This window comes from Cucumis melo, chromosome 1 (genome assembly GCF_025177605.1).
Source record: "Cucumis melo cultivar AY chromosome 1, USDA_Cmelo_AY_1.0, whole genome shotgun sequence".
In the NCBI taxonomy this organism is placed as follows: Eukaryota; Viridiplantae; Streptophyta; class Magnoliopsida; order Cucurbitales; family Cucurbitaceae; genus Cucumis; species Cucumis melo.
The window spans coordinates 27,200,038-27,272,126 of NC_066857.1; the positions used below are offsets into that span (position 1 = coordinate 27,200,038).

Below are 72,089 nucleotides of genomic sequence, written 5' to 3' on the forward strand. Positions count from 1 at the left end.
TTTTCTATATTTGAAAGCACCGCAATTAACCATAGTTTAAAGAAAATAAAATAAAATATGTTGTTGCATTGCATCTTTTATATTTGCAAATAGCTTTTAGAACACTTTTAAGTTTTTCTTAAGTTTTTGTCGAGAATCTCATTTTAGCATTTAATAATCCCTTAATCTAATTATTTAGAAAAGCCCAGATAAGTTGAATTTCTTTTAAGTTTATTCATTACAACACAGAATTAGGATAAAAATCTTATTATCTAACTAATTGGACATTGTTAATTTGTTACCAGTGATTTTTGGGCTATAGAGTAGAAACACATGATCAGGAAGAGAAAGCTATCAAGTCAAGAAAATGATAATTATATAAATAGACAAAGCAACTAGACCAAGAAAATGAAATGAGCTAATTTGAGCCAAATTAGCTCAGTCAACCTCGATCGAGGCCGATCTTTTTCATTTGATAAATGAAGCATTCTATGACATATTTTGGCCTTGAGAAGAGAGTGTTTTGGGTAAAAAGCCCAACCCAACTTTCATCGTCGAGGATGAGGTCAAGCCAGAGGTAGAGCCTTGAATTTTGAAGAACACAGTATATCAAATGCATATCCTAACCCATTTAGCTAGAGAGATAACCTAACATGACTTGGAAACTCATATAACAATTTCCCAAATCAAATTCCCATTATAAATAATCTATTATAAAATTTAAAGGGTAGAAGAGAGATAGCGAGAAAAAAATGATTGCTCATTCACCCAAAACTACAACTTCCTTCGAAAGTTCAGACCTAAAAATGAAAAAGACAAAAAAGATAGGGTCACTAGTAAAAATTTGAGCTTTAATGTCAACGAAAAAAATAATGTTATAGAGGTACAATGTCAGTTCAAAATCAACATCAAAGATCACGTTATAAAATGTTTTCAATATTGGTTGCCGTTAATGTTGGGTTTTTCATCGACATTATACATGACCAACATTTCAATGTCAGCGACTTTCAATGTTTGTTTTCGACCAACATAAAATATTATCTTTAATGTCAATTTTGAACCAACATTGAACATTATCTTCGATGGTTACTTCTTTGCATGACTATTCGAATTAATGGTTGCTTCTCTACACGACTATTCGAATGACCACAAATAAGTCTTTAAATTAAATGCTCTTTCTCTAAATTTGAAATATGAATTTGGTTTTGGTGTTCAATAATTTTACCCTCTCCAAAAAGTATTTCTCTCCATTTTCAAAATCGTTGAAAAAAGTTCAGTACATCCACAAAGTTTTGTTCTTTGATCTTCTAGATGTGGTGTTACTTCTAGAAGAAAGCTAATATGTTCTATCTTATGAGACAATTACTCTCAAACTCGAGCATTAGGATGAGTAAAATTGTCTTAAAGAGACAACGTGAAATCGTCAGACTCAAATCTTTAATATATATGTTGTATGTATTTTATTACTTTGATATGGTTGTGATATTGATAACATATCTTACATTAGATATGTGTACGCGAGTGTTGCTTATGTACATACAAATCAATAATATTTCTCTTTTATCTATACAGGTACAAAATAAACTCTTAATTGCTTTCAAATTCTCAATAAGTCACTAAAGAGAAATTGGATGACAAAATTTAACTCCAAAACCAAGATAAAATATATTTTTTTATCCAAATCATCTTCATACGGTCTAGACAACAAATCTCTACATGTATCAATCATGAAATGTATGTATATATTCTACGTTGAACAAGTACGGTATAAATGTTAAGTTGTACACTAGGATAGAGCAAATTTGAAATATATAAATTCCAAAATGATTGATATGACTAAAAATGAGTTGAAGATAAATACGGAGGATTCAACAATGTCTTTTCAAATTTCAGTTACGAGAAGCGATGTCTCAACACCATTTTCTATTTGTTAGGAAGTTTTAAAGTTTCTTTCCAACTTTGAAACGTAAGTGGTAATTAAAACATCAAATTTTGTAGTAATAAAAGAAAAGCATATATTATGATTGTTTAAACAAAATCATAATGTTTGTGGGTATAAGTTTGTCTCAATAATTTGACAAAAGTGTGTATATGTTTTGTTGGCTGTTCAAAATCCAAAAGGGAACACTTCTTACCAAAGCTGCAACCCATTTTCCAACATACAATTACATGTAGTGTGTGCCTAATCAAAAAACTTAAATTACAATTTTTATTTCTAATTTTATTATCTTATACTTCTAGAGCTCCATTTTAATTAACCATTTTATTTTATATTTCATGCTTTTGAAAATTATTTCCCAATTTTCTTTTAATAATTTTTCCGTTTGAATTTTAATAAGTAAAATTTTAAAAACTAATTTTTATTTACCAGGATGTGTTTCGATTAAGAAAAATTGAAAATAGATAATACAATTAATTTAGTTTTAAAAGCAAAAACTCAAAAATAAAATAGCTACCCATCGAACAGACCTAAACTCTCTCTTCTTTCTATGAATAGATTCCTAACATTTTATTTGATGATAATCATGATTGGTTGTTTGAAATTTATGTTTATTTTCTTACAACTTCTTTTTTACTTTGCTTTTCATTTTTAATTCTGGATTAATTTTAAAAAACATCAACTTTTAATTTAAACTTGGTTTTGTTTTTGGTATAATTAATGGTTTGAAAAATGTGGTATAACCTTACAAGTGAGAGTTATTATTGTTAAAAAGAAGTAAAAAGGAAAATTGAAGGGAGAGATCATCCATCTTTCTTCTTCAATTTGCTTTTAGTCTCTTCAACAACTAACTCTTCGGTTTCCAAATTCTGTTCAAATTTCTCTCTTTTCTCGATGAAACCAAAAACAAAACACTTTCTTCTATCTCCAATTTATTGATTCTATATCTCTCTCTCCAAAGTTTGGAAGCATTTTTTAGTCTATTTCTTTAATTATGTTATTTGCTATAATTCTCCTATTTCTATGAAATAGACCAAAACCCAAAAAAATCAACATATAGAAGAAGCAAATGAATCAGATCCAATTTTCTTTTGACCCATTAAACACAACTTTCAAAGATCCCAAACTAACTCTCCTCCTAATATTTTTAGCTAAAATTATTATAAACACTCAACCAATCCAAGAATTCATATACCCCTTTCTATGGGAAATTAAAGCCAAAATGAGTTGCAAAACTATTAATGGGTCAAGCTTTAAATTATAGCCTTCAAATTTATGTCTAAATAAACAGTAAAAAGCCACTAAAATGATGGGTTTTGTGGGAGCATAATTGTGTGAGTGGGTGGTTCCAAAATTGCTTCCAATGCTTTTCTTCCATTTAAAACTCTTATTCATTCCCCAAGGTATATTTCCTCCAACGTCTTTAATCGCTTTTCATCTGTAGGAATAACACGTTTTTTACCTTTTTTTTTTTCAAATAGTTTATCAGCAATATTACTCCTTTAAATCAATGATATATATCAAATCTTGAGAATAGTTATATAATAAATGATTAAATCAACAAAATTATTTGTATGGTTCATAGTTCGTTTGACCCATTTTTTTCCCTCGAATTCTTTAAAAAGAAAAAAGAAATGCATACATCATACATCTTATTCATTGTAAATTTTATGTTTATTTTAATATTTTAAAATATAAATGAAGAGATATTAAAAAAGAAAATCGACGAGTTGTCATTTTCAATGTATACTTATAATAAATATTTTAGATGTGTATTTGAGAGATTTACTAATAAACACTCATGTAAGAATTATAATTTTTTGCTATTATTTCAAGACCAAATTCACATTGCATATTTAATTTGATAGCCTCAAAGTCATAGTTTTACTTAAATTCAAAGTAAGGTCCTCTAAATAAAAGATTAGATTAGTAAAGAGTGTCACATGAAAAATTATTTTGATGTTTGCTTATACATTTATTTTAAAAGTTTCTTCTATTTTGCCCATTACACCTATTTCCATACTCTTTCTTTTTCCAACAAAAAAAAAATACTAAAAACAAAATCATATTTACATTAAAAAAAAAAAAAGTATTCGATATGGCACAATATGATTGGATGTCGGTGAAACTATACCCAAGTTTTTTCCTTTCTTTTCTATAACAAGTTATTAAAATGAAATTATGTTTGATGATATGCAAAACCCAAAAGTGAGAACTTTATTAAAATGGTACCATCTTTTTCCAACACGTCCATGCTATATGTCTTATAATTCATCATCATTTTATTAACTATAACTTAAAAGACCTAAAATTCCAAATTATGAACCCCTACACCCACTAAACTTTTAGCACATTATTTGTTCTCTTAGATTAATTTATATTTTATTAGACGTGTACAACTTTCTCATTTAACTATATCTTTAACTTGCCAACTTGAGTATAGTTTTCAAATCCTACTTTGGCCCACTATCTTATATTCCATATCATTTGTCTTAGTCTGCATCAACATTGAGCCAGAGTTGGGTGGATTGTTTATGATCATTATGGTTAAGTGATTATAGGAAATTGAAATTTTCCCAAGAAGATATATCAATCTGCTGAAGCTAAAACAATCTTGGAGGGCTCGTCAACAATTCAATAGGAATGAATCGAGACCAACCCGCAACTCAAGGTGGAGTCAAACTCCTGAGATAACGAGCATATGCAAAAAAAAGACTTTGCTTGTTCGGTTCAACTATCTCATTGAAGATATTACTTTGTTGCGAACTTTGTTAGTACTACTCTTTTCTTGTCACATCCCTAGAGAGAACAATACCGCTCGTACCAAACATTTAGGTTGAGCAAATATCAAATTAGTATAATCGCATAGAGAATATATTAAAAGAGTTTCATACTCATTTTAATGAGAAGTATTTGGGAAGTGAAAAGCTAATTCTACACAACAATTTATGGTATAATTTAATCAAAACTAACTAGTGTTACAAAAAAACAAATTGTAAAGAAAACTATTCAATGAAGACACCTTGATGTGTCCAAAAAGTTGTAATGGTTAAGGAAAAGTACCTCCAACTTATATCCCATAATTATTATGAGGTAGTCATATCAAGCGACTTGATTGAATACTTTGTTTTCAACCTAGAAATATATGAATAAAGAACTACTGATAATTGAGGAGAGGAGACATGCATGAGAGGTCTTGAAAAAAAAAAGTAAACAACAATCCATAAACGTACCTCTATATATAATATCATAAGATAGATTACATGAAGAAACTCTCGCAACTGATCCTCCACTATCAATAACTAGAGATGAATCTATCAAAAAGTAAACTAACGAGATGCTCAACAATAAGCAGCCAATTTACCCATCATCCAAACATGGATTAAAATGAAATTTCAATTTTTTCGGATATATTGATCAAATATAGATATCAACAAACTAAACTTGACTAAGATCATCAAAATTTATAATAAAAAAAATTAAAAATAACAAAAAATAAAAAAATAAAAATAAAAAAATAAAAAAAGAGAACTCTTTTAGATTGATAATAAAATTATTTGTACTCCCAAACTAAATTATGGGCATTGTTATTAGTTTCTTATTAATATCGTAATTAGTATTCTTATTGATTTTCTTATTAGTATTCCTATTGTTATTTAGGAAATGGACGACATTTCTTTATGTGTTATGATCCTTTATAAAAGATGTTGGAGATATTTATGCATATTTAATATTGATGTCAACCTCTTCAATTTACAAATATATCGCACATCAACAAATATTCTCAACTTCCCTACAGATAATGAGATAATGGGGCAACTTATAGAGGCACTCGAAAAGGGGCAACTAGCCAGCCATAGTCTCTCTTTTAAGTGACCTCATCAAAAGCAGATCACTTATGCTTGAAAAAACTAGTTGCTTTAACCATTTGTACTTCTTTCACTACTTTTTGAGAATTTGTCAAAATTTCAATCATTTTCTTTCCTCATTTGCGTACAAATAAATCCAAATCAGATAAACATATATACTTTTATAAACTCTAGATCAATTATCAACACTACTTTGAGCTATCTATGTATACAAAAACGAACAATGCTGACTCTAAAGACTAACCTTTTTCTGTTGAGGATTTGAATCTTGGGTTCTTATGAGATTTCTCTCCCACTCAAATACTCGTGAAATCTCAATGTCTTGAGGTAACAAAAATTGAAGATCGAGAGGCTTTTTACTCAGAATATTTGAGATCACTAGTTGAAGAGTTTGACAAGCATGAACTTCATCCATCTTCTGCAAATTTGTTAATTCCAATGAATAATCTTTCCATGGTTGGTAGAACGTCCTGAAATCAAAGAGATTGTTTTATTGTACATAGCTAGCACCATTAAGAGAATATAAAATATTAGACAAATTATACTTTCATTTTTAAGCTGGCAAATTCTTATTTGAAGCTGCAATGCTTTAAATTATCATACTCGGTTGGCATGATAGGTTCCTCGGCTAAACGTATAAAAGCTGCTTATATCCAAAATGCAACATTGAACAAAAGAAGTTTTGATCCAAATAGGAATGCTAAATTGTAAATCAAAAGCTAAAAAATCAAAAAATAAATTTCAAAACTAAATCTTCGATACTTTACCACTATAGAATTACAAGTTAAAGGGGGGAAATGTCATTCGTCTTGAATTAGTAATGGTTCGAATATGCCTAAATAGTTTTTTAAATGGGTTGATGTCATTGGCATCTCTCTTAGGGATTAGCTGAAAAGACGTAAAACAAAAAGGGTTGGATAGGATTTGGATACCATCTCCATGCAGGATTAACTTCTTCCGGACAACGTATCTTTGACAAATGTTGTGCCAAATCAGCTCCTTGACTATGAAAGAGATCTGTTTCATTATAAAAACTAGGTTATCAGACTACATGTGAGACAACAAAGTACTGCAAAAATGCAATCGAAATGCTTTTGAATTGACTTATTGCATTGTTCAAAATATCAAGGGAATAAATTAGATTAAAGCTGCTAACAATACAGACACCAATGTCCATAACATGATCAATATCTATTAGCAATTATTTTTTCTTTTTTCTTCTTTTTTTTTCTTTTTTTATCCTTTTTTTTTTCTTTTTTTTTTGGGGGGGGGCAAAGTTATAAGAATTAATATTTTGACAAAATTTCAAAAATTGCACAATACTTTAGAGAAGGACTTAAAAGTGGTAAGGTCAGTCTAAATTAGATTTGATTTCTAAATTAATGGAGGTCTGGTATTCGAGGTTGGAAGCAAATAAATACGGCATTGTTGGCTAAGTGGGGCCGTCTTCGAACATGGTTCAGTTGGCAGAATTATTTTTTAGTAACACATTTAGCTTTCCCCGCTTGTATAGAAATGTGCTAATACCACATAGTTTGAGATGCAATCGATGCTGAAGCTCTTGATTTCCAGATTTTATTGAGTTAATTATCGAATGTGCAAGTGAACTTTCAATCCTAATGTTGCTTATGGAGCTTGGATTCTTCATGGAAGTTCTCTGTTAAGTCTCTTTAGTCATTATAATCAATTTGTTGCCTCTGTTGCAATGGAAAAGTTGGTTTATATTTGCTTGTCGAAGCCAAAATGCTCTAGAAGAGTTAAAATTCCAGTTTGGGTCATTAAACTGTTCCTCCATTCTATAAAAAAAGCGTCCATCTTGTTTTCTGTCTTCTCCATGTGTTAGCATTGCAAGGCTAGTTCAGACGTCCTTCAACACTCATTCTTGGTTTGTGTCTTTCTCTAGGGCTTGGTCGGAGCTTATTTTTCTGATGTAACTAAATAGGCTAACTAAACGGGCTACCTAGATAACTAACTAAAAACTGTTAAAGTTGTTACAACTAAAACAGTTACACAGATGTAAAATTCTAGTATAAATAAACATCTACACCATATTGGGAAGATAAGAAAAATTTCATAGAAAACAAATTTTATATTACATCAAATTGGTATCAGAGCATCATTGGACTTGGGACCGATGGCCAATCGGCGTGGCAGAGCTCCGGCTGCGGAGGAACAACAAGAGGCGGGAAAACGCCCGTCCTCTCTCCAAGAACGACAACCAGACGCTTGCTGTCAGTTGAGAACACCTTGGTGGGAATTCATGAGACTTTGGAGGTAGTGGTCAAAAGGCTGGACGTCATAGCTCCAATTCAACCGGTAGAGGGATGGCCAAACTTACGACAATGGGGTGCTCAAAGAAGAAGAGGTGCAGAATATCCGAGAGGCTAAAGAAATCAAGAAAATTATCAAGAAAGAAGACTGAATCGATTACAAGGAAGAGATAGACTTGAAGAACAATAGCCGAAAAATCAAGACTGGAGTTCCTCAAGCGAAGATGAAGATAGCGATGACGCCATCAACGAATGAGGACGTCAATTTGCACCAATCAGACAAAAAAGAGCAGAAGCACATGAATAAAAGATGAAATTCGACCTCCCTATATACGACGGTAAATGAAATATTGAGACTTTCTTAACTGGCTTAAAAACATTGAAAAAATTTTCAGTTACATGGAAACAGCTGAACACAAGAAGGTTCATTTGGTGGCATTAAAGTTAAAAGGTGGAGCATCAACATGGTGGGATCAAATAGCAGTCAATCGGCAAAACAGGGAAAGAACCCAATTCAATCATGGGAGAAAATGAAGAAGCTAATGAAACAGAGATTTTTACCTCCCAACTATGAACAGGACCAATATACTCAGTATCAAAATTGCCGATGGGGATCCCGGAAAACAGCAGAGTACATTAAGGAATTTCACCGGCTAGGAGCTCGAACAAATCTAATGGAAAATAAACAGCACCTAATTTCCAGATTCACAGGGGGATTACGGATGAACCTAAGGGAGAAAGTAAAGCTCCAATGCTTAGTTTACAAGAAAAGGATTGTGGGAAGATTCCACATCCAAAAAACGCTTCAACACCTCAGGAAACTAATAAAGCGATTGTGGCAAAAAAGAATAAAGAAACAGAAAAGAAGAAAGAACAGAACAACAAAAAAGAGACAGTTGAAGCTAATAGAAGGACTAGAAATCCCTATAACAGACCTTTCTCAAGAACCTGCTGTAGGTGTGGACAAGCCGGTCATCCCTCAAATTCATGTCCTCAGCGTAAGACAGTGGCAGTGTAAGACAGTGGCAGTAATAGATGCTGACGAAGATGTAAATCAAGGAAGTTATGAAGGAGGAAGAAAAAGCAGAATTAATTGAGGTTGATGAAAGAGACAGCCTGTCCTGTGTGCTTCAAAAGATACTGATCACCCCAAAAGAAAAGCAGCAACCACAGAGGCATAGTCTATTTAAGACAAGAAAAGAAAGTCGAGGCAATTAGAAACTGGCCAATACCAAAATCAATAAAAGAAGTACAAGCATTCCTAGGCTTGGCATCATTCTACAGGAAGTTCATTTAACTTCAGCACCATTACCGCCCCAATTACAGACCGCCTAAAGAAGGGAGGCTTCCTATGGGGAAAGAAACAACAAGACAGCTTTGAAGCTTTGAAGAAAAAGTCGAGTGATAAACCAATCCAAAACTCCCCGACTTTACACAGCCATTTGAAGTAGCTGTTAATGCCTCCAGGACCGACACTGGAGCTGTCTTATCTCAATCAAGCCATCCTATTGAGTACTTCAGTGAAAAACTCAGCCAATTAAGGCAAATGTGGAGCACTTATAAGCAAGAAATGTATGCACTCATCCGAGCTCTAAAACAGTGGGAGCATTACCTACTGTCTAAAGAGTTCCTTTTATTGACAGATCACTTCTCCCTAAAATATCTCCAAGCACAGAAATCTATCAACAAGATGCACGCTAGATGGATCTCCTTTCTACGGAGATTTGATTTTATTATCAAGCACAAAAGTGGGAAAGAAAACAAAGTAGCTAATGCACTGAGTAGAAAGCATTCCTTACTTTCTACATTATCATCCAAGTTGATAGCATTCAAACATTTACCAAACCTATATGAAGATGATGCTAACTTCAATAGAATATGGTACAAACGCGCCCATCACCTCGAAGCTGGAGAGTTTCATATCGTTGATGGATTTCTTTTCAAAGGAGAAAAACTGTGTATACCCCCCATACGTCCCTAAGAGAAGCCCTACTAAAGGAAGCACACTCAGGAGGACTCGCTGGCCACTTCGGGCAAGACAAGACACTTGAAATACTCTCCTCCAAATATTATTGGCCACAATTGCAAAAAGACACAAATAATTTTATGAAGCGTTGCGCCATATGTCAAACAGCTAAAGGGACTAGTATCAATGCTGGCCTATACAACCCTTTGCCAATTCCTATGTCTATATGGGAGGACTTATCAGTAGATTTTGTACTAGGGCTACCTAAGACACAAAGACAGAATGATGCCGTAATGGTAGTGGTAGACAGATTCAGCAAAATGGCCCATTTTCTACCCTACAAGAAGACTAATGATGCTGTCTATATTGCTAATCTCTTTTTTCGAGAGATAATACGACTAGATGGCATACCTAAATCTATTGTGTCAGATAAGGACGTGGAATTCTTAAGCCACTTTTGGGCGAATATTGTGGAAGAAACTAGACACCACACTTAAATTCAGTACTACAACACACCACAAATAGACGGCCAAACTGAAGTCACTAACAAAACCTTGGGAAATTTAATTCGTTGTCTAAGTGGTTCCAAGCCAAAACAGTGGGATCTAGCACTAGCTCAAGCTGAATTTGCATTCAATAACATGAAAAACAGATCAACCAGGTTGAAATTGTTTACACTATAAGTCCTAAACTTACGTTTGACCTTGCCGATCTACCATCTGATGCAGATATCAACATAGAAGCAAAAAATATGGTTGAAATAATACAAAGCCTGTACAAAGAAGTTCATGAACACCTACAAAATACCACTTTATCTTATAAACAAGATAAAGACAAGAAAAGAAGGGAAGTAAAGTTCAAAGAGGGAGATCTAGTGATGATTCATCTGAAGAAGAATAGATTTCCAACAGGGATGTATAATAAACTAAAACACAGACAGTTTGGGCCTTATAAAGTACTAGCAAAATACGGTAATAATGCCTATAGAATTGAACTACCCAACGACCTACATACAAACCCTGTTTTTAATGTAGCAGACTTGAAGACCTACCACGCCCCATATGAGTTCCAGCTTGCTGACTAGTTCAACTCTAGGACGAGTTGATTTTGGGAGGGGTGGATTTGATGTAACTAAATAGGCTAACTAAATGGGCTACCTAGATAACTAACTAAAAACTATTAAAGTTGTTACAACTAAAACAGTTACACAACTGTAAAGTTCTAGTATAAATAAACATCTTCACCACATTGGGAAGATAAGAAAAATTTCAGAGAAAACAAATTTAGTATTACATCATTTTCGTTTGTGTATTCTCAGGAGCAAAAAAAGCAAGGAAATGGAGGTTGGTATACTCGGTTCAATCTTGAAAGTTTACACGAACTTCGGATATCTTTGAGAAGGCTTCAAGTCTAAAGATTAGCTGTATCTGAAATATGAACTTGAAAGAATCATTTACAAGATCTTGTAATTGTGTTCAAAAGCAAGCCTCTTCTAAACGTGGGGGCACCTGCCATTTAAATACTTCAGATGCCTCTAGCAGCCAATCCACACTATATTACCTTCTGACAATCAATGCAGGAGGCTTGAAAACTTGACAAACTGAAGCAGCCAGCACAAAATGACACTAAAGAAAAGGAAACAAGAAGGCATAGTGTAGTTAGGCAGGAAAGAGAGCTGGAAGAGACCTTTCCGAGCCCTTGACCAGGTGCTCATCTATCAAGATGTCGAGGGATGGTTTCCCGGGTGGGCAGAGAGAAAATATTTGGATCGAGGGCGTAAAAAAAACAGACCGAGTATGTGCATCAAATGCCACTTGAGTTGGGCTTGATGCTCTCCTCTCAACGTTGCATTGTTGTAGATATGAGTTTCAAAGTAAGAAAAAAGAATTTATCCCAAGATGATAATTCAATGACAATAAATTTTTGTTAGAAAAATGAAATACAGGAATACCTGCAGAAATGAGAGCATCAAAAAGGAGGAGACAAAGGGCAGATATCACCACGGGGAGCACCATGAAACTACTCTGAAGATGTTGTTGAAGATAGAAAATATTTGCAGCTAAGAGCCCCTCACAACCAAATTCTTGTAGACTATTGTGATCACGTGTATTTTTAACATGTTCCAACAGAGAGTAGAGCGTTTCGGCACTCAATCTTTCTGAAGTTCGGAGGTTCATGCAACCAAATTTCAGGGAAACCTTTCCAAGAATTGCAGAAGCAGATAACCAACGTAAAAGCTTTGATGTCAAGGATTCGTCAGAATGCTCTTCATCAGATTCACTTATTAAACCCAAATGAGATTCATTGGCTACCATTCTAGAATCGAACTCTAAAGCGGTGGAAACTGCCCATGACAGAAAACCAGAGCACCTCATTGGATCCTTCAAGAAATCAAGGAATCATATCACAAACCCTTTAATATATTAAAATTTTCTCTAGTTAATTTAATATAAAATAGAATGTATGAATTCATTGAATTTGTTCACTACTTGTGTAATAAATCCAAAAAAATTGTTCTGATAAACTTGAAAAGTTGAAACTAAGAATAAGGATCTTTGACGAACGGAATTGAGAATAATTAATTAGTTTATTATTTCGACACAAGAACAAAAAAATGAATTCTTCTGGCATCACTGTTTATATTCTTTGAGCCCTACATTAATTCTCATTAGAACATTTTTCAAAAAGCAAGCATACAAAGCAATGGCTAGATTTCTTTTTTTTTTTTTCTTTTTTTCTTTTTTTTTTTTTTTTTTTTTGAGAGAAAGAGAGAGAGATACCATGCGTAGGAGTGATATCTGTGGCATGTTCATGAGTATCATTTTGAGTCCGCTAGCTGAATTTGAACCCAGTCTTGTACAATCTAATTTATGAACAGCCTGATAAATGTGGAACAGGCCCTCAATGGAAAACGTAAAATGGGGCTGGAAAATTTTTCTTTTCTGTGATATTCTGAGCACGGATGTTATTATCTGCAAAATTTGATTAACAAGTGCCCCTTCTATTAGCAGCAATTGCTCACCACCAACCAGGATTTTGAAAATATTAGACGAAAATTCCATTAGCTGCTCGAGGGCATCTTTTTGCAACCACTCACAAATGTTTCTGAATGAAATGACATTATTGACAACCTGAATCCAGAAACATTAATGAGAAAACGAGTTATTGATTTAAACTTATTTTTTTGATCGAGGGAAAAGATGGTACTCAAGTCTTTGAGTTTTAATGGAGAGAATCAATTCAGTTTCAGGTATAAAATCCATAATTACGGACAAGTGCACACCACCCGTGGTAAATTAATGAAAATAATTAAACATTGAGTGTAGTTAAGCTATTAACCATGAGTGAGCAATCGTTACCTCTAATACCAAAGCCAGCTGCTTCGTAAAAATGGATTTCTGATCTTCAGTAAGTCTCCTGCTAGAGGTTGAAACGATAGAGCATAACCATGAAAATAGGCCATTTTCCACCAAATAAAATGCCATCCTTTGCAACTTAACAGACTTCTTCATTACCTAAAATGTAAATAAAGCAGAAGACAATAAAAACTCTTCCATAAAAGCCCAATGGTAAAAGAAAATTGAAAAGCAGATACAGGAGAAAACTACTTGTGAAATTAGAAAACACTATGTTAGAAGGACATGTGACCGTCCCAGTAGGACAAGCCTACCAAGAAAAGAATCCTCCCCACCCCACTCTCAATCCATCTTGAGCAAGAGAAAGAGAGATTCTAACATATGGGTTGTTCTTGAAGGATATATAGCTTAACTCAGCAATAATTGGCATGACCCACTATTTTAGAAGCAATATTTGCTTCAAAGGAAGGATGATCAAACCACATATTCTCGAAACGGAAAAGAACCGCACCCCAATTAACCTAGCATTAGTCAAAATAAGGGCCCAATGATCCGAACTGATTCTGGGGTCCTCTTACCTGCCTAAGGTTCCCAAACCTCTCGATTCAAGCTTCTGACAAAAGGACATTATCAATTCTCATAGTCGCACTACTTATTGGCCCAAGTAAATTTACCCCAACAAGAGGAGGGTCACAAAGAACTCACAATCATCGATAAAATTATTGAAACATCTCATAGACCTGGTAATTCTCCCTCTCAAAGCTTTCTCATCCAGAAACCTGACGACAATAAAATCACCCATCACGCACCATCTCGACCCACCATAACCAAAAAGATCTCCCAACTCCTCCCAAAACAAACTTCTACCACTAATCCTCGAGGGGCCATAAATTCATGTGACCCAAAATTCTTCACCGTCGCCATCCAAAAAAGCAATAGTAATGGAATGTCTACCACGAACCACTTCAACGACACCACAGATCTTGAGTTACATAGCACCAAAATCCCACCAGACATACTCTCAACGTCAAAGACTTCCCTCTCCACCCTCCTACGTTTCCAAATACTAGCAATCCTCCTACTGCGAAACTCACTTCTTTGGTTTCCATAAAAAAAAACAATGTCTGGATTTTCTTGTCTAATCACCTCCTTCACAAACCTTCTTTTTGTCAGACCCTCTAACCCCTAACATTCCAAGAAACAATTTTTAACCTATCGACTTAGACGACCCTGCCTCTTTTGAGGCTTTCTTGCCCCTATAGTTCACCAAATTGTCCAATTTCTTTAATTCCCGCAACCTGTCACTACCTCCTTCTGTTTCAACTTAACTCCTCCTTTCTTCATAGTCAGCTTGATGTTATCCTTACCATTTTTTCCTTCTTTAGCCTCCACTCTCTTAATACCTCTTGACGCATCCCACCTATCATCATTTTTAATTTCACCAAGCAAGCCACCTGCGTTTTTTTTCTTTTATGAAATCAACAAATTTCGTTGAGAAAAAATGAAGGCACCTTGCGTTTTAGAGAGGGTTTGATGGCCTAATAAAATCCCTACAGAGTCATCGTTGATATGCCGATTGGTATGATTAAGCATCGGCCACCCATCTCCCAAAGTGCTAGGCTCAAGGGGTAAGGCACAACGCGAATGACCAGAGATAAAATTTAGGAGAGAAGACACCACCTCCCCTCTCAAACTCTCCCAAACCACCTCGAGGACAAGGAACCAAAGAAAGATGACTTACTTGATCTATCCCACCCGCATGAGCTCTCCATTAGATAGGAATTGGTAGGAAATCCACTTGTCTAACCTACAAAAAAAGTACCTACTAGAGGCAATTCCAAAGTCTTCACGGTGCTATAACCTCCAACTTTGACAAGCCCTCTTGAGGAATACTCTTAACGGGGTCACCCTCTAAAGCCCCTTGAAAGGAATAATCGGCTCAGTAATCTTCTCCGACACCAGCGAAGATGAAAACTCTCTTGAACCATCCACATCTTCGAAACAATCTCTCATCTCCACCTCCGGAGAATTCTTTCTAACCGGAGTAGACAAAAACTCATCATAATTAGAATAACTTACAATTGACGAGTCCGAATCGAAAGCTCCATCGTCAAAACACAAATCCAATGGCTCAACTCTGAACTTTTTTTCCAAAAGGACCCCTGGATGTTCGTCGCCTTCCTTAGCAGGTAAATTTTCAATCACTAAATGTTAATGGATTGAATTCAAACCCATAGAATTCCTTTGGATCTCGTCTTAGGCCTCAAGTCTAAACCTCAACGGCCCACTTTTAATATTTCCTTTGCTCAACAAGGATTTCTTGAGAGAGCCTAAAGAATGAACCGATGATACTCTTGTCCACTCCAACTTAGCCCATCTTCACGCCACTCCCACCTCCCAAATCAATTGTACCTAATGGCTTGTCTTTACCCTTCTTATGCCCATTGTGGCCTTCAACCTCAGTCGGCCTATTACTATCAGTGGAATTTAGAATTGTCACGTGACTTCCCTTATCCTTCCTCTTCCGACAGATTAAATGACCAAAGGGTTGCTAGGTTTGTACCTCCAACAAGTTCTTTCTTTTTCTTGTCCCCGGCCAACATAGAACCTCACCAAAAAGGAAAACTCACTGGTGATTCTTAATACATTCAACCAAAATAAACTCATCTTCATTGTCATTTGCCTTAAAAGCTCACTTCCTTTAACCAATTAGACTTAAAAGAAGGTTTTCTTTTTAGCAAGACCGCCACACCAAGAAGAGGGATTCGATAAACTCCCTCGTTACGCTGTGACCCATCCTCGACCAAACTTCTGTATCCTTTCGTCTTCAATCACATGAAAATCCCCATGTTGAAAGGAAAAATCTGACTTCAAAATGACTGACCCAACCCGGATAAGGTCACCTTTGAAACTGAATCACAAATCTCCACCGCCAAATTCGCACAAAAAATCTTGAATCCACAACTAATTTACAAAGGCTTCTCAAATAGTTGCTTCAAGACTCCCGAATCTGTCAAAATCTTAAATTTCTTGATTGTAAGCGTTGACTGACACACAAACGCAAAATCCATAACCTTGTCTCTATCATCTTTCACCGCCTTAACCTCTTCCTTAAATCTCTAGAAATTTTTTTAATATGCCCAACCACCGTTTAACCTGTTGTTCTTTAGATTAGCAACTGACAATGGAGAACACTTTTTTCCTCTTCGAGTCGAGACATTTGACTCTTGCATTTCGTTGCTTGACTTTCGAGTAGCTATACTTGAATCCAGAAGACTCGTCGAGACCTCCCTTGCTGATGAACGCCAACCACTTCCTCTACTTCCTTCCAAAATGAAAATCCTCACTTACTTTCCCTTAAACGATTTTTGGGAAATAAAATCTTCCTCTTGTATTCTCCAACACCTAAGAAAAGATGATGGCGAAATCCAGCTTTTTTCTTCGCTAAAAACCCAAGGAGTAATTCGCCCTTACCCAAGCTGAGGTTCCTAAAACCAACTCCAACTTATCAGATTTCCTTCCATGCCATTCCTCAATATAGATCTTCCTATTGTTCCCTATAGTTCCGGCCCAGAACTCCTTTCTAGCAAGTGTGAACTTACCCATCTCTTAACCGAACTCACATTTTAAGAGAGAACTAAGACTTGTCTAACATTTTTGTAATTACTAGTCTTTAGTTAGGGTTTCCATATATGCCTATATATATTGAACTCTATTGTTTAGAATGAAGTAAGGGAGTTATTTCATACTTTCGCTCTAACTTCAACAGAAGTTATTGGAGCTAATTTGAAGGTCAGTAGTCTTTAAATGTATCGGAAGCCAAAATTCAAGTCAAAGAAAACTTTTGTGGGTTCATTCCAACAACAATAGAAATCAATGACGAGAAAAGGAAATCATTTTCTTAAATTTTGGTGATATCTCATCGGTCACTCCACAAAGTAAAGTCAAAGGGGATTTATTTGTTTATAATTTTCCAAACCTAGATGATGCTAGATTAAATCAAGTTTTGGAAGAAGAAGAGGTTGAAAGTGATCCATAAAGTGTTAAGTTTGAATTCCTTCTGCCATAAAAGTTGCGTCTACAATTTGCCAGAAGCCCATTTGTCAAATCAGTAAATGTCAGCAAGTTAAAGCTTCAAAAACAACAGAAGAACACTCAAAACTTGCCGACCAAATTAGTGCTTAATTCACATCAAGTCGATCCTTGGTTCCTACAAACCAGAAATTCGAGACCTTGCTCAAAGAGAAGCCGGAAGTCCTTGACAGTTCATTTTCTATTCAGCCATCCAAGAGTCAATTGGGTTCCCCGCCTTTTTGTAAAATTGAAGCAATGAATTAAATTCCAAAGAAGTCCAAAGGGCATCCGATTCAGCTGCCCCAACTAGTTTTGTAATGTCAGCTTGTATTGGTCAGGAAAGAGATTATAAATCTAGTTTTAGTGAATGGTATCTCTTCACAATTAGCTTGTCAAACCTCAGGAAATTCAATAGACAAAAAAGTAGAAGACTCACTTTTAAATAAGAGAGAAAAAGAATTCGAAACTTGGAGGGAATAAAGTAGTAGAAGTTGAAGAGGAGCAATTAAGAAGGAAAGAGAAAGATTCGGTTCAGCCTCTTGTATTGCTCATGGAATCCATCGGTCAATCGTGATTCAAACAAGTTTTTATTTCCTTCTCAAGCCATTTGCTTCAGTCCAACTACGAAGACTTCTGAACTGGAGAATGGTTCTTTTGTCGTTCCAAATTCCTCCATAAGCAGATCATCTTCCCTTGTGTCATGGGACTCAAATCAGATAGCAAGGCATGCGCACAAACAAGCAGTCAAGGGGGATGGGGGCACACGCCAAGTGAGGTTAGCAGAAGCATGTAGTTTGACAACATGTGGGGTCACTCGAGTCCGTGCGATGTCAAGGAGCTATCTTGACCAGCCTTTGGTTTCCTTTAGTCCTCCAATGGGACTAATACTCACAAATAGGTTCATGGCAAGGAGCACACTCCCTAATGTAGGATGCTTGCTCGGTTCGCACTTGAGAGAGATAGAGAGGGAAGTAATTAGTGGAAATATCTTCTTTATTGATATAAAAATCACAACACTATACAAGATAATTGAGAGAGAAGAGCCACTCTTCAGATATGTGAAAACTAGAATGTGGGTGTGTGTGTGTTGCACACTAATATAGTGGGGAAGGGAAGTTATTTGGTGCTAAAGTTTAGGGGAGTGGCATTAGTGGGTAGTTATTCCTGCCACTTTACATGCTCGGCCACTCCCTTATCAACTACACTATTCTTTAGGCTAACAAATGGGGTAGTGGACTTCAACTTCCAAAAATAACTCCCTCCCACTAAGGCCCATTTTCGACCAACTCTTAGCCTCCATGGATGGATGACATGTGTCCCTCCAATGACCACTTCTTGTGATGCCACAAGTCGAGGGGAAGCTTTTTCAAACAGTTGCTTGAAAGATAATGCCCGAGGGTCTGGTGGCATGTCCACTTGAGGGCTTGGTGTCGTGTCCACCCAACCCGTGGCAGTGCTGCCCACGGCACTGCCAACATGCATGTGTGCCTTCTTTGGCCTACCATTGCGCACGTTGGGCACCCGCTCCATGTGGCTGTCGCTCTCATGCACACCACCCCTGTGCATGTTTTGCACCCGTGCTCCACAACAGCGCGCATTTCCCACTTACAGCCCTCTGTCTGCTGCGTTCAAGAAGGTTAGTGCTGGCACATTGGTACTGCCAAATGCACCACACCCACCACCTCCTTTCTAGGTGCTATGTCATGTCCGGCCTCCCTAAAAGTTGAGGCACTAACGCACCCATCTTGCCCAACCACCGCCAACAAGTAGGGGTCCTAGATGCATTGACCTGGCCTCCGTTGACTTGGTCCTCGAGCAGTCCACCATCGGTCACTTGTCACTCTACCCCTTGTGGCCCGTGCCAAGGCTTAACCTCTCAGTGCTCGATGTTAGTTTTAGGGCCTAAAACCTTGCCTCTTCAAGGTCTTTAGCTCCCATCTTCAATAGAAATTCCCTCTAGTAGAGTTCCAGGTTTCAACCCATCAACCGATTTGTTTTCTTCTTCTTCCCTCTCTTCTTCAGCCAGATCAGGGAAAAGAACAAAGACAAAAACAACATTCAAAATCAAAGACTTTACTAAAACTCTTTAAACCATTTGGCATCCCCAAAACACTTTGCTAAAAGAAAGAGATTGAAGGAGGTCTCTAAAAAGAGATTTACAAAGGCAAAGTTAATTTGATTTCATATCAAAATCCTGACCTGTTAGAGACAAAATGTGCACAACTTCAAGCCCCTATCTCTTTTAAACAAGCCAATTCCTCAGAGTATGATCCATCCACATTTTAAATACTTTGTTTTTTCTTTACGTAATTCAAATGTAAAGTTCTTGAGAGGTTCTTCTAGCCAAACTTCAGTCCCCTCATAAAAAAAGCTTGTATCAAATTTTAATTCTCCATTTAGAGTGAGCAGTGAGAAAGATTATCATTTGATAAGATCAGATGAGAAGGAAATCAATTGTTGAAGGACCCTTTAGAAACTAGTCTAAATTCTCCATTTTAGAACGGGGAAGATTTAATTTTTGAGAAGCATGCCTTTGGAATTCCCTCACAAGCTCATCAATGTGGTTTTCCAGCTCATTTGAAGTCCTTTGTTGGAGAATGTGGGATAGCTTTGGCTTGAGCACTAAATGGTTCTTCAAACATTTAATTTTAAAAAATGTATGGGAATCTGGTGATTCTCAAGGTTTTTTGTCTTTATGTTCTTTTGGGATATGATGCATGGCACTAAGACCGTCAACCTAGTTGAGATGTCTGGGTGCGCCCCCTGATCCCCTAGGACTCCCTCAATTACAACTTATTTATTGCTCTCTTTGAATAACTCTTTTGTAATTTGAGTTCTTATTAATAAAGAAGTTGTCTCCTTTCAAAAAAAATCTAGTGATTCTTAGAACGTATTGGAAGAATTATTCACCCAAGATAATGGTTTTTTTGTAAAATGAGAGATTTCATGTTTGGCCCTTTTCCTCTACATTTCTTTCTTTCTTTCAGAATTATGCTCGACAAATTGGAGCTTTGATGGGCTTTTTCAATAGTACACATGCAGTTTTTATTGGTGAGACAAAAGATTTCAACAAGTCTTCCGGGGCACAGGATTGTATTTTTAAATCAAGCTTGAAGCAGCTCGACTGGTTGCCTTCACTTGGTGTTTACCTTTCCATTCTTTTTTTAAGCAATTTGTGATCAAGATTTCAGCTGATTTGGGGCTCCCCGTTGAAAGATTTTTCATTTTGCTTTGTATTTAGTTCTTGTTTTGCTTGGGTTCCAGAAGGTTTTGTCCAGCTCGCTGTACTTTTAATATGTTCTCTCTTGACTCGGTTTATTTTGTATTTGTTCTTTTAGCCTTTTTTGTTCTTGGTATATTTATCTTGTACTTTGAGCATCAGTCGTTTTTATCAATTATAAAGAGGCTCGTTTTCGTTTCAAAAGAAAAAAATAGAAAGTTGTTTCAAATAAAACTATGCCAAAATAGTAAAGAGCTAATATTACAAGCAAAATAGTAAAGAGTTACATCACTTAACAAAAGTTCAACGGGGCTGGGGACAAATTGACAAGAACCTATTGATTCAAGTTGATTATTTGGCACACCCCGTAAATGAAAATACACAGAACACACCACATAACAAGCAAGAGAAAGAATTATTAAAATTTTAAAATAAGAACATCAATGATGCCATGAACTTGTTTTACCTGAAGGATAAGCTCCTTAGACTCATTATCTGAAAGAGAGGAAACATAAAAACTCTGTAGATCCTCATGAATTGAGTTCTTGATATATAAACGGGCATCATCATCAACATTAATCCCCACATAGACTAGGCGCAACATCCATAGCCTTTCAGATTTGAAGTTTACAGAGGTGCTCCAGAGAAAATTCTTGAACAGAGGGATGGACTGCAATTGCCAATAGAATAAAGAAAATTGGGCGGCTTCAGACGTGAATTATAAAGTCCAGAGTATGCTAGAAATTTGGAATTTGCAAAGAAAATCTAACTAGCAAAAATTTTGAAATATAACCTTACTATTCATCCTGGTAGATCGCACCAAAAATTTACTTATTGCTGCATAATGATGATGGGATGGTTCCAATAAAATAAAGGATGCCTCTGCAGCGAAAAAAGCAATGATTGAAGGAATTCTCTGCCATGGCTCTTCAATGCCGTTCTGCACGTATGTTAAGAGGAGCCGAAGTCTCGTGGTACCCTTTCTTCTCTTACCATTCTGCAAAGAAAAGGTTTTGTCGTGGCTGTAAAAGAGTTGGAGGAAAAACTCATGAACTTTAAAGGGAGAAAAAGTGAAATCCAGTGGTGCAGCGCAATATTCTATTTTGACTTGGGTTGGGTAGACTTAGACATCATCCTTTCCACCTTCCATTCAGTTAAGGGAAGTTTGTTTCTTTGGCCAAAAAAACGCGTATTAACAACCAACTATAAACCTAACAAGTGTATCTAGTGTCTCAACACCCTTTGAGCCATGTGAAGCACTCAATCACAAGCTGTTGCACATAGGTATTTCATTAACAAAAAAATATTTTTTTGATGAAATCGACGCCTTTCATTGAGAAAGAAATGGAAGAATACAAGGGCATACAGCAGCCCAAAAAACCACCCCATTAAAAGAAGGGAGACCAACTAAGTAAAATGTTTCTGATGGAATAATTACAGCAGCTCTTCGAAATCAAAGCCCAAAGGGACACACGAAATCTCACCAAAGACCAAATCTCACTATGCACCCTCTCCCTACCACAAAACACCCTTTTGTTCCTCCCACCCCAATTGTCCCAAATAACCGCGCACACCCTAACAAGCCATAAAGAACCCCTTCATTTCTAAACAGCAGATGGAGGAGGAACTCCTCAATTGCCGCTCTGACACTCCACATAGCAACAAAGCTAACACCGAACTCCTGAAGGAAAGAGCTCCAAACAGCAACATACTAGTAATCCCAAAAAGTATGATCAAGATCTTCCTTCGCCTTCCACCAAAGCATGCAACAAAAAGGCTCAACAAGGAAATTTCTCCCCCTAATAAGCCTATCGATAGTATTAACCCAACCAAGCAAGACTTGCCAAATAAAGAACCTAACTTTCTTAGAAACCGTAGCAGACCACATCAAAAACCGACTCCTTGAGGGATGGGATCCAACAACAGACCAAACAAGGATTTACAAGTATAACACCGGCTAGGATTAGGGTTCCAAACACGAACATCCCTTCTCTCCTCCCTAAAAAAGCACTCCTCGAGCAAGGAAGAAAGAGAGGCCACCTCCGTCATTTCCCTAGCAGTCAAATTATGACAAAGCCCGAAAGGAAAAGACATAGAATTTTCATAACCAATCAAAAGATCTAAAATCGTACAATTTTCAAAGGAGAATAAAGGATAAAGATGCGGAAACAAAGAACAAAAGTAATTCTCACCTACCCACTAATCCTCCCAAAAATACGTGTCCTTACCATCCCCACAAAACAACGAGTGAACTTAGAGAAAGTAGGGAGCTAGAAAGAGATATCCTTCCAAGGATTTCGGAATGTGCCTTTAACCCCCTTTCGTCGTCCACTCAAAGGGACGGGAGCCATGCTTGCTCACAATAATCCTATGTCATAAAGAATCAGGTTTGAGAGAAAAGCACCAAAGTCACTTTGCCAACAACGCTCTATTGCGGATTCTAATATTACCGATCTCTAAACACCCCTAACTCACAAGTGACCCACCACCTTCATCCACCTCTCATGTACTTTTCAATGCTCTCGCACACCAAGCGAAGGGCCCTAAACAGGGAAAGGTAATACACCGGGATCCCACTCAACGGATCTAATCAGAGTTAATCTACCAGCTTTGGAGAAGAACCCTTTCTTCCATACCGCCAATCGCTTATGTATTTTCTTACAAATGGGATCCCAAAAGGATTAGAAAAAATATATGTCGTATAACCAAATTCCAAAATGAGAACATTTCTAAAGCAAGGAAACACTTACAAGAGCCATAGAACTAAACCACATACACCTAATTCCTGCTAAATTAAACTCTACTTTTATGCACCTAAATATGGCTTTGTTTCTTTCGCCTATTTCCTCACTTTTTTATCTGAGTTCTAATAGGCATTCCATTATCGAATTCTTTTAAAAGTGATAAACACATGTTTTCACACATAAGACAGTACTGCCACCAAAACACTAAACATTCTTCACAGCATTCTTTACAGGCGTGGCTATACTGCTAAATCAGCCAGAAACCATATTTTAAAAAGAATATTACGATTACCTCCACCGTGTTTTTTAGTGCTCCAAGAGTTCCGTAGCCCAATTTTCTTAATTTGTCATTAGCTGAAGACAAACTAACAAATGCAACTGCAAGCAAACCCAAAGTAGCAAATTCTAAAGCTTCGATGTATCCCATTGACAGAGCATGAATTGAAAACCGCAAGACATAAATTGGATCATAACGTTCGGGTTCAGTACCATGATAATGTCCCTGCATCAGTGCATTAGAGTATTCATATGGAACAAACAAGTATAAACAAATTGTAAGAAGAAGACTTTGATTTGCGGCAATACATGATACTAAAATTATTGTTTACCTTAAAGAAATCATCTAGATCCTTTACTCGATTCTCCTTCAACCGTGATTCTTCATCCAATTCAGTTCTATCATAAGGAAACCATAGCACCGTGGACACACATATTCTGGGATCAACAGGAAGATTTTCTCTAAATTGATTTCTGTGACGTTCTTTAACAGCTTCAGCATCATTGTTCATATTTGAGGAAGGTTCCTGCTCTAGAAGCCGTTCTTTTGAAACTCCCAATACAGCATTCCCCCATAAGAAATCCATTTGGACGTGATTTTTTGCATCTGATCCAATAATAGTTTCAATGTCATTTAATGTCATCAAGATAGTAGAGTCAGTTTCACTGACAGTGGCACCATAAGAAGACAGAAGCAGTGCATACAGATCCCTGAAATTTATGGTATCATCTTTTCCATAGCCACCATGGCATACCTTCATCAGCACAAGTATGTGGACCAACTTAACAATTACCAACCGTTTCAAGTCTGTCCGAGTGGCTTTTGAATCTTGCTTGAAATTTGTTTCCTGCTGACCACTTGATGGTATAACAAGTGATCTTAGTATGCTGGACATTGGCCTCAAAAAAGTTTCAATGGAATGAGAAGGTTTTGGAGTTGATTGGATTGTGGGAGCAAACTGGGAGTGTGCAAGAAGCAGCTGCAAATATGCATCTACTGCAAACTTGCCATCGGATAACAAATCTAGAATGCTGTAAAGAATGTTTAGTGTTGTTGGATCCTCGAACCTATACAAGAGGGAAAATCTCATCAATTGCTCTAGAAAGGGAATGGATGGTAGTTTGACAAGCGCACCATGCATTTCTCTGCTTAGGTCAAGAATATTGTTCAGTAAGAAAAGCTCCAAGTATCTGAATAACCTTGAGTTGTCCCTTTCTTTTTCATAAATATCAGAGATAAAAACAAATCTTTTCACTATCCACTGCCAGATGCCCACCAAAGTATTCAAGTACTGCAATCTTGAGGATTCTTCATTATTTGACCTTCTTGCTGAAGAATGTTCTGTTGACTCATCTTCTCTTGGCAAAGATTGAATGCCGCAGCCTTCTGGAAATAACAACACCCTACAAAATGATATCTTCGAAACAACCTTACTGAGAAAATTGAATACCTGGTTTGGAGAATAAGAGTCAAGTTCATCAACCTCAAATCCTAAAACTTCATCAGTTGAACAAGAAGCTGGGAAAATGTAATTAAAAACTTTCAATCGCTTCTTCACTGTCACCAGATCTCCATTAAGTGCAAAGTAGTGCCTTAGCATACCCACTGCTTTTCCAAGAAGACTGTTATTAACAAGATCAATAAAATCTTGAGTAGTTGAAGGAACTGAATCACCAAATTCTTCATCGAAAGTACTATTAGTCACAAAGATCTTCCATTTGCGAAAAAGAATTCTTGAATATACTGAAGATATGACTTTGAAATTATACCAGCAGTTCTTTCCAAACTTCGCAACAACTGAATTCAAGTATGTCAAAGAAGTGGGCAGAAGCATCAAAAGTTTGTCTTCCATCTCATTGTCCATGTGACAAGAATGCTTGTCCATAATATTCACAATGAAGTGCCCAAAGATTGACAAATGCAAGGAGCTAGCCTCGGTAAGAAAAAACAACAGTTCAGCTTTTTCCTTATTTGTCCTATCGAAGCAATAAGAAATCAACTCACTAGGCATGTTCATAATAAATCTGAAAGTTGCTAAATGTATTTGATCAAAGTATTCACATAGCATGGATTTCTTAGCACAAATAGCCTTAACCACTTCAAGCAAGCATGCATCTGCAAACTCTGACTTGTAATGTACTGCGCATACATTTGTTTTAGTGTAAATTTCATCAATGATGTTACATACATCCTTCTCGTCCATTTTCCTGAGTAAATGGTACGGTAATCTTTTAGATAATGGTAACTGCAAATAGCCCGTAACATCTTTAAAAGCAATGACAGCAATACCAAATCCAAATGATAGACCATGAATCTGGGTCGTTTCAGATTTCTGTACGACAAAGCCATTGATATTTACTCTCTTGAATATCCAAATCACTAATTCAAGAAGATCAAAAGGAGATATAAAATGATTTAAAGCATGTAAAGCAAAAAACAGGGGGAGAAGCGGTATCAGGTCCATTGTCTCAGTAAAGATATCAAATCGGTCCCTGAACTCAGATAACAGCCTTTGTACAAAGACATTAAAAGTCTCCACTACCCCTCTGAATGTTGAATCTTGGTCATCACATGAGGTTACGAGATACTCACAAGAAGAGGTCAATAAGTTGACAATGTGATGATCTAATATATTAACACTCTTCCGAGACAACTGAACCAAAGATTCCAAATTTAAATCAATAGCATCAAGCATCAAGTTCCCAGGACAGTTTAGGGAGCAGGTCAAAGATGATATTATAGCAGGATGAGAGAAGATGGTTTCTGCTACATCTTGAACCTCTAGCCTTAACAGAGAGCTCTTGTAATCTCCACCAGCACCAGATTGAGTTCTTGTAGCTAGCAACTTAGCTAAGATGTTCTGGACAAGTACAATGCAAATTTGGGAAAGCTTCTCAAGTTCAACTGAAGGCTTAAATCTATAAGAGATCCGTATTTGATACATCCAAAATAGGACTAGCCGTAAATAAGGTAATAGAAGGTGATCAAATGTCAACTCACTTAGTTTTAGCAGAAGGAAATCTTGTATCTTCGGAAGTACGAGAGAATTGGAACGACGAGTGCACATAATTGCAGGAAATAATACATGAAATGGAGCTTTCTTCAAGAAGGTAGAAAACCCAAGGGACGATGCTTCAATTTTATCAAACTCCATGCTAAAAAAATTTTCTTCGTAATTCATTAAATGACAATGATCACCAAAAACATCTTCTCTAGGCATAGTAGAAATTCTGCGGGAGAAGAGTAATAGATTTTTCAATGGTCTCCACTCACAGTTTGAACTTCCAGATTCCACATCTAAAGGATCACTATCGTCAAATCTCTTGGACAAGATAGATTCAATCGCTGAGGCCAGTAATTGAGCATCAACCTATCATAAATAAATTCATAACTTGACGTCAGTTTTTAAACAACCTCACTACTCGAAACCCTCATAAAAATAATGCGCACCTGAGTCTGCAGGAGATACTTTAGCGTACTGCTCACATAATTAGATATAGCAGTTTTGTCAAGTTGGGTGAAGGTTACAGAGTCAGAGCTGAGCAACCTTAGACACTTCTGCAGAACACATATGACGATTGGGCTGAAATTAGGAGAGACATCTGCAAAAAGAACAATAAAATGACATATGGAAAGTGTATGCTTCATGAGTTCCAAATATTTTTGGTTAAATTTATACAGGCCACGTGAAATTGTAAGAAAACTGGAAAAGAAAATGGTAACATTAACATTATCTTTTCAACATAAAGTCAAGCGCCTCAACAATTGGTTTATCAAGTTAATCCAGTAAATACATGATTAAGTAAAACGAAGAAGCTGAGATAAAGGAACAAAGTTTACACATACAACTTACAAATTACCTTTGGCACCTTTTAACTGGTCAGTGTAACTCTTCACAATACCCCAATATTTGAATAAGTTATTTCCCACTGTGGAAATGGCATCACATAAGAATGAAATTACTGTATAAATTAAATTCTCTGAACTCTCTTTCCCAAGTTCCATAAATGATGTTCCTCGATCATAGTTCGATAAAAATAAGAACCATGATCCACCTTCATAAACATTTTGGTCAAGTGCACCAGTACTTAGAATAGAAGCTTGGGCCAGATAATATGCCTTATCCCTTATGTCGCTGTCTGGTGAACGTATGAACAAGGTAATAAACGGTTGCAAATGCTTGTACATCCCAGGTGGAGTTCTAAAGTGAGTTGAACTCACTGATGATGATGGAATATATTCAATCAGCAATGATAACAAAGAATGTTGCAGAATAGTGGGCAACAATAAAGGATTTCCAAGAAGATTGATGAAAAATTCAAATGATCCCTCCAATGTATGTGGCAATCTTCGCTGCAAAAAGAATAAGTTTCAAATAAAAATCATGAGATGATAAGCTCAACAATGCCATACACGAGTTCCAAGAATGAGTAATAGCGTTGCATATTATAAACAACTAGTATATCAATTATCCCAGAAATGGAAGCATTATACTTTTTCTAAATGTTTGAATTATGAATACAAGACATTGCATAGTATGCATATTCATATCAATGCCATCAGCTCAACGATAACATTGTATATTATACATAAATGGTATATCAACTATCCCCAGAAATCAAAGCATGATCCTCTTTACAAGTGTCCAAATACAAAAGCGTTTATCAATTGTTTGAGTTGATAGCTATAGTTGACCATCTACAAACTCAACTTTGATTCAAAACATAAAGATTACCGTTTTCATACATGATCCAAGTTCAACAATTAAACTGAATAAATGACGGTAAGGAATTCAAATTTTAATTCCAAAAATTTTAGGGTAACCTTTTAATTACAAAGCCTCCCGCCAAAGAAGTAACTTAATGCTTCCATTATATTACTTATTTTCTAATTTCACATAATGCTTAAAAAAATTTAGTATTATGTCATAATATTCTCTTAAATTAGACTTACGTGATAGATTGTAAGACCATTCAATAGCTTTGAAACGAAGTACATCTCTGCATCCTTCACTTCAACCAGAGGAGACAATGGATCCAAATCCCATAGTTCCGCTACAGAAATCATGAGTTCCCTTTCCGGTTCGGATGTCTCTACCATACAAATATCCCCCATTTTTTCTTCGATATCTGGATTTGACACAACACCAATAACAATGATATCAGTATCACGATCTGTTGAAGTTGTTTTTAGTTTTTTAACACCATGGAAGCTATGTTCCAGACCAGAGGTCCTTTTCAAATTAACTCCTTGAACTCTAGATTGGCTAGCCAATGAAGAAAGGAGAGTAAGTAGCACTTGTGGATCAGGGAGCAAAATTTGAACTTCATTCTCCAATTCCTGCTTGAGAGACAACCAATACAACATCTTTTCCGTATTGATGGATGATGCTTTGTTTAAAACAACAAACAAAGAATCAACCAACTTCAATGCTTCAAGTAGAAGTCGTAGAGTTCCATGCTTTACAAGAATATTCGAGTGAAGCAATCCTTTGTTGATTATTGATCGATTAAATGGTCGAGAAGAGAGGCACCTCAAAATGCTTTTTAAAGTACTGTCAGACAAAGTAGTATCATCTGATTGAGAAACAATAGATTCAGTAGACAAGCCACTGCTCACAGAAGAAACCAACTTAACTATCAAAGAAACAACAGAAAACCTGCGATTGGAACAGTCACCATTAGATATAATGGATATAGTATGATGTAAAAACTACAAAAAAAAGATCATAGTAGCCAAAAGAAACCTGACCAGTTAGGTGATAAAAAGTCGTCAAGGTTGTAAGGAAATTCCTCCAAGTATGTTGAACAGAAAGCTGGCTGCCCCCTAATAATTGCCAAAAGCAAGTCTCTATGATAAATAACTCCAGTTGCTTTCAACTTCCTCATGAGATCAATTAATCGTTTAGGATTACCTTTTAAAGGATTTGGGCATCTTTTCAGACTTGGCATCAACCCGTTGCAAGGATCAGTACAAACCATAGTTAAAACCTGGTATGCCGTCTCTGCAGCAAGACCGCCATTCTCTCTTTCACATATGGTGGCCAGTTGCTCCAAAGTAACACTTCCAAAGAGCACACTTCGAAGACCTGGAGGTAACAATGATTCATCAACAAGGACCTTATCCCTCAATGTTGATAAAACATAAGTAATAGTCTCTTCATCATCATTTGTAAGCCCACGAAGCACACCAGCATACACTTCCCTTTGCTGCAAGACCCACCTCAACAATTCAGGCTTCCCCACCTCCAAAAATGACATAGCAAACCCAACAAACAACTTTCTTGACGAATGTTTTGATCCTTTCTGACTTGGCTTTTGTCTAAACTCAGTCAACTTGGAAAATGCACGAAGTTTAAAATCAAAATTCTTTGCAACTTGAGAAGCCAAACGTGAACCACGTCGAACAATTGAAGACATCAACAATAAAGCTGCATTTTGGCGCTTTACCTCTTGGGAGCCTAATTCACTATTTATGTCTCCCAAGCATTCTTCAACAAGTGATCGAGCTAACATGTCAAGAACACGACTAGTTGATAATCTCTCCAAGTCATTAAGACGGTAAATTCCATCAGGGTGACTCAGAATAGCAGAAACTAATGAAAATATGTATCGCATTCCAGCCTTCCCCCGCTGAAGCTTCCAAGCATCCAAAAGCTCTGAACACTTGGGGGAAGTTTTTGCATATAAATTGAGCAGCTTACATCCATTCTCCCTTTTTAATAACTTTATGAACTCTTTTGTAGCATCTGAGCATATCTTAATCTCCAAAGAGTTGATTTTAAATAGTAACTCTTTGAGTTTAGCTTCAAGGTTTGCATTTATTGCATCCATAGGACATAAATTTGAACGAGTGTTCTGGGAGAAAATTGAAAAACGACTAATATCTCACACACACCATATTGAAGTACATATACAAAGGAGGCTACTGCGACACGAGTTGAAGGAAGACGAGGGCAGCGGGAGGTCTGTAAGGGAAAGAGCAGGCAGCGCCACTGGACTGCTGAAACGGAGCGGAAGGAGAAAGGGTCGTTGGAGCGGTGAGAGAGAGTGAAAGGAAAATGGTTACTTTTAGGTTTTCCTTTCTTTTCTACAATTGCAAGTTAGTCCCTAGCGACGTTGATAATATGTAGAAGTTTGATTTTATGGAAACATTGATGAAACATTCCAAAAAAAAATTTATAGAAATCCTCATGATTAGTTTATGAAATTTTCATCGTAGCTTATTGATTGTATTTTTATAAAATAAGAGAATATTTAGATATTTATTCTATATCTATGTGCAAAAGTTGTTAAAAGAATTTAAAAAATTGTTAATTTTCATAAATATAATAAAAACAACCAAATATTTACTAGACGTTTAAAAAATCAAAAACATATCATTTCTTAAAAAAAATTAGTTATATGATTTTACGACGTATTGAAAATATTAATCCATCCAAATTAATGTTAAATCTAAAAATGCAAAGTCATCGACACTTTAAAATGTTAAGTGTAATTAAGTAAAAAATGTAAGTGATCGCGTTGTTAAACGATGGGAAAAAGATATAATGTTAAACGGTGATGTTTTACAACTAAACGATCGTGTAGGCTATCGTTTATAAGATGTTGTTAAACGATGATGTTGTACAATTTACACGATCGTGGAGTATATTATTTAAGCGACTATGTATTTATACGATTAAACGATGGTGTTGTTGAATATAGACGATCGTGGTGATAAATATAATTGATCCCTTTATACGTTTTACAAGATAGTGTAGGATATAAAGAGTGAAATGGAATACAGATTTCTCAAGTATAAAATAAAGAAATTTTCAAAAGTTAAATTTAAATATTTGAAGCTTTACAAACACTATATATCATCTCTAAAATATTGAGAAATTTGTAGGTCGAAGGATGGAGCAATGTCAATGTATTCTTGAGTTGACATTCTTTTTTCGTTGCTTTCTTCTTGTGTTGAGACTTTTGTCTTTTTTTGCTAACTAACATTATTTTCATTTTGCATTTCTTTAATTTCTCTCTTGATTCCTTTTGTTTCAACTTCTTGTGGTTATTGACTGCTATCAGTTGTCAATTTCTTCTTGTGGTTCTTGATTGCTATCAGTGTCAATTTATTCTTCAGTTTCAGTTTCTTTATTATCAAACTCATCTTATTCAATCAACTTTTGTTTTTCTTTTGTTGTATCTTTTGTATTTTTTCCCCTTGTTTTTCTATATTTTTTCTTCAACGATTACAATACTTTCCAATTAAATCTGGCTTCGTTTTGTTTTGTCCTTCTAGCTCATATTTTCAACTTCTTCGTCTTTATTATTCAATCATCTGAATGTAAAAATAGAATGTGTTGTCAAAATAATTGTGCAAGAAAATGTATATAGTCGTGCAATATAAAGATCTTTTAAATATGTACATACGATCATGAAACCAGCTGAATAGCAAATAATTAAAAAGTATATAAATTAAAGAATTACAAACTAAACGAATAGTCGTGTGAAATATATAAAGAATCGTTTAGTTATTTTAAACGATTGTTTAGTTATATTAAACGATCGTGAAATCAGTCGTACATTAAACAAATTAAAACACGTGTCAATACGCGTGTTTTTTGTGTTCCTAAATGAATAAACTAGTTGTTATTTTTGTCTTCTTCATCTATCTGCAAGCACGTAAAGTAAGAATGTTTAGAGACATCACAAAGAAAACACATCCATACAGATAAATTATATCTGTCTATACGAGTTATATTTATTGTTTGGAAAAGAGTTAAACTTGGGCCAATATTTGTGTTTTGGGTGTTTCTAAATCTGTAGTTGCTATTGTTTTTTAACTACTTTGTGTTTCCAAAATAGCAGATTCTTGTAAAGAAAAAGAAACAACATAATCGTGTTTTATTTTATTTGAAAATTGAGAAACATTAAACAAAACAAAGGAGTACATAATGAATTAGACACTAACTGTAGGGCAATGTGTTGTTGCATACTTCACCATTTTATTAACTTGTTCATCATCATCAAGAAGATCAAGGCTACAAGTAGGTGGTCTATTTTTCTCCACGACTTTTGTATATGTAATTTCTCTCGTTTTGTTGTTGAAGTTTGGCTGATGGTGGTGGAACATTCAAGCTTGTCATTATAACCATTGTCAACATGTTTTTATTTCTTTTATTCCTTGTCTTAATAATATTTGTTATATTTCTATTTTTCTTGAATTTTTTTCTGATTTCACTAATTTCATTTAAGATTTTATTTGTTTCATTGTTTTTTTTTTTCCATTTCTTTCTCTCTTTTTTCCTGTTGCACTGCCTTTTCTTTTTTTTTTTTCTACTTCTCAATATTTTGAAATATCTCAAAATTGTTTGAGAATCTTCTTCTGATGAGTTTAGAGGTGTCATTGAGAACTACAAATAAAATGATATTAGATTATTAGTGAAAAAAGTAGTAGCAAATATATTGATAAACAATGATAGATTTATATCATCATCTATTCAAGATAGACATGGATAAAAAATCTTTCATTGTCTATCTAGATAGACATATATAAAGCATGCTCTAAGTTTACTTACATTCTCGATTAAAAAATGTCGATGTTTAGAGTCCTCTAGTCACTTATTTTCAAACATTCCTATTGAAGATTTTGTCTAAAAGATTTTATAGGAATATATTTGATTAATGAATTAATTAAAAGATGAGATATTCAAAAGATAAAAGATTTTCCATTATTTTAGGAATTTGCTAATTTCTTTAAAAGAAAAGAAGATTTATACATATAAGATATATGTGTATAAATAGGTTGTTACGGCTTAGTTGTGAGATACGACGAAAAACTGAAAAACACAAGTCGAAGAAGACTGCTTTCGTCAGTGATCGTCTGTAGAAGCTATCGGATTCTAAAGGTATTATGATCTTATGTCTATGAGATCGCCATGTTGATCGAAGTTACAATAATTGATGAGTAACAGACGAAACAGTGGTATGAGTAATCACTGAGATCTTTAAAGGGATTTAAAGACGTTGTCGAAGATATTCACTCATGTGTTTAGGGGGAGCGTAAAGCTAGACATCGTGAATATAAGTAATTCAGGGGGAGCCTGGAGTCTGATGTCAAGACGCATGTTACTAAGTCGTATTATTGAATAGAGTACTATATGTTGTATCGATGTATATTGACTCAAGTGACTATTAATAAAAATTACTCATCAGGGTTGTACGCAGCTTCCCACATGTAGACAATATTGGCCGAAATGGGTTAACAAAGTTTTTTGTGTTATTCTCTTCTGTTGTCCCTCTAGCTATTACAACTGTTATTAACTTTAGTATTAACTGAAGACTTAATTTGTCACACCCCCTCCCGGACTACCTGCTACCTTAGACCGAAAGATGGCGTGAAGCCGACGAAGAACGTTATTCTGTACCTGTATCTGTCGACTCTGCTTAAAACTTTCATGTGATGAACTTGCCAATCTAGTATATAAACTATTGTACATGCCACAAAACACATCGGATCCTAGGCTAGTCAAACACAGCTAGTCAAACACATACATGAAGTGTACCTCAAAATTTACCAATTTCACGAGTAAACCTAAAGACACCTTAATCAAAATATAACCAACAAAATTTACACAACTACAGCTCCTAAAGCTTATACAAACTGTGGAGTATCTATAACATACAAGGGTGTGAATACATCACAACACAACAGACTTTATGCCCAACTCAAAACACGTACTGGCAATCGATAATGAAGCTTCCGCAGACTAAGGCAGTCTATCAGGCACCGGGAAGTCGATCTCTACCTGGAAAATGGGTAAAACATTTTGGAAAGGGTGAGCTATGGAGCTCAGTGAGTGACTCAGTTTAAAACTATGAATTTAAAGATAAGAGCACGTGAAAACTTTACACATATAAATCTGTTTATACAAGTCGTAAATGTAAATGTGTAATAGTAAGAATAGCTTCCTTAAATACTCAGCATGTTCATCATTGAAATCTAGCAAGGCATATCAAGTATATCGAAGCATTTTAACTAACATGACGAATCTACGTTGTGTAGGGTACACCTAGTACAACAACGTTTACAAGCACTACGATGTAGTGGGGCCCGCCCAGCACTCCCATCGTCTTTGTCGTAGTGGGGCCCGCCCAGCACTCACGACAGCATCGTTGTTACGTAGTACACTCAACGTCAACAACGAAATCTAACCAGTGTGCACACGGTAATCTCTAGCCTCAGGCTCAAGATCTCAGTCATGTAGTTAATGAAAATTTCATAAATCATCATAAAATATTAAAACATGCCTGCTTATAAATTTTACACAAAGCTCGAACTTTACTCAGCTCTTTCGTGGAAAATTGTAGTTCTTAAAACAAAACTTCATACTAATTCATGCTTTGCTTAAAATATTGTGGTTTAAATACTTTACAAACATTTAATATCTACGTGCTAGCATAAATTTCTTTAAGAAATCTAGTCTCCAAATGTATACTTGAAAATAGTCATGAAATTCAAATACCTTTCATGGCTTCGTAAATAAACATTTATCGCATTCAATCATAATAACAGTTATGGAAAATATTTCAAAGTTGGTTTTGTCACTCACAGTCTTGGGCTAGATCCTTGGTCTATAAGCTCGGTTTAATTCTTCTCGGCCTGCCAACAACCCAACCGAGTATTAAAACCTTAAACATTCTGGTTTCCTAAAGATATACATAACATGTCGCACCAAAGATGACGCTCACGAAAACAAAGCTTAAGAAATAAAATCCTATTTCAACAATTCTCTAAAATTTCCAGATTTCTAACATAAACTTCAAAGAATTATAACTTTCTCAATACTTAACCAAAATGAGTTTTCTTTATATCAAACTCTTCATTTTGAGATCCTCTAAAACTTACCTGAAGACATATAAATCTGATTCCCCGTGCATAAACACATATAACCCTCAAAACAGAACCACTTCCAGAATCGCGCGCACACGACCTCTTTAACTTGTTCCTACAATTTAACCAATTTTTTGTCGTTTTTGGTTTACAATTTCTTCATGAAAGTTGTAGTAAATTGAATAAGCTTTCCAACCATACCAAATAGAAATTCTAACTCCACCGATACACTCTGAAATACAAGAAAAACCAGAGACCTCCTGATTTCGAGTGAAAACCAACTGCCCTGTTTTCTTCATCAAAAAGCACCAAATGAAAATCCGAATTTGCTCCAACGTTCTTCATAAAGTTTGTTTAAAAATGAGTTAACTTTCAGTAAATGTAAATCTCACCTCTTAATTCCTTTTGAAGAGTTCAAACCGAATTAAAAACCAGTGATGTGTAGAATGAACTAAAATTCAGCCATTGATACACTTTGCTTGAGTTCTCCTCCTCTTCTTCAACCTAAAAATTCTAGTAAAATTTCTCTTCTTCTTCCAAACTCTCTCTTAGAAGTTCTCTGCAAATTGAAGAAGGAAAAAGAAAAAAAAATAAAGGAAACTTGGATGTCTTCAAACTTGGCGGTGAAGGGAAGAGAAGAAGAAGAAGAAAAGAGAAAATGAACTTTTCTTCTCCTTTTCTTCTTTTTGTCCTTTCTTTTCTTTCTTTTCTTTAATTAATTTAATAAAACTATTTAATATATAAATATATATATTTATATTTACACTTAATTTCCATTTTTTTTCTTTTTTTTTTCCACATTTAAAGAAATTAAACCAAGAAAATATCGGGTTTACATAATTGAGTATCTCACATTGTTTTTTCAATTCCCATGTTACAATTGGTGGCTCTTCCGTTGCAAGCTTTCTTCCAAACTCAACTTCTAAAATGAAAAGTCCTCGTATTTTCTCAAAAGCCCAATAGACTAAAGCTAGGAGAAACCCTTGATGGTATACAACGTCCTTGTCATTGTATGATGTTTTTTTCAAGAACTGATATGTTAGGATATATGATAACCTCCCCATTGATAGCCTTTGAAAATTTCTTTATTATCCAATATGTCTAGATGTAGGAGATTTATGTGGTTGTGTTGCTGTTTATGAATTAAAAATGTTTCTAAGATATAGAGGTTAATTAGTTTTCTTTTTAGTGAGTCTTCCTCGTTGCGCAACGCTTTGAAAGTTCTTTCTATATCTCTTCTTGTTATAAAGTCATCATGACGGAAAAGTGCATTTTTCAGACTATTTTCTTTTCTTTCTCCTAGATTTAACTCAAAAAATTTGTGACCTTTTAGTCCAGTCACAAAACTAAAGTCTTTCAGCCTAAATTCTGCTATATGTCTATTGAAGTTGAAAGCAAAGACATTAGTTTTTTTATAACATTGTTTTCTTAATAGAAAATTCAGGAATTGTGTTGGTATTTAATTTTGGTCGTTTTAATGTAAGTAACTGGCCAAAAGGACTGTTTGTCAAAACTCGAGAGAGAATTCTTTTGTCTATTTTTGACTTGATCTGATTCAATGTTTCTAAGCTATAGTATACAGTAATTCTAAGGTTTTTTTTTTGCTCATCTTCCATGATAATGTCATTTGGACAGTGTTTCACCTATTGAATGACATAATAAATAGTATGTTTTAAACAATGGTAAGTTTAAATAAATTTACAAATGCATAGCGCTATAAAGAAAAAGATACACAAATATACAATGCTATACAAATAGATATTCACATTCTAGTTTGTTACATTTATTTCTTTTTCTTTCTTTATTTTTCTTTCTTCTGTCTTTGCTTTACACCTTATTGATTTGCTACACGATGCTTGTTGATTCTTACTCACCATCTATTTGTAAAAAAAGAAGACTAATATAAATTATATTCAATGAAATATATATAATTAGTATAGAAACAGACGTATTTGTATGTGAGAAAGATCGTGATAGATATAGATTGATCGAAATAAATATAGATTAAGGCCTCTTTGTATGTGATATAGATCGTGTTAGATATATGTGAATGATGGAGATAGATCGAAATGAATATAGACTCATACCTTTTTTATTCTTGCTCATCATCCATTTGTAAAAAAAGAGACGAATATAAGTTTTATTCAATGAAATGTATACAATCAGTATAGAAACAGATATGTTTGTATGTGGGATAGATCGCGATAGATATAAATTGATCGAAATGAATATAGATTCAGATATCTTTGTATTCGATGTAGATTGTGGTAGATATATGTAGATGATGGAGATAGATCGAAATGAATATAGATTCAAATCTTTTTGTATGCAAGTCAGTTCGTCGATCGCGACAGTTTTGTTGAAGTAGTTATCGGGATATAAACGATTGACGAGGAAGACGATTAATGAAAAAGTGTGAGCAAGTTATTTCACCTTTTTATAGCCCCTTCGTTGTGATGATATTTATATATTTGAAAGCTGTTTAATTTTGAATACTTGTAGGTAGTTTAGTGATTACTCCGTTCGTTAGAAGACATAAATAATTATTGATAATCATATTATTGTTTATTATTCTTAAAATACAAGCCAAAAACAAGAATCAACAAATGAAAACAATATAAGAATATATTTGGAACATTAGGTAAATTCAAGACATTTCAAAACAAATACATAAATCTAAAATATTATATCTACAAAAATATTCTTACAAAACAAATATCACATCTATATCTCTCTATATCCAAGATTATGATTATCTACCTTCACAAACAATAATAAATATTACAAAACAAATTGTTAATTACTTTTAAGCGGTAATCACATTTCTCATTAAATAATAAATAATAAATGTTTTCGTTCATTTTGCTTCATTTAAAAATAACACGCAAATGAGAAAAAAAAGAAAAGAAAAAGAAACTAACATATTATGAAAAGCCATCCTAAAACTCTTTACTCTCCCAAATAACTAGTCTGTCTTCACCACGGCCTACGGTTGCTCATCTTCCGAGCGGAGAGCCAACGCCGGACTTCAATAAATCCCTTTACCCATCCGATAAATTCCATCGTTGGCAAGGATAACAAGATCCAGACAGCAACTTTGAAGTTGAGTGCTGCTTTTAGTAAGCATTGTTCATGTAATTTCTATCTCTATATTCAGTTTCCAGTGGAATTGAAGCAGGATCCGCTCCTACTGAACTAAAGAAAGGAAAGAAAAATGTTGAGGCTAAGAGCATTTCGGCCTTCGAGTGAGAAGATCGTGAAGATACAGATGCATCCGACCCATCCATGGCTTGTCACCGCCGATGCCTCGGATCACGTCTCTGTATGGAATTGGGAGCATCGGCAGGTCATTTACGAGCTCAAGGCAGGCGGAATTGATCAGAGGCGTCTTGTTGGTGCCAAGTTGGAGAAGCTAGCCGAGGGAGATTTGGGTTCGATCCGTTGTGATTTTCTTCTTAATTTTTTCATTTTTAATTATGTTCTGGATGTTACTCTGAAAATTTTCTGCTGATTCGTGTCTCTTGAACGTGATTGTTAGATTCGAAGGGGAAGCCGGCTGAAGCTATACGAGGGGGAAGGTGTGAGTCTGGCATCTTCCCGTTTTTCTTTGTTTCCATTGGTTTGAAATCTGTCTAATGGGATGCATTGTTTAATGCAGCGTCAAACAGGTGAACTTCTATGACGATGATGTACGCTTTTGGCAACTTTGGCGGAATCGTTCTGCAGCTGCTGAAGCTCCTTCAGCTGTCAACCAAGTTACATCAGCTTTGAGTACCCCTGCCCCTTCCACAAAAGGGAGGCATTTTCTGGTTATCTGTTGTGAAAATAAAGCCATTTTCTTGGATTTGGTGACGATGCGTGGTCGTGATGTACCGAAGCAGGATCTCGACAATAAATCTCTTCTCTGGTAAGTTTGTTACCCTGTTTGATACCTTGATAGAGTATTTGTAGAATTAATGTGTTTTGATTGAAAGCAATCTTGAATTCAGTTTTGAAACAAGAGAATTAAGAGAATTAATTTGGAGAGGGAGAGAAATAAGAGAGTTTTCAGAGGTGCAGAGAGTTACTAGTGATGTTTGGTCCTTAGAGAAGCCTTTTTTTGTTACCCTTTGGGCAATATTTTTACTTCGGTGGAGTCCATTTCTCTAGTGGGGTTCTCGTGGGCTTGATTTTTGTGTGCCTTTGTTTTCTTTTATTTTTCCACAAGGAAAGCAGTTGTTTCCATTTGTCAATGATCTTCTTATCATTAGCCCATGCTTGTATAGGTAAAATAACACATCTATCGCTATGTAGACTTCATTTTACCTGATCCAATTCTCAGTTGTTTTCTTTTTGCTATTCAAATGTTTCCAACATTTACGAAAATCTCCATTTCCCTTTTGCAATGAAAATCTTTCAAAGTTAAGATTTCTAATAAAGACCCTCAACTTCCATCTACTGGAACATGACAAATGTATTTAATTGTATTATTTAGGCTGCTATCAGATTTTTTTTTTGTTTGTGGTTAGCGGTCTTGGATCACTAAACTGTTTGTCTTCCTTTTTCCCTTTCTTTTTTAAATCCCTGCCATCATCCATGTTGCAGCATGGAGTTCCTTTCTAGATCTTCGGGGGGAGATGGTCCTCTTGTGGCCTTTGGTGGATCAGATGGTGTTATAAGGGTCCTTTCAATGTTAACCTGGAAGGTTTGAGAAATTTACTTACTGATCAAGTTTGATAGCATTATCAAAATGTCACTCTTATTTTCTAATTTCATATTTTCTTGCAGCTGGTGCGCAGATATACTGGAGGTCACAAAGGATCAATTTCTTGTTTGATGACCTTTATGGCTTCCTCGGGTGAGGTAACTCCATAAATTGTGATCTGGCTGTAATTTAGTATACATTGACTCAGTTCAAGTTATTTGATAGGAACTGCCTGTCTCATTTTTATATAATGAGGTCATTTATTCATCAATTAAGTAAATAACATTTTTGGAAGAGAGGAATGATTACGTTTTCTAAAACAGATTGAAGACAGCAAAGGACATCCTTGAATCTTCTATTTTTGTTGTCTTCTATTTTTTTGTGTGTAAGGATTATCAACTTCCCAAAGACCTTAACTTAGATTTTCTTGTTGCTAATTGGTCACACCTTTTGTACTTCTTTTGATAGAGACCTTTTGTACATCCTTTAGATTATCTATAAATCAATGGAAGTGTTTCGTATAAAAAAAATCTATTTTGGTTTAATCTACATTTTTTGATTACGAATCATCACGGGGTGTTTCAAAAAAAAAAAAAAACATTATCATAGGGAAAAGTTGTTAAGATTGGAGATGTCATGTAAGTTTGAGGGAGTGAAGTTTGGATTATAAATGTGAGGACTTTGATGAAGATGATTGAACTATGATGGATTTGCCTTTCTCACGGGAAGTTCTTATTGGTACTTCGATGAGTATGTGCCGTGATCAGTTCAGCCACACACACATACACAAACAAGAAAGACACAGCATTTCCACTATCAAAGAATTTACAAAAGGAGGGAGAAATGAGATATCCATGCACAACAATGGGTTACAAAGAAAAAGTCCTAACTAGTGTAAGTCTGAGCTAAGCTATTATTACGAACTTCTTGTGAAGTAGATGACCAAGTAGAAGCAAAAAGAATAGCCAAATCCCAAGAGACATCCTTGCTCATTTGTTGACCATGAACAATTATTGAATTCCTTTCGAACAAAGTCTCGAGAGGAGGGCAAATATTCCATTGGGTCGAATGATTTTCGCTTGAGCTTTGGGATGAGGGCAATCAATTAGTTGAAGGGACGACATTCAAAGCTTTGTTTGGCTGACACTATTATTTAGCCATATTATTGGCCTCATAACGAGGACTAATGGTGGTGGTTAGCCAACAACAGTTTCCTACCATATTTGCTAAAGCAATATATATATTAGGTTTTGAAGCAATAATATATACATATATATATATATATATATATATATATATATATATATATAATCCCTGTATGTCAAAAAGTGGTAAGTGGCTACTTTTGGAGTTTTGGAATAATCTAAACCAAACTATTGTTATGTTTTGAAGCTTTTCGTAGGTTTTGGTTCACGGTACCTTTGTATTTCTCTCTCTCTCTCTCTCTCTATATATATATATATATGTATACACACACTTTTGTTTCTCACTCTTTTTCGAGTTTTGTATCAAGTTTCTCTTTTCATCTCTTCAATGAAAAAATTTGTCTTGTATCAAAAAGTGGCAAAGTGATTATGCATTATCCACATGCTTGCCCACACATTTGTGTTAAATTGCTGATTATGTAACTTGTTATCAAGCTTAAGCTTTTGGGTCAGTCGGTAATTTAACTTGGCACCTGAGCAGAAGGGCCAGAAGGTCCTGTATTCAAACTCCTGCAACGTTATTTTCTTTCCAATTAATATTGATTTCCACTTCATATTTCAAGTCCACAAGTGAGGGGTCCTAGAGTGTTCATATAATACTTAAGTTTACCATCATTCATCAACGCATGGTGTTGAGTCAATGGGTGATTAAACATGATATTAGAGTAGGAGGTTAAGGAGGTACTCTGTTTAAACCCCTTCGATGTTTTTTCCTTCCCAACTAATATTGATTTCCGCTTGTTGGGTTTTCAACAAATTTCCAAGCTCACAAGTGAATGAAATGGCTTTTTGAAAACCCAAATGAGTTTTCATTCTTATTTTTGAAGTTAACTATTGTTTTCTTTTCCAAGTATTTTGAACCCTGAAGTTAGTTAATGTTCTGATACTTATTTTGGAGTTGCTTAGTATTTGAATATTCATTTCTTTATTTTAGGCTTTACTAGTTTTATTTATGTTTTAATGTTACTTACCAAATTGAAACTTATAATACACGATAAGGTACAATACACAACACGCTAAATTTTATTTTTGATATGCGTTTTATTTCATGAGTTAACAATCTTGTTTGCACTGTCTTGATCTCCATTTTTTTCTTATTGATGCTTTCCCTGCTTTTCCTTTTGGATTTATTATCATATTGTTTTTGTGAATTTGATTGCCAGGCTCTTCTGGTATCCGGTGCTAGTGATGGCTTACTTGTACTCTGGAGTGCAGACAACAGCCAAGATTCACGAGAACTTGTACCAAAACTAAGCTTAAAAGTTTGTCCTCTAACCCTCCATTTCTATAACTATTTTATTTGTTGGTTTATTAGTTATTATGTTGATATGTTTTACGGTTATGGCTTCTTCGCAAAACTTTTTGTTGTTGCTCATTTTTTCATCTTATATTCTTCTATCTGGTTATTTCTTAGAAGTTGTATACTTAAAGCATTCACATGCCCTTCCATGATAAATATATTTATCTGCGCTCCATAAAGATTAATGAACTGGGTTAATGATAAGATCTATTGCATTCTTGATAGGCACATGATGGTGGGGTAGTAGCTGTTGAACTTTCCAGAGTGATTGGAGGCGCTCCACAGCTTATCACTATTGGTGCGGACAAAACACTTGCTATTTGGGATACTATCTCTTTTAAGGTATTTACATATCTATGGTGCATTTCATTTTACAATATTGGAGGGCTTAACATATGTAGCTTCTTGGAAGTCTTCTTGAATATTGTATGATATCCCGTTTAATCTTTTCTTCTCAGGAACTGCGTCGCATTAAACCTGTTCCAAAATTGGCCTGCCATAGTGTTGCATCTTGGTGCCATCCTCGAGCTCCAAACCTTGATATTCTTACTTGTGTTAAAGATTCCCACATATGGTATGAATTTTGTTTATTATTACTTTTCATTTTATTAATGGATTATGTCATCTAAGAATGTTGAGCATGTCCATTTTTATGGGAAATAAAGAGTGGTAAGCTTATGATATCAGCTTCCATCTATTTCCTAGTTTATTTAATTTTAGTTCTGTTTTTTCAGCTTTCTGATTACATCAAGGCTCTTATAGGTTTTTGATCATGAAAGTTGTGTTTCTTATAAAATAAAATAAACCAAAGCTCTGATAGAGTAATTTTTTTCAGGGCTATCGAGCACCCCACTTACTCAGCTCTCACAAGACCGCTTTGTGAACTTTCTTCCCTTGTCCCTCCTCAAGTACTTGCTCCAAACAAGAAAGTTAGGGTACGTCTTTTACTGCAAGCGTGAAATTTGTAACTATTCTTAATGAGTTTGTTTTGTTTTGGCTTCTATAAACATTCAGCCTACTTTTTGTTGTTTTGTGGGGATTTTTTTACCTACTCCTTGGCGTTCTTGCATTTTTAAAAATTATTTTATTGCTTTTTATTCTTATTTTTGTTTTGTTTTGTTATTTATTTATTTGGGGAAACATAGGAAAATATATTCTCCAAAAGAACACAACCAATAGGCTTTGGGGATGTGGGGTCTTTAAGCTTAATTGAGAGGGTCGACAAGGCAAACCTCCAATCTAATTTAATGAGGACACTATTATAGAAAGAATTGTGTTAGGCAGTCCAAGACGAGGCTGTAAAATCTACATTTTCCAAAAGAGAAATTTGTACATCTATTTGCTCCATATCTGCATTTAAGAAAGACCAATCAACTTTAGTAATTTGTGCCATTTTGACTTGTAAAATCTCAAATCTCCAGGCCCCAATGGCTTCAATGCTCAGTTTCTGAAAAATGATCGAAACACCATTAAAATCAAATTGTTTTAGGTATTATCAAAGTTCTTTTTTTTCATTTTTGTTGTTTTTGTTGTTGGAAAGGGCATGATCAACAAGAGAACTAACGAAACACATATGACAGGTGGGAGATTATAGACCAGTTAGTTTCGTTTCTTCTCTTTACTAGAAAATTGGGAAGGTCCTAACTGAAAAACTTAGAAAAGTGCTCCCTGCTATCGTAAATGAGAGTCAGTTGGCCTTTGTATAAGGAAGACAAATTGTAGATGCTATTTATTCTAACCCGGGGAATTCCTTTTTTTCTTATTCTATAAGAAAAATTAAACAACATGAATTATCAAACAGCCACCTTAACAATCTCATGTTGCTGGTTTATTGTATGACTGCTCATCAGTCTCATGTTGTAGGTTTACTGTATGATTGCTCATCCGTTACAACCTCATCTTGTTGCTACTGGAACCAATATTGGTGTTATCATCAGTGAACTTGATGCTAGATCTCTTCCAGCAGTAGCTCCTCTTCCAACTCCATCAGGCGGACGAGAGCATTCTGCTGTTTATATTGTTGAAAGGGAACTAAAGTTGCTAAATTTTCAATTGTCTCACACAACAAATCCATCTTTGGGAAATAATGGATCCTTATCTGAAGGAGGAAGGTTAAAGGGAGATGAGCTGCTACAAGTCAAGCAGGTCAAGAAACATATCAGCACTCCTGTTCCACATGATGCGTATTCAGTTCTTTCCATTAGCAGTTCCGGAAAGTAAGTTGGCCCCATATTTTTCTTCTTTGAACCTTTCTCTGTAAAGTGGATTCTGACATTTGGTTATGCATCCATATTAATAGAAGAGGGGTTATCAAAATTTTCATTGGATTGTTAAGTTTGATCTGTATTTCTTTTAACTTTTTGCATCAGGATCTATTATTGTTTTCAGCATCTCTTGCAATAATCAATCAAGACATGGGTGTTTTTTTTTTGTTTGAAAATTGTGCTCTAGGACTTGACAGCTTTGTTTTTCTGTATAGTGCTATTCCATGCCTCCATTAATTTCTAGTAGACTAAAACAAGAATCTGGTTGGAAGTGGTAATTTCATTCCAAAGTTGTAATTTATTTGACGCAGGTACCTTGCTATAATTTGGCCCGATATTCCGTACTTCTCCATCTACAAAGTAAGTGACTGGTCCATTGTTGATTCTGGGAGTGCAAGGCTTTTGGCTTGGGATACATGTCGAGACAGGTTTGCATTACTGGAATCTGCTATACCTCCTAGATTTCCTACAATTCCTAAGGGGGGATCATCAAGAAGGGCGAAGGAGGCTGCAGCAGCAGCAGCACAAGCAGCTGCAGCAGCTGCTTCTGCTGCTTCCTCGGCCAGTGTTCAAGTTCGTATTTTGCTTGATGATGGGACATCAAACATATTGATGAGGTCCATAGGTAGCCGCAGTGAACCGGTATTTGGCCTTTTTACCTTGCCATTTTTGTTTCCTTCTTATACTTTCTTTTGGGACAATGGTAGAATGTACTTCTAGTTCAATGTGATGGCAAATGCAGTCCACAATTTAATAGACTAATTAAACTTTACATGGTCTAATACCATGGAATCAGAAATAAATATCAACCTACTCCTTTTTACCTAAGCACTCTTTTTTTTTTTTTTTCTCTCTGATGAAAAAGTACGCTCTTACCTTTTAAACTTTGAAGTAAATGAGAACAATCCCTTTATGATTTGATGCTTATTTAACTATTCTCCAACAAGTTGTTTCCTCCTAAAATTCCTCGACACTCCAGGTGAGATTGCCACATTAAGGGAAACCTAGGTGTAGATTAAGCATTGCAAGTGAAAACAAAGAAGTTGGTGATGAGGAATTCTTTTGAGGTCATTTTGGTTTATGAAAAAGAGAGGAAAATCCATTGAGATTGTATAAGCCTCAAGGATAAATCCTAGAATTTTGTATGTTACTGTATTGGGAGAAAGTAGGGTTATATATAGTTCGATTCAGGCTACTGTTTGCTCAAGCTTTAATTGTCATATTATATCTATATTTATATAGTGGGGAATTGATATATTAGATATTTGGTTGTTTGTTTTTAAAATAAGAAAACAGAAATAATTATATTGCCTCGCCCAGTGCCCATATATGGTTGAATGCTTATGGAGCTCCTTAGTATTATTTATTTCTAATGTTTAGCTATTTGTACATTTGTCTGATTATCAGAAATATGCATTTTTTTTCAGTCATTGGATATTCTACTGCATTCATCTCATGCAGTGCCAAGCTTCAATAAGATTAGCAAGTCATTGCAGTTTTCATATTATTTTTCTTAAGTCTTATTTACTTTACACCATTATACAGTATGGGGAGAAAATGTAATTGCTAAAATAACGTTTTTAGGTTGTTGGTTTGCATGGTGGGGCTCTTCTTGGCGTTGCATATCGAACATCTAGGAGAATTAGTCCTGTTGCTGCCACAGCAATTTCGACGATGCCTTTATCAGGATTTGGCAACAGTGGTGTTTCTTCCTTTACAAGTTTTGACGATGGTTTTTCATCCCATAAATCTTCTGCTGAGACAACACCACCAAACTTCCAATTGTACAGGTGAGAATTTAACATTACCCCCATCTCTCCAGTTCTGTTTGAGTATTTCCCCCTTTTATTCACTCTGGCTGGTGTTTCTCTTGCAGCTGGGAAACTTTTCAGCCTGTTGGTGGGCTTCTGCCCCAGCCAGAATGGACTGCATGGGACCAAACTGTTGAATATTGTGCTTTTGCATATCAGCATTACATTGTCATATCTTCTCTTCGGCCTCAATATAGATACTTGGGAGATGTAGCAATTCCATATGCTACTGGAGCTGTTTGGCACCGTAGACAACTTTTTGTGGCTACTCCAACAACCATAGAGTAAGTTATATTTCCCCCTTGTTTTTGTAACTTCTGGTTGCATTCCTGGCTTAACATTCATCATCTTCCTCATGAATTCTGTTTTCCTCTCAAATAATGGGAGAGACGTGTCTTCTTCACTTTTGGAGTTCAATCTTGTAATGTGTTTGTTTCTGAAGTTCAATCTCGTAATGTGTTTGTTTTGTTTTGGTTTCTGTATAGACTTTTTCTCTAGTGCTTTGATGTATTCAAATTCACGAGTCTTCCAAATTGCAGTTGAGCATTAGCATGTCACTCACACCAAATTTAGGTACATGGTATCCATAATTCATTCTTTGTCGAAAGGTGGAAGAAGATAAAATCACCTTATTTGGAGATGTGAATTTGTGAGATCTATTTGGAACCACTTCGTTGCTTGTATAAGTATAAGTAGAAATTTGTGGTCCTTCTTTGTTGCTTGTATAAGTAGCTGTTCTCATTCATCTTTGTCATAAGTTAATTCATATTCTTTGATATCTTATAAATTATTGTTAGTTCTAAATGTTGCGTCTTCTAAATTATTATCATTTCACATTGCATTTAGATTTTTCAAGGCACTCCATTTTGGTAAATGGATCTTTTTGGGTTCTGCTTGTCTTGGTGTTCATCGAAACCTTATGCTAACTATTCTATTCAAGAGATTTGCTTGTGTTTTAAAGTTTTTATTCTCTGTTTAAGCTTTGTATTGTCTCTATTATCTACTCTTCTATGCTTTTTGGTATTGTGTCTTTTTTAGCATTAGTCTCTTTCATTTTATCATTGAAAAATTTTGTTTTCTTTTAAAAGAAGTGATAGAAATCTGAAATTTAAACTTAAATGAAATACTACTAGAGCTTATGCTCCTTTGTTCTGCTGTATGTTCTAGATGTGTTTTTGTGGATGCTGGAGTTGCACCTATTGACATTGAAACGAGAAGGATGAAAGAAGAGATGAAGTTGAAAGATGCACAAGCAAAAGCCATTGCTGAGCATGGGGAGTTAGCTCTTATCACTGTAGATGGTCCTCAAACTGCTACCCAAGAAAGGATAACGTTAAGACCCCCAATGCTTCAGGTAAAATCTTGTTCCTTTTCTTTATGTGTGTCTCTGTGGTCACAATATTGGAAATGTTATTTGATTTCGGGTTGTGTGCACATCCTTGACCAATAAGGGAAGACCCTCTCCTATTGACTTTAGAATATTTGCAGTTGCAGGTCCTGATGGGGAAGTCTCTTCCATTGTGAAATTTAGCCATTTAAAATTTCTAATAGTGACTGAACACCTCTTCAAAAAATAATGATGACATTCGGTTCCCCGATTGGAAAGTAGTTCCTACATCCATTTTTTTTAATAGTATTGTTCTACTAACCATCCAATGTATTGTTCTACTAACCGTCCAATGTTTTGTTTTGGAATGTCCTAGAATCCTAACAAAGTAAAATTTATGAATAATAATAAGAAAAATCAGTATCACATTAAGAAAGTAGTTCCATGTTGAATGTATGTTCAATACCTACCCTTTATTCAAAATAGTGTTTGTCAAAAAATACTCTTTATTCAAAATAGTGTTTGTCAAAAAATACTCTTTATTCAAAATAGTGTTTGTCAAAAAATACTCTTTATTCAAAATAGTGTTTCTCCGGCTAAATATTTGGTATATTTACAGTTTATAGTTTTTGAATCAATATGAGTTATGCTAATTTCTTTCTAATCTTTTAATATTAATTTTACCTTACTATTTCAGGTTGTGCGATTAGCATCATTTCAGCAAGCTCCTTCTGTACCACCATTTTTATCATTACCCAAACAGTCGAAAGCAGATGCAGATGATTCAATGATACAAAAAGATATTGAAGAAAGAAAAGCAAATGAGATAGCAGTTGGCGGTGGTGGAGTGTCAGTGGCAGTTACTCGTTTCCCAGCTGAGCAGAAACGACCTGTAGGACCTCTAGTTGTGGTTGGCGTTAGAGATGGAGTTCTATGGTTAATTGACAGGTACTTGAATCTTGTAATATCTATCTATCTATATATATGAATTTAAAGGACAAAACTACCTTTCCTCCCAAAAGAAAGCACAAATGTTGAAGTTTTTTCAGTACAAATGTTAGAGATGGTTCAGTATGCCAACGTGATGGCTTAACTAATTGCTAATGTGCAAGCAGTTCAATCAACAGGAAATTAGCATAAAAATTTGCTTGTATCTATCAGTTTGAGATCGCTGCTCTCTGCATGTTTAAGTTGCTTTTCTTCATTTTCAAATGATGGAAGATTAAATTTGACTGAAATTATCTATGCTTGAAAAAGTTTAAAATGCAACCCAGTAGAAACTCAAAAACATCAAAATGCAAAAATTTTAAGTGTCTTCCATTCATACATCATGGTTGGATGCGTTTATTAAAATAATTTTTGTCTCATTTCCAATTTTAATCTGTTTTATGCTCAGAAGGATTCTTGAATTTTGAATCAGAAAAGAGTTTTAACTATAATAATGGGAATCTGGACTTATGCTGCTTGAGCTTTCTCGGCCAGGTACATGAGTGCACATGCTTTATCCTTAAATCATCCTGGTATTCGTTGTCGATGTCTTGCTGCCTATGGTGATGCAGTCAGTGCTGTCAAATGGTATTAACTTTTTTCTCATTGTTTTACATTTTGTCATGGCAGGAATTGTTTCAAGTCCTAAATATTTCTTTTTCTTGCAGGGCAAGTAGGCTTGGTAGAGAACATCATGATGACTTAGCTCAATTTATGCTTGGTATGGGCTATGCTGCGGAAGCCCTACATCTACCTGGAATATCTAAGAGGTAAATGTACACATGCGGTAAAGATGGTACCCTAATTTAAAATTAAAAGGCCTATGTTGTCATTTGTTGCCATCTATAAGCCAATCCCCTTTATACACAGTTTCTTAATCACTCATTGGCTGGAGTCTGTCGCCATTTGATATGAGGTCAATGTGTCAAAACAGTGACGGCTGTATAACAATCTGAGTACTCTAGTCCTAGTTCTACTTGTTAATCCATCTCTATTTAAAAATTTCAGATTGGAATTTGATCTGGCTATGCAAGGAAATGATTTGAAAAGAGCACTTCAGTGTCTTCTTACTATGAGCAACAGCCGGGACATGGGACAAGATAACGCAGGGCTTGATTTGAATGACATTCTTAGCTTAACAACTAAAAAGGAAGATATGGTTGAAACGTTTCAAGGAATTGTGAAATTCGCAAAAGAGTTTTTGGATTTGATTGATGCTGCGGATGCTACTGGACAGGCTGATATTGCTCGTGAGGCTCTAAAGAGGTTAGCTGCTGCAGGTTCCTTGAAAGGTGCGTTACAGGGTCATGAGATAAGAGGATTGGCCCTGCGATTAGCAAATCATGGCGAGTTGACACGACTAAGTGTAAGTTCTTGAAAATACTTTCTAGCCTTCGTTCATTTATGTTCAAAACTTGGTAATTGTTTTTGTTATTCAAAATATGTTGTGCTCGACAGTATATGCTTTAACTAGGTTATTTCATCTGATCCAAATTTTTACCTCATACTGTTGTTTTTTGTAGCTTCTATCTTAACCATTAAATTTCATGTTGCATTTAAATGTCATTCAGCTTCTTTGTTTTTCTCTTTATAAGTAAGGCCTCGAGCAGTCACCAATCATTGCAAATTTGGGATCTTTAGATTACATTTGCAGTCGCATTCCTTTTACCTTCATTTTTTGGTTACGGTAATTGGAATTCATGCAAAGACGAGCTAGAAAGGTTGAGCTTTCTTTGAAAGTGGAAAAAATATCAGACAATTAGCCATTAGGATTTTGACTGGAGAAAAGTTTTTCGAAAATTACCAGTTTCATCTCTAAAACTTGGCTAGAATTTCAAGAACTTGTCTTACAGTAGAATAAAAAAATGAAGCAAAATATTATAAAATATGTGAAGGGGAAAACAAAAAGAAAACATTAGCAAATCGGCCTAATTTTGCATATTCTTTGTTTTTGTGCAAGTGGCAGACTGGATGATCGTGCTTACTGTGGTTGCGCTGATATATTACTGTTTCTAAAGATATATAATCTTCAATGCTTTGTTTAAGATAAATGACAGATGTAAATGCTACAGGGATTGGTAAACAATTTGATCTCAGTCGGTTCAGGACGCGAAGCAGCATTTGCAGCAGCAGTTTTGGGAGACAATGCTCTCATGGAAAAAGCATGGCAAGACACTGGAATGCTTGCGGAAGCAGTGCTTCATGCTCATGTATGTCATCTTTATTTGTGCTGTGTATATACTTCTGTTTGGGTATTAACTTTCATGTAATTTCCAGGCTCATGGGCGACCGACATTGAAAAGCTTGGTTGAGTCTTGGAACAAGATGCTACAAAAGGAAATGGAGCATACTTCATCAGAAAAGACGGACGCTACAGCTGCATTTTTTGCATCCCTGGAGGAACCGAAACTCACAAGCTTGGCAGATGCAGGCAAGAAGCCTCCAATCGAAATCCTTCCTCCTGGAATGCCAACTCTTTCATCTTCCATTCTTGGTCCAAAGAAGCCTGCTCCTGGAGCACAAGGTGCTCTGCAACAACCGGCCAAGCAATTAATGTTGGAGGCACCACCTGCTAATCCACAACCACCACCAGACGGTACACCGACACAATCAGAACCAAATGAACAGACTGCGGATGGTAATGCCCCAACTTCAACAACAGCTACTGACACGTCTCCGACTACTCCAGCAGAAAATGTTCCTACAACTTCAAATGGTTCAGAGCCATCGGATACTCAATTAGCATCCTCCAACACAACACCGGTAGAGACTCAAATACCAACACCATCCGGAAATGATACCACACATCCAGAGGCTGTAATAGAGTCGCCTGAAGTTAAGAATTCCTCTGTTCCGATTTCATCATTTACAGATGATGCACCACCACCATCAGAGGCCCCATCCGAGGTACCTGAGCTTCAGAATACCTCTCTTCCAAATGTATCACAAATTTGAAATCCAGCTATAGTCGAGTATAGAAGGTGAGGTTGATTTTGGTACCAGCTGTTGCCGCCTCTTGACCAAAGCGCCAACCCACCTCACACCCAAGAGGGTACTAACTAACAGCCAAATCCTCTCCGAACCACAAGTTGTAATGTATTCTTCATGTGTTAGATTCTCTCTCGCCTATTGTGCCATACAGAGTTGCATATATTCTTTCGTTCTTTGTTGCATTAGAACACATTTCAATATATATGCAGTTCCATTTGTAAAATTTTTCTGGTGTGATTGTGTAATTTAGTGTTAGCTAGAATTTATCTCGAGAATTGACATTGTTTTACAATGTTCAATATACTAATTCTTAGTATTTTTTTCCCGTTACGAACGCTTTTGTATTGTTGTTGCTATGTATTGTTTTGGATGTGTCGCCTATAAAGTATACCTGTATGAACTTCTTTGATTGTTATGGTGAATATATTGGAATTACTTTTCGAACTTTGAAGACTTCATTTTTGAAATTTTAGCACAAATAACCGCCATTTTTAATCTCATGAACTAAAATTGTATTTTTACACTTAGTTTTATATTATTGTTAATTCTGATGGGAAAGTATTCTTACAGTGCAATGACAAATGAAATTAAAAAAAAATTCATTAATTTCCTCCATGCCAAAAACTTCTCTATGCTCTTTACGCAGGTGAGAAAATTGAGATAATAGTAATGGCGTCCATTTAACTTAACTTAATTAGTATCAATATTTTGCAGTTTTAGAATCAAACAGTACAAAGTACAAATTTTTTCTTATTTTTGGATTAGCTCACTCTCAACCTGATTCGTGAACGAGAATAGAGTGCCAACATAAAAAAAAATCTACAAATTAACTACCGCTAAGTAAATCTATAAATTCAAGTGCTTGAGGAAGGAATAGAATCTTTAGATTAGAATCATTTCTTTCCAAAAAAAGAAAAAAACCAATGAATAAAGAAAGAAAAAGATTTTTAAAGTTAGTAAACTTCTATCATTCCATGATTTATGTTTCTTTAAAAGTTCACAATTTTACTATTTGACACGTTATTGAATTATTTATTAATTTATTTATTTTGTGGACTTCACATCTATCTTAAATGCTACTATCATAGATAATGGATATAAGAAAATTTACAGACTACTTAAAGTACTAGAAATCTTCTCGACTTATTACAAATGAGACATGGAATCTCAATTCATAACGAAAGGATGATGGTAGTGAAGAGAAAAAAAATATGAAGAGAAAAAAAATACTCTCAACAAAAACAACTAAACAAGGAATACGTCAATATATTACCACCAACATTCAACATATGTACATAGTACATTTATAAGTATATATTCGTATATACGTACATATTGATTGATAGGATAAAAAATATTAATAAATTTCTCTCAATCTAACCTTTTATTTTATTTAATATTTATTCTATTAAATATTTATATTAGGGTTGTTTCAATTATTTTTATTTACTTTAGTGCAAAAAGATTATTAGGATAGAAAAGAGTATTGAGAGCTGATTGGCTAACACTTGGTGGGGGAAAGAGACAAGAACTCTTTAATAATCAGGTTAGGAAATTTCGTCCAACTTTTCCAACTCCCTTCACCTGTCTTTCTAGCGTTGTTGGACCAAAACGCTTAATTTCCTTGCATTACTATTTTAGTGCAATCTAATCTTCAAAATGCTACTCCTCTAGAACGCCTCTCTTTTTCCAATAACAACCCTTCTATTTAGAACGCAGGTCTTACATTGAACTGTTTGTGGTTGGTTAAAATTACTGTAGCTCATCTAATCAATACTAACCCTTTTGAAAACCACTCATTGAACTGTTTGTGGTTGTCAACTAAAGTAGGCAACATAACACACGTTACTGACTTACTGTATAGCCTAAACAACGACCACCCTTATCATGGCGTTCTATTAAGTAATATTTTTTTGGAAGGTTCTGCTGTGCAATACTTTTATATGAGTTCTGCTGAGCAAAACTATTCAGCTGTTTGGTATTCGTGGCACAAGCAAGAAGATTTCATGTTAACAAAAGCCTAACACCCTATCCCTTCATCAACTGTTTCTCAGTTAGATGATGGATCATCTTTTTTCTTATTATTTTTGGGCGAGGTAACAAAGTTAAATGATTGATTATTACTAGTATTCACTCAAACACTAAAATAGGAAGGGAGGAGGGTCGATAATATACAAGAAAAACCTTTCATTCTCATCATTCTTTTTCTTTTTATTAATGAAAATCCGGTCTTCCATTGAGAGAAAAAAAAAAAAAAAAAAAAAGAAAAGAAAAGAAAAGAGAAAGAATACAAGTGCATTAAAAAAGAAAACCCACCAAAATAGGAAAGTTCGTATATCAACAAAGTACGTATAGCTCTAGTCAAGGACCAACAAAGTACGTATATCAGCTAAAGCCTTATGCAAAGTAAAAAAGAACAAACCTCGTAGAACTTTGATTGCTTGTGCCTCATCCAATACCATATATTGCCACTTCACATGTCGAAAACACTTTTCATCAGAAACGAGTAGCTGATAGCTGGTAATGAGGATGTGAAAACCACCATTCCTAGACAACGTTAATCAATCCTAGAAAACCACCATTACTAGAAAACATAAGTGTGGCATGCAGCAACAATACCAAAAATAAAATGAGAAAATGGAGTTTGTAGAGACTAAAACTTGTCCTACCAAAAGCTTTTGAGCTTTTCATGTTTTCCTTTTACATTGAAGTTGAAATGCCTTTGCAGCCAACTTGTTTGCTCTCATTGCATCCTGGCCGAAACACAATCTTCAATGCGCTTCTCGGATTTGAGACAACCAATTCTGATTTCACCTCTCTTAACTGAATCACAAAGTATTTTCACGTTGTTGTCTGAGAAACTCAGATGCAAAACTTCCATCATCTGAGAACTTATTTAAGCTGGACACTGCTACAGAAATGAAACCAACATCCCTTGAAGAAACATTTTGACTTTGTTGTTTTTCCCATGATAAAGAATCTCAAACTTTAGGCTCCCTCATTTCAGGATTTCTGGAAGAGATGTCCTTCAAGTGTTCCCTCGCAGAGGTCTAAAATGGCACCAAATTAGCATGGATGTATTATTTTCTTCATTATGAAGAATAAAGATAAGTTTCAAACAAAAATATGAAGCCACATATCTAGTAAAATTAACACAATCAATGATTTCCAAGTACCTTTCCAGAATAACCTTCATTTTGACTGTCTGATGGTTGATGACTGGTTAGCCCTCTCTTTCTATTTTCTATAGCATGTAAATGAGAACGTGACGGTGCCACCTTACTGGCTGCTACAGAGAGACAGCAAGTTGGCCAAGAGAACCACAACGTTCTTCAACAACCTATACAGTTCCAATTTATAAAAAACCAAAGAAATTAAAGGGTAAAAAATTGCATGAACAAACATAATATAGTAATAATGAGCAAGCCTCTTCAACTCTCCGTCCATTTCGAGCTGCTTGCTCCTCGGCCTTCTTCAATGGTTTAAGTCTCCAACTAACGTCCCATCCCCAACAACCCGAGATGGTGGAAGTTTGTCTATATCTGATTTGAGTCTATCACTTTCCTCGGGACAACCAGTTCCATTTTCTTTAAAATATGGATTTAATTCCCTGGGATTGACCTTATTTATCTGACAAAAGATGTAACTCTTACACCATCAGCCAACAACCATGTAGTTTTAATAAATTCAGAATTCAAATTAGAACAAAAAGTAAACAGATCGCAAATTTAACAATCAGAAAAAAATTTCCTGCCATCTTATTATGATTAATAAACAGGCATACCAAAAGTAGCAAAAGTGAAAAGGCTCAAATTGTAGAAAATAAATAACAAAGGATGATAGAAAAAATCCTTGCTTTCAGATACTGCAGTCACCCACCAACTTTACACTTATAAAAACGTGATTCGGTTTGAGTCACAACTCACAACTGAACTTTAAACATAATTATTCGCCTAAACTCATGAACCTCAAATAAATGCACCAGTTGGAATACTTTTTGGAACTGAAGACTTTGAGATATAACTCGAACTTCAGCCCACGTTTTTTTTAATAATAATGAATAATAATAGAGAACATAGTTTTGCGTTCTGATTAGACAGCATCCGGGGAAGTGACGTGTTATGTTGGTTTCATTAAATTCAGGATTACTAGGCAGAAATCTGGTCAGAAGAGCTTCATCTCTTGTTGCCATCGCAAACGGATGACCAAAAGGAATTCATTAGTAGAATTCTATCTAACCTTATAAGATGCATTGGAGGACACAAACCTAAACAATGAGAAAGTCTTAGTAAGTCGAGTTGGCTTACAACCACATGAAGAATAGATCAATAGAAGAGGTATTGTTTACACTAAATTAACAGTCTAATATTCCTTATAAAGTTGATCTTAGTTTGGAAGCGGAAGGCATGGCAGAAATGATAGCTAAGCTTCATAATGAAGTGACAAACCAAATTGAGAAGATGAATGAAAAATACATGACACAAGCCAGCCGACAAGCCTAAATGGTTCAAAGAATGTAACGAAGAAGATCTAGTAATGATCTACCTTCAAAGAACAACTACAGCTGGAAAATACAATAAATCAGAGCCAAATAAGATAGGCCCCTTTCGGTATAATAAAGAGGTTTGGTGACAATGCTTGCAAAATTGAGTTGCCCGATCACTTACACATCATTCCTATCTTCAACATAGTGGATTTTCTGAGTAATTTTCTCCCGCTCCAAATTTTAGACTAAACTTGAGGACGAGTTTTCCTCGAGGGGAGGGAAGTTGATGTATTTCTCTTTTGTAGTTAATTAGTGTTTTGTTAATGTAACATAGATTAATGGACTGTTTTAGGGCTTTTAAATAATATGTTTGACTAGTTGTATAGGTTTTATACCTTAACTTCTATTCGAATTAGTTCAACGTATTGTTCTAAGTTAATTACATATGAGCTAGCAGGGAAACCTAATAAATCTATAGATCATGGCTCCAACCATATGGAATTAACTGATTAAACCTTTTTAGACCGTCAACATTCGTTAACTAACCGTGATTCCACTCAAGTCTCGTAGTTGCACTCCTTTCACAGATTATTTGTGCTCATCTGATATAACATTGATCAGTAACTTAATTCTTCATAAATTGTTCGGCTGGGTTAAAATACCATTTTATCCCGATACTACATCTTGGGTTTAAGGTCTAACCTTTAAACCGAATCCCTCTTGGGCCAATGAGAGGGTAGGGCCCTTTGTTTAAGACTTGGATTCAGTTCTTAAGGGAACAACCTATCTACTAACCCTAAAGCGAGTAGAGTGATTTCCGTCTTGTAGTCTATGTCCCTAGTTATCCACCTGGTCTTAACTCTAAAATGGGAGGCTTATTAGACCAGTGCTGCTAAGCTGACCTCACCTATATACAGATATCTAAGAATAATTCCACATGAGCAGAAGTTCATAGTTAGCTTAAGACTACAATTAAGTTACCTAGGTCATCAATAATCGAAATAGTCAATTTTATATAGTTATAACAATGTTATAACTTAAAAGTGACTATTCATGGTTTCAATCTTATGTAAGCTCTTGACACATTTAAAGTGTCGTTAATTAACAACAAATTCTTTGTGTCATTAAATAAATTTTGAAATAAAAAAACCAAAAATTCAAAATTTTCCAATTCCCTCTTCACGCGACATTCAAAAAGAGTTTTACAATTTGCTCAACATTTGCTCTCTCCCTACCAAAAAACGGGAAATAATGTAACTCATCTCCAAATCTAAGAGACTGTCGTCAAACCCACTAATCCCACTTTGTCGAATAAGCAAACCCCGTCGAATAAGCAAACATCGTCTAAGGGATTGCCGTCGAACCCACCAATCTAAGAGACTGCCGTCGAAGAATCTTGGCCGCTCCGATTTCTATTCTCTCCCGGCTACTAGAAAAATGGGTTTTAATGACACAACTAATCAAGATATTGTGTCGTTGAAAATAAAAAAGATGGGGTGAGGTACAATTGTGTCGTTAAAAATTATTTATTGACACAATTCTATTGACACAATTTAATTTTTCTGACACATTTAAAACGTTGTTAATTATCAACAAATTTTTTATATCATTTAAAAAATTTTGAAATAAAAAAAACCTCAAATTTCAAACTTTGTTAATTCCCTCTCTCACGCAATTAAAATTATATAACAATAGCATATTTTCTCTCTCTACCGAAAACACGAAAGCCTAGGCTCTCTCTACCTATATCATTCATATATTCATTATTTTTATAATTTTATACGGAATTAGAATCTACACTTTATTACGAACCCAATGCAATGAAAAATACTTAAAACTAAGTTCGAACAAAGAAAAACGGGTAAATCGAATATCAGAGACCAATTGTTAAATAACCAAAAAGATTCAATACTTCCACGCGCATAAAACACATCAAGGTCGCGAGTTCGAATCCCAGTCGAGGTTATTTCTTTATTCCCCATTTTCGAAAGACTTCAGGCGCCCACCTTCTCCACTCTTCGGCCAATCTACGCATGCCACGTGTCGTCTTGTGCGCGCCTTTGATGTCCTGTGTTCGAATCTCATAGCCTGCAAATCATTTTTTCTCACATATTTTCAATGGCAATCTTGTAAATATATAACAACTTTTCAAAAATCCTCTCCTTTCCGTCAAATTAAGCGCGTGTCTGGCCTCGAAGTTATGAGTTCGAAACCCATGAAACTATCATCTAGAAAGCTAACGTATGCTTTCGTCAATTCAAGTACAGATTGGCGACAACATATGTCTTGCCATTTTTGGACGATGTTGAAAAACTGAAATTCCCGCCGAATGAGTACTCCTTCATAGATAAACAATAACATTGGACTGAGTTTGTTGCATCTCGGTTGAAGGAAGACTTCAAAGTAAGTATAATGATTCTGATCCTTCTTTAAACTTGAATTGCAATTTTATAAGCTCCATATGGTAATCGATTAAATTTGTATAATGAAATGTAAAGAAAAAGAGTGAAAATAGGAAGGAGAAGCGGAAGAAACATAAGTACAACCACAGAACCTCTAGGAAGGGGTATGCAAATCTTATGGAGGAGTTGGTAAGCTGATTTTCTTTAACGTTCTTTTTCTTCAAATAAGCTGTTGTAGGATTCTATTGAGTTGGTAAACTAATTGGTAAACTAACTTCTATAAGCTGTTGTAGGATTATATGTAATTCTAAATATCTTATTGTGTTATAGTTACTCTTTTGCCACATTCTTTAATGTTCACTTCATGTTTGAACTATAAATAGAAAGCATCGCCATCATATCAAATTGATCGATCCATAGTTTGGAAACAAGTTAGAATGGATCGTAAGGGACAAATTTCGGATGAAGAGACGAAGGAAATGGTGAATCTTATAGTAAGTACTTTCATTTTTTCTACTTTTTTTTTGTATAAGCAACTATTAATTTTCATTCTTCCCACTTTTGTAGGATGAACTTGTAGCCACCCAAAAGACAACTAATGCTTTCGGTGAAGAGGATATTCTAACAAGGGCTTTGGGTGGTAAGGATCGTTCTGCAATAGTCCGCGGTGTGGGGAAGTGTGTCACAAAGAAAAAGTACTTCCATACCGCAACACAACAAAAAACAAATGAAAAAGCGGATGAGAAGGCCACTTCTAAAGAACACGATCGAATGGCGAAAAAATAAAAGGGTTGGAGGACGAATTGTTGAAAATGAAAGAGAAGGATGATTGCCTAGGCGACTTAAAAGAAGAACCAGGTATTGGTTCTAAAGAAAAATCATCCATGGAAGGGGCTGAAAATCTAAACGATTTTGAAGATCTATAAAATGATTTAGAATCACAAAAAGACGTATAGGATGTTGTTAAATTGAATGAAGAAATAAAGGTATGTTTTTCTAAAGACCTTTAATCCATAAGGTTACATGTTCTATGTGTATACTGTCCTTACCATTGACTTGGATTCGTAAAGGTCAACATAGCGAAGGACGATGAGCAGGTGGAAGGTGTGACGTTAGAGAAAATGAAGGTTAGTGAATCAAAAGTTTAACTTCATTTAGTAATTAAACTTTTGTGAGGTATACATATTTGACAAAGTCTTCTAAATAGGTTAGAACTGTGCAAGTTGGCGTTTGAAATGAAAGATCATGTCGTTGCATGAGAGACCATAATTGATTCAGATGTAGAAGGTGACAATGTTAAAGTCGCAGTAGATGTCGTGGTGGATGGGGATTGTGCAATTCCCATTCCATCAGAGTAAGGGATGTACAAAATATCCCAGGATGTTGGTTCACACATATTGTGGCCACGTGATCTTGTCATTACTGACAATATAAAGGTAATGAATTTTTCATTGAAGGATATACATGTCGCATTTTGTAATAACCCTAATTGCAATATCTTTTGTAGATGGACTATGGAGAATTTACTAAGGATATGACCACATCCGCACCGACACCAATTCAAAATGCTCTAGTTGCACTACGATTCTTACTACGAATGGTTGAACATATGAGGTCAGCAATTCAAATCACCACACCATATGACGTATTTGGGGTTCGAAGAAAATATTGCATAATGTTAGAGTCGTTGAAAGATTTCACATCTATGTTGCTATGGGTTGTAAATTAATTCATATTTCTAACATAGGTCAAGTCATTTGTATGTGTATCTCCAGTGTCCTAAGTAATCGGGAGTAGTAAAATGTGGTTATCACGTGATGCGGTTCATGCGTGACATCATATTGTCAAGGAATACTTCTATCATACATATAGTAAGCATAACAATTATAAAACTAGCGTGCATATATACTTTTTTGTGAATGAAACTCATTTAGAACCACTTTATTGTCTACAGACGAAAGATTCACCCCGTGCTGACACTCAGGATGACATTGATTGTATAATGTCTGAGTGGGCTGAGTTTGTAGGGAAGCACGTACATTGAGCTTAGGATAAGATATTTTGTCACACATTTTGTCATATATTTTTTCATATATTTTGTCACATTTTTGTGTTCGAGCTACCATGGAAAAGACAGTGCTGGAGGAAAATACAGCTGTCATGTTCAATATCAATGAGGTAAGATTATCTTAGAACTTACTAAAATGCAGTTTTTGAAGTTCATCAAATTATATACTTGCATATGTTGTTGATTAAAATCTCCATTGATTTAGTATCTGTAACTTGAATACACTTTTTGCTAAGATGAGACACTCTGTTTTACTTGCGAGGTGCTAAAAGTTTTTCTCAGCCTTCTACCTCAAATCCCAGCACTTCATAATCCATTTTCATTTAAAAGATTGTTTTTCTCTTCTTTTGTATTTTGTACTAGTGCATCGTTTGATCATTTTTTTTTTAATTTTAGCCATTGATATGCTTGTAGGTGTTTTAGCTTTGAGTTTTGTTATTCGTTGTTGGTTTTGACATTTTTGTGAAGTTTCGTAATGAATTTAGCTAAGTTTGTGGACTGAATTTGGTGTTTGTGATTATGTGTTCTTGAAGTGTGTATGTAGGTAAGTTTGTGGGCTGAATGTGGTGTTTGCAATTATGTGTTCTTGAAGTGTGTATGTAATTTAGCTAAGTTTGTGGGCTGAATTTGGTGTTTGCGATTATGTGTTCTTGAAGTGTGTATGTAATTTAGGTATGTTTGTGGCTGAATTTGGTGTTTGTGATTATGTGTTCTTGAAGTGTGTATGTAATTTAGCTAAGTTTGTGGGCTGAATTTGGTGTTTGCGATTATGTGTTCTTGAAGTGTGTATGTAATTTAGGTAAGTTTGTGGGCTGAATTTGGTGTTTGTGATTATGTGTTCTTGAAGTGTGTATGTAATTTAGGTAAGTTTGTGGGCTGAATTTGGTGTTTGTGATTATGTGTTCTTGAAGTGTGTATGTAATTTAGCTAAGTTTGTGGGCTGAATTTGGTGTTTGCGATTATGTGTTCTTGAAGTGTGTATGTAATTTAGGTAAGTTTGTGGGCTGAATTTGGTGTTTGTGATTATGTGTTCTTGAAGTGTGTATGTAATTTAGGTAAGTTTGTGGGCTGAATTTGGTGTTTGTGATTATGTGTTCTTGAAGTGTGTATGTAATTTAGCTAAGTTTGTGGGCTGAATTTGGTGTTTGCGCTTATGTGTTCTTGAAGTGTGTATGTAATATAACTAAGTTTGTGGGCTGAATTTAGCTAAGCTTAGAAGTTATTATTCTTGAAGTGTGTATGTGCTCTATGTTGTTGAAGTGTGTTGTTGATCATGAAGTGTCAATGAAGTGTGTTGTTGATCATAAAGTGTTGTTGAAGTGTGTTGTTGATCATGAAATTTTGTTGAAGTGTGTTGTTGATCATGAAGTGTTGTTGAAGTGTGTTATTGATCATGAAGTGTGTTGTTCATCATGAAGTGAATGTGATGTGTTTATGTGGGTGAATGTGTTGTCTTATTGAATCATTTTTTTTCCTTTTCTTTTCTTATTAAGTTTTGCCATAATCCATTGGAGCAATGAAGCCATATTTACGCCAATTTATTGATGTATAGGTTTTTTTGTAAGTTTGGTAGGATTTTTTTTTGTTTAAATGTAGTTATTTAAATAGTTTGTTCGTACCAAAACACATTTGTACCAACAATTAAAGCAATATTACAAAGTGTATGTTTCTTTCTATTAAAGCGTTCACTGTTTTTCCATATGTGATTGTATTGGTCTATGTAATTGTATGTGTAATGGTAGGGCGACAAGAAATATAGGATTCAATAGAAAAGAGGGCTGTTCAAAACAGTGACTAAAAACACAACTATTACATTTAAATTGAAAAATAAAGTTGTTATCAAAAAAGTTTTCTTAACAGTTAATTAAAGTCATGGTAAGTAAAATGAGGACAGTTAAAAACTGTCATAAATGATAAATAATGACATTTAATATCTGTCATACAATATTAACAATGACAGTTTTCCTCCGTCATAAAATGTAAACTATGACAGTTATAAGTTGTCATAAAATATAAACAATGATAGTTATTAACTGTCATCGAAAATAAATAATGACAGTTATTCTTTGTCATAAAATGTAAACTGTGATAGTTATTAACTGTTATCAAAATTAAATAATGACAATTATAATCTGTCATAAAATATTTAATTCGTGACATATTATATGTCATAAAAACCACATTTCGTGACCGTTTTAAACAACTGTCATAAAATACTTTCCATGACTACCGCATCAATGACTGCAAAAAAATGTCACGAAAACCTTTAATGACAACATTTAGCATTTAACTGTCATTGTAGGCTCTTTTTCTACCAGTGGCGATCGTTTAGATTTGGGGTTTCCCAAATCTAAATGATTCTTTTTTTCAAAATTTGGTATACGATCATTTAGATTTGGATTGTTTAGATTCGGCTATCCCAAATCTAAATGATTTTTTTTTCAAAATTTGGTATAAACGATTTTTTTCAATATTCTTTATACACAATCTTTTAGTTTTGGTTACCCTAATTTAAATGCCTAACCAATTTTTTCAAGATTCTTTAATTTGATGACCTAATCTAAATATAAAAAAGAAAAGAAGAAAGACGATATGATGCATGCAATGAATGAAAAAAAGGAAAAAGAAGAAAGAGGAAGAAAGACATGCACGTACCTGAGAAAAACAATAAAGACGATAGTAAGAAATAGATTTGGTTACCCAAGTCTAAAACAAAAAAAAAAAAAAAAGAAAGAAGAAATCGCATGAAGAGTACCGAGGAAGACGATAAAAAAATCGCAAAGAAGAAAAAAAGATGGAAGAACAAATCTGGAATATTTAAAAAAATGGCTGAATTTATGGGCTTTGTTACATGTTAGTTTATTATATTTAGGAAAGTTTCCCTTTGTTAAACCATACCATATTGATTAATTAAAAAAATCAAACTTATTTCCTTTAATATTCAATGATCAATCTATAAAAATAATACTATATGCATATTTTTTTAAGGGGAATCGTAATATATATCAAAATGTTAAGACTATTTATAAGACATAGCAAAAAAACTTAAGTAGGATATAGATATTTGATAAATTTTGCTACATTTTATATATAATTTTAATATTTTGCTAATTTTGAAAATGTTCAAATTTTAAACCATTATTTTAAAAATCTATAAATTATAAAAAAGAATGTAAAATTTAATACATCTACTTTATTTATTAAATCTAAAAACACAATGATTTTACCAAATGCTTTAACAAATTTGTTGAGATGTAAAGCTGAAATTTACCAAATACTCGTTTAGTTGCTACCGCAACAGATTTTGTTGTAAGCACAACTATAAACAATTATTTTAATATACTAAAACTTGATTAGCAACTCTTATAGTTATTTGCATAAAATAATGCAACAAATCGAGAAAGAAAAAAAAAAAATACAGTTTCTCTTATTTGGAGTTTTGTGTTCTATACTATTCAGGTGTATACTATTAAATAACGTACATGAATTTTTTATAGTTTACGAGTTATTTTTATATAGATGCTATCTTAGAATACAAATGAGTATGTATTAAACCATGTATAAAAAAAAAGGATAGAGAGCATATGACTACTAGAATTTGATTTGTGTATATGAAATCAAAAGGAACACTTTTCAAATATAGTAAAATATTTCAAAATCTTTCCAAATATAGTAAATTGATACTGTTGTATGTTAGCAACAGGCAACGATAGATTCTGATAGATATCTCTCACTGTCTGTTAGTGTCTTATATATGATAGATAATAGTAATCTATCAAGCTCAATCACATCTTATTGGGAAAGGTATAAAGAGAAACCTCTCCAAATAAGATGTGATTCAGAGACAAACTAAGTGGAAGCTAGTGGGCATGTAACACCCTGAGTTTAGGAGAGGGACATGAATGAACTGATATCACATATGAATGAGAGAAATTCTGAGGACATGAAAGTAAAGTTAAGAAAGACTTAAAAGAATTAAAAGTTACTACCTATACCAATAAGGTGCATCTTTCTTTTCGGTGGCTCGATCATAGGTGTGAGTGAGGACAAGACATGCTGAAAGGACTCGTGTTGGTTTATGGGGTGAACTTTCACTCTAATAAGCCTTTAAGACAAATAAGGATGATGTTGCTAGGTCACAGGGGATGCAGGAGAATGTCAGGGATTCAAATTCCAAATCGTGGTTTGAATTCTGAGTCTGGAGTGTTACAATAGTGACTTTACATATGTTATTGAAAGTCTCTTATTTATTAGCATTACTCATTGTAATGGAAAAAAGTTGTAAATACCCATTTTCACGCATGAATTTTAATGTTAATGGACCTTCTGTGACATTTTTTGTAATAATACAAACATAACTATAATTGATTTAATAACACCTACCCAATAACAATTTCTTTTTATTTTACAAATTGTTTGGTATTATTATTGTAAAATCAAATTATAATCATATAGATATGTATAGATTAAATCGTAATTTGTCATATTAGAAAGGTGTTAATTCACATTCATCTAAATCTACAATCATAATTATAACCAAAATATTCAAATTTATAACATAAAAAAAAAGAATGTATTATATTCATTCCAAAGGTTTGAAATAATCACCAACACTATGTTCCAACAAAGTCCTTAACAATGTTGTAAGTTCTTAATTCAAATAAAATGACTACGTATATATAAGACGTTTAAATTGTAGCAATACCAAAATTCTCCCACATATATATACGTTGCTCTAATGTTTTTTTCCACATATCAATCACCTAATAAAAAATAAAAAGAAACATCATGATCTAACTCTAACAATAAATTAGTTAATGAACAAAATTCATTACATGTTTTGACTTTATTCATTGGCCATGCTACAGTAGTACCCACAACATCTTCAATAACAATAATGTCAGAGGTAGGCCTCCATAAAAAGGAATTTGGTATTTTCATTGTAACAATTCACACACGAACTACGTTCGGACCAAGAGGTACATGGTGGACAAGAATCGATGGATCATTGGAAGACCATCTACCTTAAGTGCCGATCACTTTTCCTGAACCAACCCAATCTGGCAACAAGCACTTACGAGGGGTCTTGGTAGTAACACCCTTTTTCAACAATAATATGGTTAAAAAAAAATCCTAGACTAATAAATTTAAAATAATAAAAGAACAAAAAACCAACAAATGAAATTATCTACAGAGAATTTATGATTGGAGTAGCAGTATAAATATTTGTCGATGCTGGTACTCTAATAGGATTATTCGAATTTTGTTCACTTATTTTTTTCCTATAGAAACAACAATGTCAAAATGTGCTATAAAACATGGCTTAAGAACTTTTAAGAGTGTTAAGACAAATTTATCTTGTCCCTTGATAAGGAAGTTACCACACTTTTCAGCTCATCTACAATTGACATTAGGCTGTTACATTTTCTTTTAAGAAATGCAATGGTTTTATCTTTCTAAATTGATGTAGACACCTTCAATCTGGTCACAACAAATCCTAATCCTTGTACATAGCCATGATCAGGACAAAAAACTCTACTAATTGCATCTTCAATTATGCTACTCAAAGAAGACATTCTCACATTATTTGTTCACAAGAGTTTTTCTACGTTGAAACACAATATTTAGTTATATATTAACTATATGTACTAAAATAATAATGTTATTAATTACATAAATTTATACCAAATCTTCAACTAGTCGAGCATGGCCTTTAAAACTACACATGTGAGGAAATTGTTTTTTTTTTCCTTCATATCCTTGAACTTCTTGCTTTTTGCTTGAAAATCATACTCAATGGGATATTAATAAAGATTTTAAGACTAAACTTGTTTCCATACCTTAAATTTAATCAACTTTCATACTATGAACATACCTTGAATATTGCACTGGTTTTATGTTTTTCAACTTTCATACTAGGATGCATGCAGTGAATGAAAAAAAAGGAAAAATAAGAAAGAGGAAGAAAGACATACATATACCTAAAAAAAGAGAGAAAAACAAGAAAGACGATAGAAAGAAATAGATTTGGTTACCCAAATCTAAAAACAAAAACAAAAAAGAAAGATGGAAGAAATCGCATGAAGACTACAGAGGAAGACGATAGAAAAATCGCAAAGAAGAGAAAAAGATGGAATAACAAATCTGGAATATTTAAAAAATGGCTAAATTTATGGGTTTTGTTACACGGACCGTAAATATTTCAGTAGTTTGTTATATTTAGGAAAGTTTCCCATTAATTACAATACAACAAAACTATCTCTCCCCAAAATTCTTTTCACAAAATATTCTTTACCTAGTTCGAAAATTTGGGTTTAGGATGTAACAACTCAACTCTTTATACTAAGCTGAGGTCATTACTACTTAAAAAGAAACAAAACTTTCTTAAAAGAAAATGGAAAAATGAAACAAATTTTCTTAATCAAACCTCAAGTACTCATTCAAATCATAAATAAACTAATGTACGTAAAAATAAATCTCTAAAATAAAATCCTAGCTCGGGCTTTATCTAGTTTTAAAAGCAACATAATGAAAATATGAAAATGCTGAAATGAAAACTAAAAACATAATGGCGAAAGCTGTAACGACCCAACTCTTTATACTAAGCTGAGGTTATTACTAAAAAGAAATAATGACAAGAGACACTTTTTTGAAACGAGGGAAGACTAAATTTTCATTAAAAACGGAATATTAAAACACTGAAACATAGGCGCAGAAGCAAAACTGAGTCCCCATATGGCATGTCACGGATCTTTCTCTATCGCTCGCCAGCTTGCCTCTACCTTTACCATTACCTGAAATATTAAACATAGAAAGAGTGAGTATAAACATATACTCAGTAAGGGACCTACTACTAGTCCTGCTAGGTGTCTGTTAACTTTCCATTAGAGTCCTAAAAAGTGGTACCCAAGAACTGGCACATTCCCGAACACGTGCAATCTGTGATCCCGTAGGAAATTATTTGGTCTTCGGTGAACCCAAAGGAACACCTAGGACAATCTGGTCTTTAGTGTACCCGAAAGAAACACTAAGACAATCGGGCTTCGAATGATCCCATCGAATCACTCGAATCATGTCTATGTCAATACCAGACTGGCGGTCCCGTCGGACTACACAGTCCTAAAAAGGTGGTGATCTCGAAGGACACCCATGCAGGTACGACTCTAATAGACAAAGTTAACAGAACACCCTATCCATAGCATGTAGCATAGCATAACATCATAACATGACATGAATATTAATCTTAACGTCCTTAATCATGTGATTAATATCTCATGCATCAACATCAACATCAACAATCATCAACATAATAATCTCAGTCATCATCATCAACATACTACCAGACATAACATGACATCAGTCATCAACATAATATCAGTATAATGACAGTCATTATCAATAGCATCAAATTATGCATTTTAGCTACCATCAATGCATAATCATAATTACATGCGGTCTCTTGAATTCAGTTCGAAGGTCTAGTAGGAGAATCTCTTACCTGGAGATTTTAGCCAAACAAGGTACTCCCTAGTTGACAGTAAAAATTCTTCAATTATCTTAATCCTAATTATAAAAGAAAAACTCAGTATCTTAATTAATGAAATTAGCAATTGGCTAACATCCATAAATTCTTCCAAAATAATTAACTTTCTAAAACAAATTGGGGTTGAAACCAATTCAACTTTGATTGGGAAAAAATCCAAGATTTATATCTTCAAAAATTAGCCAATACCTTTAAAGAAACTTGAAAAAGGTATAAAATTAAATTAATAAATTATTAATTTAATTACCTTAGCTTATCAAGGTTACTCAGATGAAGGTTGAAAAATCCTCTTATCCTTGATGAAAAAAATTCATCACTTTAAATCCTTAAGCTTTTCAAATAGATCAATCTTAATTACAACTTGTGAGGCGGTGATAGCAGAGGGCTATCTTAGAGAAGAATATAAAGAACCTTTTTCTTTTTCCTTTACTTTCCAACTTAATCATTCGAATGCTATTTATAGATCCAAATAATAACAATAATATTTATTATTATTATTTCCTTTTCCTTTTAGGATATATGTATATAATACCAAATATATACATATATCTTTATTCCCATTATCTTTCCTAAATAAATGCCTTAAACGCACAAAATCTTAGGCATTTATAACCATTAATAATAATAATTATTATTTTTCTCTCACCAAAATCTACAATAAACATATATATTTATTTAAACCATTATAAATATATATATCTTTTCTTGTCCAATGAAATCAACCGTCTCTCTCCTCATGGATTATCTTCCTTTCCAAACAAATATAATTATATTACATCATATAATTAACTTCACTTTTTCAAATCCAATTCCACCAAAACCAAATTTTCCCTCCAAAATGCAAATTAACTTAAATCCTCAATTAATTTAATCAATCAAATCTTTTCCAATAAATCACCTATAACTTCTAACATGAATTATCTTAACTCAACCATAACAATTTCACTCTAGAAACAATATTTATCTTTCTGCAGAATAATTAATTATCTTCCACAATAATTAATTATTATTTATCTGTCTCCAAAATAATTAATTATCTTCCACCATAATTAATTATTATTTATCTTTCTTCAAAATAATTATTCTTTTACAAATAATTATATTTTCCCAAAATATAATTATTTTACTTTTTCTCCCCTGCTAAATATCCTTTCTCCAAGATATAATTATCTTTTCCTTAAATAATTATACTTCAACAAATATAATTATCTTTTCCTTTAACATAATTATATATATATATTTCTACATACACATATAATTATTAAATCTCCAACAAACTTTCCATCCCTCAATTTAATTAAATAACATCCATAATTATTTAATTAAATTCAACTTCAACAACACTAAAAATCTACAACTTTACTTAATTCTCTAACTTACCATTTAATCAAAAACTCAATAAACTCCACATGCCAAAACCTCTAATTAATTAAATATTCATCCAACAAATATTTAATTAATTTCAATTCCCACATAACTCAAATAATTCTCATTAAATGAATTCAAAATAAGCCCAATAAATTAAAGCTAATTAAACAAAATTAAGATAATTAACTCCAAAATTATCTTAATTTTTGGGGCGTTACAAAAACGTTTCCCTATGGTACACCACGGTTACTTCTTGTCATTCGCCAGCTTTCCTCTACCTTTACATCTTCCTTTTTCTGTAAAATTAAACATTTAAAGAGTGAGTATAAAAATATACTCAGTAAGGGACCTACTAGTAGTCCTACTAGGTGTCTGTTAACTTCCTATTAGAGCCTTGTAAAGTAGTACTCCTAAACTGACACGTTCCCGTTTAGTCAACTCTAAAGAACACTAAGATAATCGGGTTGTGAGGTGACCCTGTTGAGTCACTCCTATACATATCATCTCATACTGAACTGGTGATCCAGTCAGACTACACAATCATAAAATGATGGTATTCCCGAGGGACAACCATGTGGGTAGGACTCTAATAGATAAAGCTAACAGTACACCATATCCATAGCATGTAGCATAACATAACATCATAAGCATGGTATGAATATTAATCATAACATTCTTAATCATGAGGTTAATATTTCATGCATTAACATTAACATCATCAATCATCATCATAACTTAGTCATAACTATCAGTCATCATCAATATAAACTCAGTCATAACTATCAGTCATTCTTATCATCAACACATTATGCATATAGCTACATCAATGCATAATGAAAAAATTACATGCAAGCTCTTACTTCAGTTCGAAGGTCTAGGAGAATCTCTTACCTTGAGATTAGTCTATTCCAAAAATATTTCTAACAGTAAGGTCAAGCTTTCCAAGAAAATTCCTAAATAGTAAGGATAAAAGTATACTAAGCTTAATAACTTAATTAACAGTTGCTTAAGGATCCAAAAATCAATTTAATTCAACTTACCCAAAGTTGAGGTTGAATTCCAATTATACCTTTATTGGGGAGAAACCAAAGTTCCCAGTTCTTCCAATTAGAGCTAACCGAGCCTTTACGACGAAATAACCCAATTTAATCCAAAATTAAGTTATTTAAGGTCCAAAATTAATATCTCATGGGTATTATCCAAAACCGATTAAATACTTACCAAAACTTACCAAAAATAGGGGAAAAAGACCAAAATACAGGCTTACGGCTTGGCTAAGGGAATCGACTCGAGTGTAGCTCGGACTCTGAGGGCAACTTACAAGGGAAAGCGGCTCAAGTGGAACACGAAAGCTTGATGGCGTGGACGATTGGCTAGCATGAGGAACCGGCTCAGATGCTTGCAAAACGCAACGATTGACGATTGATGAGGCTTTGTCCATGGCACTACTGCTCGATGGAACGACGCGACAGAAGACGACGTGCAATGAAGAGCTGGTACAATCGACGGATGACGGAGGAGACGAGCGACTTGCAAATGGAGACGGTATTTTGGACGAAAATGCAACGGAAGACGATGGAGAAAGGAACCAACGGCGGTGGGTCCTTGTTGGCAACTAGGGTTTCTTTTGATGAAGGTAAGGAGATGATGAATAGTGATGGTAAGCATCACGAGGTCCTATTTAAAGAAAATAATAATAATAATAATAATAATAATAATAATAATAATAATAATAATAATAATAATAATAATAATAATAATAATAATAATAATAATATTTCTACTTTTACTTTTTCCTTCTTTCTCAATCTTTTCCAAATAACCCAATCATATCTTTCTCAAATAATTATATTATTCCCATTAATATAATTATTCTCATCCTTTTCACAATTTAATTAATTATATATACATATATATAATTAATTATAATTCCCTCAACTTCACCACAATTAAATCCACCTATCGCAATTCACTTAATCAAATCTTTCCACCAAAAGTTTCAAATTTCAAATAATTAATTAAATATTTTTCCAAAATATCTAATTAATTCTAATTTCTACAAAAACAAATAATTTCAACAAT

General features: G+C 34.5%; 2 protein-coding genes and 2 long non-coding RNA genes across 12 annotated transcripts; 1 reads left to right on the forward strand and 3 right to left on the reverse strand.

Annotated features, from left to right (window-relative positions):
- Nucleotides 1–5,833: 5,833 nt before the first annotated feature.
- Nucleotides 5,834–30,809, reverse strand: LOC103497624 (uncharacterized). Of its 7 annotated transcripts, XR_007823269.1 has the most exons (15): nt 29,446–30,807; nt 28,648–29,353; nt 27,555–28,047; nt 27,145–27,296; nt 24,026–27,064; nt 23,710–23,919; nt 21,467–21,670; nt 21,140–21,343; nt 13,383–13,538; nt 12,804–13,154; nt 11,975–12,404; nt 10,720–10,795; nt 8,993–9,239; nt 6,720–6,804; nt 6,197–6,257 (listed from the first exon to the last, which is right to left on the reverse strand). XR_007823269.1 is itself a non-coding variant. In XM_008459867.3 (14 exons), the coding sequence occupies exons 1-14, from the start codon at nt 29,626–29,628 to the stop codon at nt 6,020–6,022; spliced, it is 6,363 nt and encodes a 2,120-aa protein (XP_008458089.1). In that variant the 5' UTR covers nt 29,629–30,805; the 3' UTR covers nt 5,834–6,019. The 7 variants fall into 7 exon arrangements, 4 of the variants coding, with proteins under 4 accessions (XP_008458089.1, XP_008458087.1, XP_008458088.1 ...); XM_008459867.3 differs by lacking the exons at nt 8,993–9,239; nt 10,720–10,795 and having other exon boundaries at nt 5,834–6,257; nt 29,446–29,520; nt 29,609–30,805; XR_007823272.1 differs by lacking the exon at nt 8,993–9,239 and having other exon boundaries at nt 6,208–6,257.
- Nucleotides 11,290–11,895, reverse strand: LOC127150735 (uncharacterized). The gene is made up of 2 exons (XR_007823274.1): nt 11,710–11,895; nt 11,290–11,623 (listed from the first exon to the last, which is right to left on the reverse strand). It is a non-coding gene; the product is annotated as an uncharacterized LOC127150735 (long non-coding RNA).
- A 7,684-nt stretch (nt 30,810–38,493) lies between the features above and the next one.
- On the forward strand, nt 38,494–52,584 carry LOC103497626 (uncharacterized). Of its 2 annotated transcripts, none has more exons than XM_051079240.1 (20): nt 38,494–39,014; nt 39,110–39,149; nt 39,230–39,478; nt 40,156–40,255; nt 40,339–40,413; nt 42,624–42,722; nt 42,986–43,102; nt 43,219–43,334; nt 43,596–43,695; nt 44,624–44,976; nt 45,336–45,666; nt 46,609–46,814; nt 46,901–47,119; nt 48,003–48,189; nt 48,860–49,110; nt 49,645–49,737; nt 49,818–49,919; nt 50,158–50,515; nt 51,222–51,359; nt 51,427–52,584. In XM_051079240.1, the coding sequence occupies exons 1-20, from the start codon at nt 38,786–38,788 to the stop codon at nt 52,102–52,104; spliced, it is 4,041 nt and encodes a 1,346-aa protein (XP_050935197.1). In that variant the 5' UTR covers nt 38,494–38,785; the 3' UTR covers nt 52,105–52,584. The 2 variants fall into 2 exon arrangements, with proteins under 2 accessions (XP_050935197.1, XP_008458090.1); XM_008459868.3 differs by having other exon boundaries at nt 38,495–39,002.
- A 1,830-nt stretch (nt 52,585–54,414) lies between these two features.
- LOC103497627 (uncharacterized) lies at nt 54,415–56,941 on the reverse strand. 2 transcript variants are annotated; one of them, XR_007821903.1, is made up of 4 exons: nt 56,686–56,850; nt 55,317–55,770; nt 54,810–55,190; nt 54,415–54,724 (listed from the first exon to the last, which is right to left on the reverse strand). It is a non-coding gene; the product is annotated as an uncharacterized LOC103497627 (long non-coding RNA). The 2 variants fall into 2 exon arrangements; XR_539461.3 differs by having other exon boundaries at nt 54,415–55,190; nt 56,808–56,941.
- Between the last annotated feature and the right edge of the window lie 15,148 nt (nt 56,942–72,089).

Bases quoted from the DNA above. Each gene is read 5' to 3' on its own strand.
- LOC103497624 (XM_008459865.3), bottom strand. From the start codon at position 30,527: ATGGATGCAATAAATGCAAACCTTGAAGCTAAACTCAAAGAGTTACTA. The intron at 29,354-29,445 runs GTCAGGTTTCTT...TTCCAATCGCAG, and splicing joins GACTTTTTATCACCTAACTG to GTTTTCTGTTGTTTCTTTGA. The intron at 13,539-21,139 runs GTAAAACAAGTT...TTTACATTTTAG, and splicing joins CTAAGGAGCTTATCCTTCAG to GTAATGAAGAAGTCTGTTAA.
- LOC103497626 (XM_051079240.1), top strand. From the start codon at position 38,786: ATGTTGAGGCTAAGAGCATTTCGGCCTTCGAGTGAGAAGATCGTGAAG. The intron at 46,815-46,900 runs GTGAGAATTTAA...TTTCTCTTGCAG, and splicing joins CCAAACTTCCAATTGTACAG to CTGGGAAACTTTTCAGCCTG. The intron at 51,360-51,426 runs GTATGTCATCTT...TGTAATTTCCAG, and splicing joins AAGCAGTGCTTCATGCTCAT to GCTCATGGGCGACCGACATT.